This window comes from Crinia signifera, chromosome 6, assembly GCF_055691185.1.
Source record: "Crinia signifera chromosome 6, ASM5569118v1, whole genome shotgun sequence".
Taxonomy (NCBI): domain Eukaryota; kingdom Metazoa; phylum Chordata; class Amphibia; order Anura; family Myobatrachidae; genus Crinia; species Crinia signifera.
In genome coordinates, this window is record NC_139222.1 from 259113858 (window position 1) to 259185946 (window position 72089).

General features: G+C 45.9%; 2 protein-coding genes across 5 annotated transcripts; both read left to right on the forward strand.

The window, feature by feature from the left end:
- Positions 1 to 17258: 17258 nt before the first annotated feature.
- On the forward strand, positions 17259 to 35466 carry LHPP (phospholysine phosphohistidine inorganic pyrophosphate phosphatase). 2 transcript variants are annotated; one of them, XM_083149435.1, is made up of 7 exons: positions 17259 to 17418; positions 28986 to 29173; positions 30669 to 30822; positions 31593 to 31656; positions 32259 to 32351; positions 34806 to 34897; positions 35016 to 35466. In XM_083149435.1, the coding sequence occupies exons 1-7, from the start codon at positions 17294 to 17296 to the stop codon at positions 35116 to 35118; spliced, it is 819 nt and encodes a 272-aa protein (XP_083005561.1). In that variant the 5' UTR covers positions 17259 to 17293; the 3' UTR covers positions 35119 to 35466. The 2 variants fall into 2 exon arrangements, with proteins under 2 accessions (XP_083005561.1, XP_083005562.1); XM_083149436.1 differs by lacking the exon at positions 17259 to 17418 and adding an exon at positions 22868 to 22890.
- Positions 35467 to 41790: 6324 nt separating this feature from the next.
- Positions 41791 to 57735, forward strand: EEF1AKMT2 (EEF1A lysine methyltransferase 2). 3 transcript variants are annotated; one of them, XM_083149437.1, is made up of 6 exons: positions 41791 to 41943; positions 48249 to 48314; positions 49418 to 49532; positions 50008 to 50118; positions 52351 to 52567; positions 57392 to 57735. In XM_083149437.1, the coding sequence occupies exons 1-6, from the start codon at positions 41897 to 41899 to the stop codon at positions 57493 to 57495; spliced, it is 660 nt and encodes a 219-aa protein (XP_083005563.1). In that variant the 5' UTR covers positions 41791 to 41896; the 3' UTR covers positions 57496 to 57735. The 3 variants fall into 3 exon arrangements, 1 of the variants encoding a protein (XP_083005563.1); XR_014444629.1 differs by lacking the exons at positions 41791 to 41943; positions 49418 to 49532; positions 50008 to 50118; positions 52351 to 52567; positions 57392 to 57735 and adding exons at positions 42261 to 42697; positions 42848 to 47370; XR_014444628.1 differs by lacking the exons at positions 41791 to 41943; positions 49418 to 49532; positions 50008 to 50118; positions 52351 to 52567; positions 57392 to 57735 and adding an exon at positions 42261 to 47370.
- Positions 57736 to 72089: the final 14354 nt, after the last annotated feature.

A 72089-nucleotide genomic window follows, 5' to 3' on the forward strand; every position in this document is an offset into this window, starting at 1 on the left:
TCTTTATCATTACATCTATAGGCTATGCAGTCCGGAGGTTAATAACAAGCCTAGTGTCTGGATTGTGTATGACCCCAGCGTGTATGATAACCCAGCTGGCTTTTGAACCTTTCACAACACTACTGCTAAACTTTGTAAAACCTTTGCCTTCTGGTGAACCTGTTATTCTGCTCTATTAACGGTACATGTACCAATGGAACAAGACATTTCAGTTACGTACAATATATATGTTTCGGCATTCAGGTTTAGTCAATGCTTTCTGCGAGCTGTGACAGCGAGCAATGCTGCGTGCTCACTGTCACAGCTCGCAGGATCAGTATTCAACTGACCCCCTGCACACGCCGTTTCCCCTTTGCTAGGTTTTTGGAGCGAGGGGGAAACAGCGTGTGCAGCCACTAAAACAGCGAGACTCTTGGCTAAATGCAGCGGGCTCCCTGCATTAGCCGCGAGCCTTACTGTTTGCGGGAATCCTTGATGTCCTCTGACAGCGAGGATTCCCCTGGAACGTTGAATACGGTGAGCGGCCGGCATGGGGGTTAAACAGCGAGGATCGCTCATTTTCTGAGATCTCCGCCGTTTAACCCCCTTGCCGGCCGCATTGAATACACCAGACAATGTCAAAAGTGTATTCTTCATTTTTAAAGAAACACCAGTAAAGAGTCTATTGCAGAAAGCAATGTGTGTTCTCCTGTTCCTGGGATCCACGAGTGTCACACAAAGTGGCTGTAGTTGCGGGCACCTGGGGTGTTTGACATGCAGTCAGATTTATAATCACCAACATGAAGCCCATTTTGGGGCACGTACACACATACCTGCCGAGGCACCATTGATGTACTACTCATCATATATATATATATGATGTACACAAGTTTTATACTTTAATACCAATAACCGAATATTTACAACGCTTTCATTGTTCAAATAAAAAAACACAAATCTTCAATGTCCACAAAGTCTCCTTTTTCCTGCTCTCTACTGTGTTGCTGGAATGGTTTGTGTATTTATGATGTAACTATTATAGATGTGACATCATCAAAGTGCAAAGAACGTGGCAGGGGAAATATAGAGATCTAAAGTTGAGAGCTAGATGAATTGGTTAAGTGTTTGTCCATTAATTAAACACATTTTACCACAGTCTTGTCATGAAGAGTCTTAGAATCCAGAGCAAGTGGATGAGCTGTATGGTCTGGTTCTGCTTCTTCAGGGAGCAGGACCATAGAAGGATGCCACAAACTGGGGAAAAGGGAATGCTGGGGAAAGTGGGAAACCGGATGATGGAGACAGGAAGAGCCTAGAAAATGGAGGTAAGTGGTGGTTTGTGCTAGGAGTGGGAGGAAGTTGCGTAGGGCAGGGGTAGGATGAGAATGGTGGACTGTACTGCTGACCAGGACTCCTGGGGCAACTGTGAGTGCTACACCCCCTCCCATCTGGATTTCCAGGATGCTGCTGCTTCTTCCACTTAGTTCTTCGATTCTGGAACCATATCTTGACTTGAGTCTCTGTTAGGTGGAGAGTTAATGCCAGACTCAGCCGCTCACACACTGACAAATAGCGACTACTGCGGAACCGGCTCTCTAGGGCCACAAGCTGTTCATATGTGAATGCAGTACGGGCCCGGCGTGGCTTGGAACTGGCCATCGGAACCTTGCCGTCTTGTGGAGTCTCCTCTTTAATTGGCTCTTCCTCCGATTCTTCTGCTGGTGAAGATCCTGCTTCATCTCCTTGTCCAGAAAGATCTATGATAAATATTAAAAAAGAATAATGAGTAAGGTTAATGAAAAAGCAATGCACATACAATTCTAGTTATTGTGCCACTATAGCCATAACATTAAAGTCCCCTGCCTAATATTGGGTACGTCCCCCTCATGCTGCCAAAACAGCTCTAAACCCCTCAGGGCATGGACTGCACCAGACCTCTGAAGGTGTGGTGCGGTCTCTGGTACAATCAGCAGATATCAGCAGCAGGTCCTTTAAACCCTAGAGGTAGTGAGATGGAGACTCTAATGGGTCCTACACACAGGGTGATTTCAGCCCATTTTCTTAATTTGATGAGATCGCTTAGTAAATGACCCTACATCTCTCCATATGTAGGGACCATAGTGATGCACGGCCCCATGCATCGCTATCGCTGGGCGATTTATATCAGGATAACTGTAGTCAGATCACCAGTCAGACACTGGCCCTGACGCATTGCTGCTCAGCTCTGTGTGCTGAGCAATCTAGCATCGCTCAGCACTGTCGGCCCGTGTGTAGGTCCACTTAGGCACAGCCGAAACTAGGATTTTTTAACACCTGGGGCAAAGCAATAATTTGGCACCAGGGAGAGCTCTGACTGCCTCAGTACCTTCTCAAATCCGACTCAATGGTCCAGCTCTGAAACCTATATCATACTTACCTACTTTTGAAAACGAGTTTCAGGGAGATTATAGTTCGTAATAGAATTTTGCAAAGCGACCCCGTTGAAGGGGTGTGTCATGCTCCACCCAAAGGGTGTGTCTAGTTCCATATATGGCGAGATTGTGAACGTGGCACCTAGAAGCGCGGATGTGTACTGCTACATCTGACAGGAATCTTTTAAAATTACTTATATCCAAATGAGCCCCAAAGCAGTTAGTAAGAGATACTATACTTGGTAAAGTGCTGGGAAATGGTGCTGATGATTCAATGTAAATGTATCTGTCTCTCATTCCTTTATTTCCCCAACAATGTAACAGTGTAATGTGGGCTAGGTGACATGAGGGAGATTGCTAGACTAATGAGGGAGAGAGGGAGATTGCTGCTATGTCAGGGAGTCTCCTGCAGAATGCAGGAGGGGAGGTAACTATGATGTAACAGTGTAATGTGGGCTAGGTGACATGAGGGAAATTGCTAGACTAATCAGGGAGAGAGGGAGATTGCTGCTATGTCAGGGAGTCTCCTGCAGAATGCAGGAGGGTAAGCTACTATGGCCCACATATTCATTGTCGGCTCTTTTGTCGGTGGACAGGGATCAGCAGGGGAACTCTGACCAATCTGTGGCTATGAAACTTCATACACAACAAGCTACAATATACTGTGTGTTCTGACAATGTTCTATTACATAACAGACCTGGGCTGTGAGGAGGCACCATAAAAAGTGTCTATGTATTTAAATGTTAGTATTAAATATATCTGTGAAGATCACATTAAAGAAGTATAATTTTACTATAACAATGATGATAGTGTAATATAGGATAGGAAAATACACAATACATTGTAGTGGTATATTATAATAAATCATTTCACACTCGATCTTATCTGGAATATTTTGCCAACCTAGCGTTTTCTTGCAAGTAATAATTAACATGTAAGTAAATGAAACAATTAACATTGATAAGATATATCTACAGGACAGCTTTATGTATGTACTATACCAGGTTCATCGCTGCTATGCAATATACCCATACGCTGTCCTATAGATAACTTATCCGTTTTATCATTCATTTTATTTACTACAACGTAATGATTGATTACAGGAAACTCTAGGTTGGCAAAATATTCTTGTAAACAATTTGTATTACAATATACTTGTGCAGGGGATTCTATATTTTCGTCGGGATACGGATGCTATGTTAAAAAAATATTCAGAAGTTTTGAAATTTGATATTTGCATATAGAAAGTAACAAGAATAGTAATAGAAAGCTATTGCTCTGCTTCCATTAAAAGAGACTACATATAAAGGAATCACTCCCTTAAGCGTACCCCATCTCCACCCCATCTCCCCCCCCCACACCCCCTCCGGAGCATGGAGCGGTGTGTCTGCCCGCACCCCCGCACCCCCACGCCGGAGCATGGAGCACCATGAGCACGACCACCACCAATTCCCCCCCCCAAAAGTGGGTCTGCACGCACACACACACACACACACCCCCTGCCTGGGGCGGTGAAAGTCCTTACACCGGCACTGCTGCCGATCGATCCCCACCAGTCAGCAGGAGGGTGGGGACCAGCATTGGCAAGTGCATACACACCTGCCAATGCCGGGGGGGGGGGGAGGGAACTTCGGCGGGGCCGGTGCCATTTCGGACGTAAGCGGACGCGGATTACTTTACATGTGTTCCATGTCCCCTCGCGGGGCTCGCCATGCTTCGGGCTGGCATGGATAGTGGAGCTTTGAAATGGAGGCATTTGCGAGATTAATCCCAAACCGATGGACAATAACTGAATTTCGCAGTTTAGGTACTGTGTCCGTAAAGCGGTATCCTTTCTCAGTACTAAGTACTTAAACACACTTAAATACACCAGGTATAATTAGTACATGAGACTTGGTAAAAATTTGCACGCCGCAGGGAGCCGGTGGACAGCGACAGGCAGGGAGATGAAAGCTCTCCTACCTGTGTGGGGGCTAGAGGGCTCCCGGGGACACAGGCAGCACAAGGAGAACTGGCAGGGACGCTGTGTATGCTGACTACACAGGGCTGCCGCGGAGTCACTACGCTGACTACGCTAGGCAGCCGTTGGGCTACGCTGACAACATAGCTGAAAACGTAGCATAGCCGGGCGCCGTGATATTACACAAGTACCTAAATTTGTTTGGAAAATGGACAAAACCATGTGCACTGCAGGTGGGGCAGATGTAACATGTGCAGAGAGAGTTAGATTTGTGTGAGTTCTTTTGTTTCTGAAGAGGGACTCCCCGGTCTCAGACCCAGAAGTCCAGCGCCAGAGCCGCATCGTGAAGCACAGGTCTTATCGCAAGAGTCGTCCTTTGCGTTAATATTCGCATATATTAGTGCATATGCGATTATGAATGCGGTAAGCGGGGATGTTAGTGCATCCCCCCCTGTCTGTGTCTCTCTCAAGTGTCACTGTCCTTTTACTACTGTAACTCTCTGCTACGTGTTGTTATTGAAGCCCAGCTCCCTGTGTCTTAGGTCTCCAGTAGCATCAGTCAGCGGTAGCTGTAGCACAACAGCAGAACATCCTAGCACACTGCCCATCAGATCTAGAAGACACGGAAAACAGAACGCATGTCTCACAGTACATGCTGCACCGAGTCATTGGGATCAATACAATGCTTGAGTGCTTCTGACACTTCATTACCTCAAGAACTGTCCATAACATGCTCTATCAGCCTGTCCTGAAGTAACACACCAGCTCAGGTGTGATCACTATATCCAGATAGCCTAGCCAAGAGGCAGAGCAGACTGCAGAGTCAGGGGCGGATTTAGGGATGAGGGCGCCCCTAGGCACAACAATAATGTTTACTAAGTAGGACAGTTTATAGGGGCAGTATCTGCATGTCCTATTCGTTTACACTCTATTTAAGATGGAATATAGTACAGTACAGTGGATATTTTGCAGTTATTGGTACATTTTGGGCTGACAGTACTATCACAAACATCCAAGTGCCGCCCCCAAACATGTGCCGCCCCTAGGCCGGTGCCTCACGTGCCTAATGGGAAATTCGGCTCTGTGCAGAGTCAGTACCAATGTATATGTGGCTTGTCCATGCAATCACTTGTCTGTCATGGATCATAGCATACTGTGTGATACGTGCATTTCCACAACTGCTGAAGAGCCACACATATCTGCATACCCTCCAACATTTGAGGAGTAAAAACGGTACAACTGCAGACAAGGGGCGTGACCATGAGTAAAGGGGGTGTGGCCACGACCCCTAAACTTTAAAAAAAAAAAAAAAACACTGCATCATGCACTTACTTAGGCTCCGAGTCACCAGGGGTCCCACTCAGTAGTCCACTCCAGATAGATCCCTCCTCATGCGCACCCTGGCTCCTGCTGCTACACCTGACTGCGCACTCAGTCACTGACGCCCGCCTCTGCCTCACTGCCCTTTCGCGCCCTGAGTCTGTGCATGCGCAGACAGTGAGGCAGGGCAGTAAGTCTCACATTCGTCCCCTGAGCGCCAGACTGTGCGCAGGGTGCGGCGCTGGTGCTGCAGTGACGTCATGACGTCATGCAATGCCCGCCGGCGCCGCAAGGGACCCTTGGGAACGGGACCAGGGAGGGGAGAGCCGGCAGCTTCAAAAAATCGGTACATCGGTACAAAATTATTTTGCCGGTACAGCACTGTTAAAAAACGGTACTGTACCGGCAAAATCAGTACAGTTGGAGGGTATGTATCTGTTATACAGAATGCTCCCACTGCACAGCTCTCTCTGACAGGAAATAGTGACCTCTGCCCCCAACATGTCATGTCTGGCGCAGGTTTTATTAGCCGGGTATATTGAGGAGAAATTGCTGCCTTCCTTGCCCTGATAACGCGACTGACCAATGATTAGATCGATAGCTGTCATCTCTGTAATACAGGATCCTCTCATCACACGGAAAGCCTGTGCACAGAGATATGCAGCCACCAGTAATGGGATATTGATCACCGGCAGCGACAGCAGTCTTACAACTAAACCTACCTGCCCCTGCATCCCACAGGGGCCAAAGCAATTACCAGGGCCCCGGGCTCTGAGTAATCAGCAGCTCCTTCTTATCTCTAATTCACTTTTCATTTAAATCCGGTGATGTCATCAAGGTATAGGGGTGCTACACCCCGGCACAGGAAGAAATGTATTTATTTCTTAACAGTTTCTTATATAGCGCACACATATTCCGCAGCGCTGTACATAGAATATTGGAACATTCACATCAGTCCCTGCCCCAGTGGAGCTTACAATGTAAATTCCTTACCACATGTACACGCACACACAGACATTCTAGGGTTAATTTGTTGGGAGCCAAACCTACCAGTATATTTTGGATTGTGTGAGAAAACCGGAGTACCCGGAAGAAACCCACTCAAGCACGGGGAGAATATACAAACTCCGCACAGTTAGGGCCATGGTGGGAATTGAACCCATGACCTCAGCGCTGTGAGTCAGTAATGCTAACCCGTTACACCAGGGTTGCCGACCCTCCCGGAATTTCCGGGAGTCTCCCGAAAATCGGGTACCCCCTCCCGGCCCCCGGAAGGGTGGGCAACCCTCCCGGATTCAGGGGGGACCCCCGCTGACCCCCGGATCGCGGCATTAAAATGCCGCAATCCTCGGGTCTCAGAGGAGGGGGCGGAGCTAAAACGGCACAATCGCGTCATTTTAGCCCCGCCCCCTCCATGGAGATCCCTGAATTAGCTGCTTCTAACAGTATGGGGGCGGGGCTTAGTGATGTCACTCGTAAGCCCCGCCCCCTGAACGGCTGCTGATACTCTCCTCTCCGGGCTTCTCCCGGAGAGGAGAATGTTAAAGTCGGCAACCCTGCGTTACACCATCCGTACTGCCCTAAGAAAGACATGCAGGTAACCCAACAGCTGTGTCCTAAAGTGATTCAGCAGCAAGCCAAATCGTACTGATAGCAGGAATGTACTATAATATTTTCACATCTGTCAAGTTTGCATATTAATTTTAAAGAAAAAAATATCGAAAAGATATACAAAATAGTGACAAAACACTAGTGGTATACGTATCATCTATTTATATGTCTGGTGTCCGTTTGTGTGTCGCCAAAACAATGCCATCTGTTGGCAGAGCGTGCAACTACATCTCTTTCTCTCTCACACATGCACAAACACACAGGAAATCACAAGGTAGCAGACTAGCTTTGTCTATAAACAACTTCAGACAAGTTTGTGCTATGGATTGTACAGTGGGTAATAGTTGATATCTGTTTGAGCCATTAATCTTTGCTAATTAATCAAAACTGTGCAGACTGCAGGTGATCTGTCCCAATAACTCAGGGGTTCTTAAACTCGGTCCTCAGGAGCCCAAGCAATTTACGTTTTCCAGGTCACCCGACAGGTGCATCCAAACATGCATGCTGTGGGGTCCTGAGGACCGAGTTTGAGAACTTAAAGAAAATTGCTCATCCAAATTCCAGATAAACAAATGTAACTGTCTAGGACAGTGTAAGACATCGTCAGTGCACTCCGTCGCTTTAAAATGCAATTGTCATGTAGGCCGCCTGTAAGTTCCAGCACAGAATGCTAGTTTCTAGCTGGCAAGGCATGCTGGAATTTTTAGTTCCACAGCAGCAAGTGAGCAACAAGTCTGCTCTAAAGATATACACATTGGAGTTTATTTACAAAGATGGGAGTTCTGTTAACTATGGGATGTTGCTATGGGTAACCAATCAGAATCTACCTATTTATTTGGCAACTTCTAGTAGATAGCAGATATAGGGCCAGATGCACTAAACTTGCACAAAAGTGATAAAATGGAGAGTGATAAACAGCCAGCCAATCAGCTCCTACCTGCCATGTTGCAGTTTGTGTTTGAAAAATGTCAGGCAGGAGCTGATTGGTTGGTTGTTTATCACTCTCCAGTTTATCACTTTTGAAGCTTAGTGCATCTGACTCATAATCTGGTTGGTTGCCCACAGAAACATCCCATCTTAGTAAATAAATCGCATTAAAAGAAGACATTACCTTGAACATACAGAAATCAACTAATTTATAGTAAATCATGAGCATACAATCACGTCCTCCGGTTTCCATTAGTGACCCCAATAACCGTACCCCAACATGCACCATCCTCACCTGCTCCCGCTTGCTGCGTCCTGTACTCCTGAGAACTCTCAGTTGTTCCCTTGCCTCTGGTTTGACTCAAGATGTCCTCAATAGAGAAAGGAGTGTGCAGGTGTTTCTGATCCGGATTAACCTTTTCCTCCCCAGTGTCGCAGTTTAACATTCCCATGCTACAACCAGGTGAAGTCTATAGGGGGGGTGTCTCACCTATAGCCAGGTTCCTGAGCACCCTCCGCTGCCCTAGTGCCCTGTGGATCTGTAAATGGGAGTCAGGTGCGATTCTGCAGCCTGAGTACAGAAGAGGGTCTCTGCAGCCCCCTCAGTGTTTTCTCTCTAGGATGACAACTGAGAGTGCCTGGCTTAGTGGGCATCCCATATAGGAGGAGAAACAGCAGCGGCCAGGAGATGGAGAGGGGAGGAGAAGACACTAAACTGGAATGAGTACAAGCAAAGGAGGCAAGGGGCGGAGAGGAGAAGTCTATTTATCTTTGGTCCCCAGTCCATTTATTTGCCCTTGGTGTTCAGCTATTGTACTCTTTCACAGACACAATTACCATGCATTTACACTAACCCATCCTGTAATTCTTCTCTTTCATCCCCCATCTGCCCATCGTCTCAATCACCTATTAATTCCTCGTCCATTTGGACTCGCTCCTGAAATTAGTACTGGTTGGTTAGTTATAACGTGGATTTCAAGGTACAGCTAGATTATAACAAAGGCATTAACTCATCATTGTTCTGTGGTGCCGAATTGATGAGGACTTTTAAATAATTTACAATGATAGCGAAACGCAGGAGTATTTGTTTTCAGGGAAGGCAAAAGGATTCCCATAAATCACTACAGGAGTTAAACGGGTGATACTGGGTGATAGGAAGGAAAATCTATATGACAGGGATACAACGACCACGTGTTGTTATAGAAATCATACTTTTTGTGGTCATGACCGAAGGGCCGTGATATCCTATCCCCTTCTCGTGTTTACTAGCAAGGTACGATGGAATAGGATGGTCATTTCTGAATGACGCACTGATGGTGCAGGGTACAGTAAGGTCAAACAGGGATTAATTCATGTCTATGGGAGGTAGCGCATAAACACAGGGCCAGCCTGTAAGAAAACATAGGGCCTTATTCTAGTTCACTCTTTCTGACAAAATCCTTCTTAGATGGCCAAAATCATGTGCACTGCAGGTGGGGCAGATGTAACTTGTGCAGAGAGAATTAGATTTGGGTGGGGTTTTACTTCAAAGAGAGATCTATATTGCAGTGTAAAAAATAAAGCAGACAGTATTTACCCTGCACAGAAACAAAATAACTCACCCAAATCTACTTCTCTCTGCACAAGTTACATCTGCCCCACCTGCAGTGCACATGGTTTTGTCCATCTAAGAAGGATTTTGTCAGAAAGAGTGAACTAGAATAAGGCCCATAGAGTATAACTCAACCTTACGGTGCTCTGTGAATGCAGCATTTGCCCAGGGCACTGCCAACCTGGGCAGATAGTGTTGCATGCATGGTCCTAATACAGCAAGATGCCCCAGACTGATCAATGTGAAATGTATCAGGTTATTAAATCTAATCAACAGATGACTAAGCCGCTGTATGACTTGGCACTAAGGTATTGAGGCATAATTAATCCAATTGTGCCCCCGGGATTTGTGTATGAAACACGCACATTCGCATGCAGCCCAGCGAACGGTCCCCACACACACACAGCCAGCAAAGGCACGCCTATAACACATGCAGACACGTTGGTCGCAATGACTGGCCTCAAAGTGCACGCACACTTACAGTAACTGTTCATTCGCGCATCGGCCTGTACACAAGGTCAACCAATGTGTATGCGAACGAACAGGCTGTGCGTGTGATTTCATTCTCAACTCCAAGAATACGCTCGCAACCCATTAAGTAATCGGACTCATTTCATTGTGTTTATTAGATCTGTGATTTACGAATTGACTACCCAATTACAAATTACAAGTATCCTTTATGAAATGGGTGATTAATGTGCTTTAAAAGTTTCACTTGCACAAGTAAATGCAAATATATGTGTCCCACAAAGTTATCTAAATACATAAGAACATATAGAGTTGTGTAATGTGAGCACAACATCATGGTTGTGTTTCCATCCAACTATGAGAGTTGACACATGTCGACTTATTGTAATTGTGTCTACTATTGGCCCAATATGACAGGCACACTTGTGTGTGAAGGTAGCAGATTTTGTGATGGTACATAAGAGCAGTTAAGAATACTGCTGCAAGTGTGGTTTAAAACAATTAAATCTATATGAAGCTGGAAAAACTGTAATTTTTATGATTAAATAAGGGAAACTTGTAAGGTGCATGGGTGAGTATTGTGTGCAGGTGCTTGTATTTTAGCTATTGTGTGTATTGATTGGGGTTGCGAATGTTGGTCCGTTAAGCGGTTGTTCTGCGCTCGCTCAGTGCTGCAAAGCCACCGCCCAGCACTTGTAGTCACCACCCCAGTTTCTGCCCAGTTTTGCCCACTTTTGAGCCTGCGCCCACATAACACCGACTTTGCCAATGTTCGCTCCTAAGCGTTTTCCGTTTGCAAGGTCGCATTCGTGTATGGTTGGTCAAACTTGCACATGCAGTACGCATGCGTACTAGGCAAGCACACCCACTTGGTGGGAATTCGCGTCTGAGCGAGTCAACCAGAATAAGGGCCTAAGTGTCGTTCCCACTCACCCACCCCCAAACCCTGTTTATTGATCGTCATCATCGTTGCATCGTATAGGCCTATAGCTCTGTACACACGGGGTGACTAGTGCTTGGCGATATCGTTAGCACAGCTCACTCAGCACACATTGCTGGCTAGACCGCCCATACACACATGTGCTAACTCAGTGTTCTTGAAGCACATGCAGGTGATATAACTAAATCTTGACTGCATGTGCTCAAGATCTGACGAAGGTGACGCGCGTCAAAATACCAACGCTGGAATCCTGACCGCCGCAATGCCGACAAGGGGGGGTGATCTCCCCCCTTGCAGGCTCACTGCACACGCCGCGCAGCAGGCCCGGTGCCTTGCTACACTCGGCACACTATTTTATTCTCCCTCTATGGGTGTCATGGACACCCATAGAGGGACAAAGTGCCAGCATTGCGGTGGTCGGGATTCCGGCGCCGATATTTCGAACATCTGGTTTCCGACTGCATCCCCTATGGAGCGATCCGTGCTCAATTTCTATGCAATCTAAACATAGTCAAAAATTGCCCCTTGTGCTTTGCTGCACAGTATGAAGTTCCAACCATATCAGAATTTAGTGTGCTTTAAGGACCACTTTGTCAGGATTACTGGGGATTTGGGTGAATTACAAAGTAAAAATGTATATTGTATTTGACCTCATTTACTATGTCTTTCATGCAAGGAGATGGGATACGATACAAGCCCATCCTGCAAAGAGCTGGAAGCAGTGTGACCACTGGCGTATCTACAACGGGTGCCAGGTGTGTGCACACCTTGCACCCATGTAATTTTTACTTACTGCTCAATTGTCCCAGTGCTGGATGCCGGCTGCAGAGCTACAAATATAACTGGGAAAATGGCCACCATGGTCATTTTCCGATGGCTCAAGCATGCACACGTTCCTGGCAACCTGCACATTAGCAGTAAACTCTGGCACAATGCCAGAGCTGCTGCACCGCCAGAGAGGAAGGTTGTCTGATCAGAGCTTGGGCCACTGAGTGTGACAGTATAAAGCCGGGGTCTTCAAACTGTGGCCCTCCAGATGTTGTGGAACTACATGTCCCAGCATGCCCTGACAGTTTTGGCACGCTCTTATTGGAAAAAATTTGGCAATGTACATTGGAACATGTAGTTTCACAACATCTGGAGGGCCGCAGTTTGAAGACCCATGGTATAAAGCGATCACATTGCTTCCTGGTTCGGAGTTCCCAGCATGCAATGTGCACGTGCAGCCATCCGATGACACAGGTGTCACTTTACAGATTTGGGAATTAGTAGCTTATAAACTATTATAGGGTAATACCACATAGAGATTAACGTAGTAAATGTGACAGCTTTGTAGCTAGAAAACTATGAGGGGATGCAGCTTCTTTTGGAAATGGGGCATAGTACATTAGATTGGGGGATCCAGGGATGCATACTGGCAATCGGAATGCAGACAGTTGAAATACCGATGCTGGAATCCTGGCACTGATCCGAAGTCACATTATGATTTAGAGAACCAACTGTATACCCCCCTGCCAATTCACCTTTATCCAGTGGCATAACTACAAAAATAGCGCCCCCCACTGGGAATTTTTGGCAGCGCACCCCCCTGTCCCCCCTCCCAAGAAAAGTAAAAAAACGCTTCCATGAGAACGCACGAGTGCGGGGGGGGGGTTGTCAGCTGCCCGCCCTGTCCTCACACCATAGAGGTGTCAGATTGGCGAGCACCAAGGTGTTGGTGGTAAATGGACATTTTCTGGGCGTGTCAGGGAATACGCAGACGTGCCCAGGCGTTTGAGGGGAAGTCATGTGATGTCAGCTCCGGCCCCGATCCAAGCGTTTCTATCACAGCTGCCAAGAAAGTCCTGGGCAGCGCTCAGACTGCGCACACTGGAAAAACCATTCGATGTGAGCAGCTTGTGAATGGATTTGCAGGGAATCGCCGATCCAGCTCATTCTAAGCCATACGCAGGCTTGTATGGGATGGGATTTCACTGCCTGTGCGCTGTATACCTGATCACAGGGCTCTGCAATTCAGCAGAGCAGCGATCAGGTCTAAATAACCCCATGGACCATTACCTCCCACAAATGGCTTCACCTGTCAATCACTTTTCAAATAAATACACACTGCATCCGCCAGTGCCAATCAAACGCCGAACGGCCACAACATGACCCAGACACAGATTCAGTACAAAATAAAACACTCAACTGTGCAAACACCGACATTGTGTCCACCTCTGAATTAGGACCTAGATCAACTTTGGGAATTGGTATTGTACTTATGAAAAATGGGATGTAATGACAATAACATTGGGGGCATGTGTGATGCTTCTGGTTTACTCCGAACAGTTGTCTCCTGCCTTAAGAACACCCCTGGCAAATGCAGCCGGAACAAAGGTCACCTCCACACGGCAGGCCAGCTTCATAGAACTATTGCCTAGATGGGGTCAGCTCGCAGGTACAGTGGAATCCACTTTGACATTCACTACAATATCCTGCCTTTCATCTGTACAGAGGCCTTATTCTGGGAGACAATTAAGTCATCTGTCCCCAGGCTCCTTCTCCAAAGGGGGCACCTCTTCTGCAAGTTTGAATCAGTTAATTGAAAGCTGTCTATATCAATTCTGTGGCTGACTCCACCTCCCGGCAGGACCATAGACGTCCCACTCTCTTTATTTTAAACATATATACATAACATGCGCACACACATACACACACACAAACACACACACACACACACTCACATACATGTATTTACATGAGGTGTTTTCTGTGTGTGGGGGGGGGGAACAATATTTATCTTGCCTCTGGGCAACTAGGATGAATTTACGCCACTGCATCTGTACATAACTCAACAGACTTCACTAAATGAGCTTCCCGTTTGCCCTGGCGAGGAACGTATTCTTTCTTCCATCCTAACATGTGAATTCCATGTGGCTGTAAAGTCTTCCGAAGTCTATAACACGTTCCAGTAATCTTTGCGCTGCTCCAGTAAACTGCCGCTATCTCCAAACTTACAGAATACAGAACAGGCTGTTGGGGGAGATACAGAGCATTATCATTCTACATTAACCTCTGTGGAAAGAACGAAGTACAATAATATGTGTTACATTATAGTTTCTTTGCAAAACGTCAACTTAAATCTTTCATTTTCCTTCAGTCTTTACAACCATTAATATTCCGTCCTTGTGCTGACTTTAAATTGCTTTGATCCTGGGTTTGTTTCACCCCCGACCTGTCCTGATGACTAGAGCAAGCTGAAATCAATATTCCCAGCATGTGGCAGGGCCTGATAAGGCTGCCCGGTAAGACTTGGCCTTCCAAGGTGCAGCTCGCTGGCTGAGTTACCACACACAGGCATCATGCCCAGTAGCTTGCACTAGAGAGTGAGCCTGCAGGACGAATACATCAGCACTCTAACAACAATGATACTGTGTGCATTTAGCTCACAGGCGTCGCAGTCAGAAGGTGCATTTTCCTGGGTATCCTTTCCGGCTTTATTATTACAATCACATCTGAGAACCCCCATTACTGTGACAAGGTGAATGCTTTATATTTATCAACACAAATATATCGGAAAGATAAAGAAGATTTGTCATAGGCAAAGCATTGCTCTCCATTAGGCTGCATAGCATGCAGTGGCTGTATTATTCTGGTTCACTCGCAAAGAGAAATTCCTTCTCAAATGGACAAAACCATGTGCACTGCAGGGGGGGCAGATATAACTTGTGCAGAGAGAGTTAGATTTGGGTGGGGTTTTACTTCAAAGTGAGATCTATATTGCAGTGTAAAAATAAAGCAGTCAGTATTTACTCTGCACAGAAACATAATAACTCACCCAAATCTAATTCTCTCTGCACATGTTACATCTCCCCCCCCCCCTGCAGTACACATGGTTTTGTCCATTTAAGAAGGAATTTGCCTTTGCCAGCGAACCAGAATAAGGGCCTAGGTTCATACAAAACATTGTTGCATTTAGGGATTTGTTACTAAAGACATAAGTTAGGCAGGTTAGGTAGATTCTTCTGTTGGGGGAATAAAAGTTCCAGCATGAACAGACAGTGGTCCTTATTCAAGTCCATCAGACGCCGCCCTCCACCCACAGTGCCATATGCCCCACCCCCCTCGCTCGTCGTGCCCCCCCCCCCCCTGGCAGTGAATGGATGATTTACACGCTGGGCGTTCCCATATGCTAATGGGGCTGTCCATTGCCCCCGCCCTTCTCCGCCCCCCCCCCCCCCCCCCCCCCCTCGGCATGTAGGGTGAAAGCAGTGGCGTAGCTACAGGGGTCGCAGCGGTCGCACCTGAAGAAAGTGAATCCTCCTGATCTGAGCATGAGGCGAGCACTGCATGAGGCGGGATGTAACACACACACGGTATGTCCCGCATAGTGGGCTGCGGCTGGCTGTGACAGGGTACATAGCGGGTACCGGGGGGGGGGGGGGGGGTTGGGTATATTCTCACCTGCCACCGTGTACCTGTCCAGGTAGTTGAGCACGTTGCCCACGCTGAGTATGCCCGCCGCTGCCACCCTGGCTCTCCGCACATTGCAGGCTTTCTGGGGGAGGGCGGGCTTGCCGCCGGGGCTCTCCATCTCCGGGGACTTCATAATTCAGCACAGTGGTAGCGGGGAATCCTCCCCGACAGGGCCTCCAGCCCCCTGTCCCCCGCTCCGGGGATGCAGTCTTGGCTGCTGTCAGCCGTGCCCGCTCCATCACTCTCCAGGCACATCATCAGCTGCTGCCCGGAGCTCCGCCAGTGTGCAGACCCCCTGTGACTCAATATTTTATTTAAATAAACTACTATCCTATGTTTAAATGTTAGTTCTATTATTAACATAATATACTTGATGTATTAAAATATAAACTGACCGAGATTTTAATTTTGTTGTATGTAGGGGGGCCCCAAGCTGACCTTTCGCACCAGGGCCCATGAACCCTTAGCTACGCCCCTGGGTGAAAGGCACCTGCGCATGCGCAGACAGTAAACATTGGTCCGCCGTGCGAACGAATCAAAATAAGGCCCAGTGTCTGCTAATGTCTGAAAGTTTCTGTCCTGTGGCAAAAAAGATCCACTTATCATTAGAACCCTGATTGCGCCCTAACCCATCGCTCCTGCCGAATGCACGTCCCCCTGCCGAGCGAATCCCTGCACTAGCATACGAGCGGATGTGTACCATTACACACACACTCGCATTCGAACGCACGGAGGAGAAAACATTCCATGGTCGCTCACTGAAGTTGGCCATACACACGCAGATTTATCTGCAGATCTGTCTGGTTGGAACTGGATGGATGGATGAGAGCAAATGACAGTTGACCATTTGCCTGGAAATGCTGGAAACCTGACAAACTGTCACTCATCCATAACCAGGTTTTTGTTCCAACCAGCCAGATCTGAAGATAAATCTTACTAGTGTATGGGCACCTAAGTCTATGCTTTCTTTTCAGATGCACGCTCTATGCCAAATTGGGGGCGGGCACTAATGTCATGTGACGTCAGCTGCCCACCTCGAGGATGCATGGGCACACCTGCGGTCGCAGGGGTACGCCCAGCAATTCCGTGGGCATGTCAACCATTTGTGTGGGCATGGCCAAAAACCCTGGCTGTTCCCCTGCGTCCTCCGACTGCCCGCTCACCCTTCAGCGAACACCCCAGCGAGTGTGAAACTTGTTCCTGGGGTTTGCACATGCGCATATTTGTGCATATGTAAACCCCCACCATTGGGATCGGGGGGCGAATTCAGACCTAAGCGATCATCAGGTCTGAATCGCCCACTTTATTCTTTGATGAATCTACCCATAAGTTTCTGGGTATAGATATGGCAGGCATAGCCTTGCCTCAGATATTAAAAACTTGCACTGCACAATTATCTACTGGTGCCCAAATAATTCCACAAACTGACAAATGTCCCATAACATGACACCCATCATCTCCCAATATATGACTAAATTGACTACATCAGTCAAGAAATACTGGGGAACTGTTCTGAAAGCCAATTGGTCAAAACTAAGATGGAAAAGCAGTAAAGGACTACATGTTCCATGATGCACCACTCCCTACGTCATCTGTAGGCGTGTCCTCTCCTAGTTGTGCGACTAGTGTCATGGCCTCCTCCTCCTGGGCTAGCGGGGTCCGGGCCGTGCTGCTGGACGTTAGCGGTGTCCTGTATGACAGCGGCGGCCCGGCGGGGGGAGCCGCAATCACCGGCTCCATAGAGGCAGTGACCAGGTGAGGTGCTGGAGGTGAGACGGCCTGGGCGTGGCTTGCAATTTACTGGGCGGGCCTTGTGCGATGATGTCACTGACGAGTCATGATCGTGCTGCTGCTGTGCTGCATGGACTACTATGGTCTTGTACTAGTCACGCTGGTACTTGTAGTCCAACATCGCTCATAGCTGAAAACACAACTCTGTTTTAGTCATTATAGTATCCTTTGCAGTATGTGGTGATTGAATGATTAAGTTTTTGGTCCTACGTTAGTCTAGTAACGATGACAGACCGTGCTTCATATTCATTCAATATATATACATTTATTCATTCATTCATTCAATATATATACATTTTATATAGTGTGGCGAGCCCGAAGCGTGGCGAGCGTTGCAGGGCTTGCTACGCTCGCCACGCTTCGGGCTTGGTGGCTCGCTGCGCTACCCACACTATATAAAATCATCTCCATGCGTAGTGGATAGTGGGGTTATTAACAGGTACAAAATGAAACTAAACAAGTATCCAAACACCAAATTGAAAGGGGTGGAATAGGGAAAATTGAAACGAATTAAATCAAAAGTAAATCGTTAAGTGTGTACACACAGTGGGTAAGATTTAATAGGATGAGATATTCAGAAAGTGACAGATTTGGGAAGAAATCTCCAGTTTTTTTTTAAAGCGGCAATCATTTACACTGCAAAATCAAACTGGTTTTGCAGTGGATATGATTGGCGCTTTAAAAAAACTGGAGATTTCTTACCAAATCTCTCACTTTTTGAATCTCTCATCCTATTTAAATCTCACCCCCTTATCTCTGAGAGTCCAAGAGAGCATTGTGAAATCCGTCAGTCTCTCGGACATTATTGGATATTAGGTAACTGTGATTTAGGGCAAAATAATATCATCATGGTATATTATCATCGTTTGAGACCGATGTGCATGGACAATTCCCAAAGGGTCTGGCAAAGATACTCTGGTACCAGTATCTTTGCCCATTTTCCCTTTCACCCTATAGAGTGCAGTTTATCCTAAACATAGTCCTCAGGTCCCCTAAAGGACACTAGTACGTTATGGCCCTATTCCACACTATTTCGACCCATCGGGCCAATAAATTGCTTGAAAAGTGTCCTATCGCATGACATTTACTTCAGGGTTGCCGACCCTCCCGGAATTTCCGGGAGTCTCCCGAAAATTGGGTCCCCCTCCAGGCCCCCCGGAAGGGTGGGCAACCCTCCCGGATTCCCCGGATCGCGGCATTAAAATGCCGCAATCCTCGGGTCTCAGAGGAGGGGGCGGAGCTAAAATGACACAATCACATCATTTTAGCCCCGCCCCCTCCACGGAGATTCCTGAGTTAGCTGGTTTAACATCATGGTGACATCACACTTAAGCCCCGCCCCTGAGCTGCTGCTGAAACTCTCCTCTCCGGGCTTCCCCCGGAGAGGACAATAATAAAGTCGGCAACCCTGATTTACTTCCATTCCGGTGCGAGTTTCCGTGAGCATCAGATCGATCCGTAGATTGTCGTGGCTGCGACAAGGATGCATCGGATCCTGGGGCAGTGAATGTGATCGCATGTGATACATCGCAAAAAGACCACCTACAATGTATCGTATGCGATACTAGCAGCCGGGGGTGGATCATTAGGTCATTAGGTCGACAGGCAGAAGGTTGACATGGTCAATAGGCTGACATAAGCAAAATGTTGACATTCATCTTCAAGTTTTTATGTCTATGTTAACATTTTCACCGTATCAGTGTACCAAGTCGGCTCGCTGCTCTCGACACACTATCATATTCCCCCTACTATGGCCAATGGGATGGTAAAGTAATTACAAAAATTCTCACTTTTTTTTTCTTATGTCGACCTTTATAACGTGTCAACTTTTTTATATATCGACTTTCTGTCTTTCGACCTATTGACTGTAAACCTAATGATTACATCCCCGGCGGGGAGTTGCCAGGTATCCGATGGTAAGCTACATGCGAGTCCTCACGCTATAGCAGTTGTGTTTCTGATTAATATTCCATCCGACATATCGTACTGTATGATGCAGGAGTGCAACGGTGCAATGTAACATGCCAGGCTGCGTCATTAACTATATCTTCGGAATAACTCTGCAACAAGGCCCGCCGGAAGATAGTGTTAGTGTTAACCACCCGTGTGAAATTACGGTTTACCTGAGAACGACATCGCGCCAAATTCCAATCACTGTAGTGTTTGCACGGCCATAAAGTGCATGTTTACAGATCAGCTGGTGCATGGGTGTATTCATTATTCGCTGACACATTTGAACAGAACCACAGGTGGAGGTAATTATGTCACATAAGGGATCCTTAGGAACTAGAGATGGGAACCCCTGCCATAGATCCCGTAATAAATGGTAATGTGCGCATCTGGACTATGGTGGTAACCAGTGGAAAATCACTGCCCTCAGTGTAGTAGCGTTTCCTAATCCGCAGGGCACTTTTATTTGCTATAGTACTTAGAAGAACAACTCTTTAGGTATGTGCAATGCAATGGAAATTTGTGGGGCCTGGTGGTGGTTGTGATGTGTTGGGGGATCGCTACCCAACTGATGCCCCTTCTACACTTATTAGAGCGAAGCAAGGTTCTCATTTGAAGAAAGTGCAGGGTATCAGCCCATGAGCGTGAAGTGACATCACTACACCCTTTCCCAAATTTTCCCAATTGCGCCCCAGTATAGTTTTACCTCAGTCGCTGGACATGTGGATTTTATACTGGTCTCTTTTATCTGTGTAGTAAACTGATATTTATTAGTGTGTACTTGTGTGTCAGAAGCCAGCTAAACTTAGTCTGGTATCTAAGGCATGAGACCTATATTTAACTGCATGTACCTCTCCCTAAACCATGGTATTCCAGTGTACAGACATGCTGTGGAATATATATTCTAGTGTCTTACAGTGTGTTACCGCATCAGGAGATTGTCCACACATTGATGACTGTGGGTACACACTGGGTGATATATCGCTAGTGTATCAGCAAGTGTGTACATCTGATCTGACAGTAGGGATGGCCATCGAGCATCGATGGTTCATGGCCGATATCGAATACTTTCACCATTGATGGGTGAGAACCATGGCAAAACAATGTTTAGCTTGTTTTCTTTTTTTAAAGTGCTGGGACACGAGCATAGCTCGACACCCGTCAAGCCCCGCCCCCGTGTTTTGATTGGCCCACAGGCCAATCAGTTAAACACAATGGATGACCATCGATATGTAAAATTATCGATGGTCATCCATTGCATAGTTTAGCACTATCGATGGCCAGTTGCAGAATTGCCTTCGATGGCAACAATCGATGGAAATGGCAACGATGGCCATCCCTATCTGACAGGGTGCTAGAATGGGTGTGGCATGCGGCTCCAACAGAGGGGGGCGAGAGTAGAGAAGCCCCTTTTGGGCTCGCTGCACTCAGCACGCTGTGGGCTCGCCACAGGTTCTATTCTCCCTTTATGGGGGTTGTGGATCCCCATAGAGGGAGAATAGCCCCTGGCAGTCAGGTTCATGACTGTTGGCCATTTGAACAGTCAGGATTAAAATGTCAGTATACTGACCACTGAAATCCCAACTGTCAGGACGTCATCCGGAACGCGCTAAATTGAACACTATACTGTATATCCTTGCCTAAACTCAGCTGCTCAACACCTCTGCCTGGTGTGTTTTCAGCGTTAGGGGTACATTTACTAAAGTTTTTAAACGTGAGAGATGTTGCCCATAGCAACCTATCAGATTCTAGCTATTATCCTCTAGAACAGTGGCTCTCAACATCGGTCCTCAGGACCCCCAACAGTGCATAGTTCCCAGGTCTCCACACAGAATCCCAGGTGAATTATTGGCTCCACCTGTGGATCTTCTACAATGTGTCAGTGAATAATGAGTGCACCTGTCCACCTGCCGGGAGACATGGAAAACATGTACTGTTGGGGGTCCTTGAGGCTGAGGTTGAGAACCACTGCTCTAGATTGTGCTAGATAAATAAAAAGTCTAATCTGATTGTTGCTATGGGCAACATCTGTCACTTCTAAAAACTCACACCAGAGTAAATGTACCCCTTAGTAACCACTTTATTTACTAACCTCTCTAGAGATAAGCTGACTATTGCACACCTGACAACCGGACTTGTTGGCAATAAGGTTCCTGGTTTTCCCACTTATTTTGCAAATGCAATATCCAACAACTTTAGTTTATTTTTTTTATTGATTATTTATTTTTATTATTTTTAATTTTTCAAAGTCACAATAAAATGACATTATATTAAATTTAATTTCATGGGTATAAATAAGAAAAATGGGAAGTGACACTTGACCCATAGTAAAGGTGCCCATACACGTGCCGATATGTGTGCTGTGCGTTTTGTACTTCATTTGTGCTGTGCGATTTTGGCTATTGCAGGGGGAAGTGATGCGATCTGCTGTACTGTACTGTGCGATGCAATGTGATTTTAGCCTCTCTTTTTTGAGTTTATCGCATCGCATGTACTACAAAACTGATGCGATGTAGCACAAAAAGTACTGTCTGCAGATCATTTTTGTGCTATACAATATTGTACCTGTGGGGATGCGCATCGCATCCCTGCAGGTACACAGTGCGATTTTGACCGATACGATGCGTTTTGAACTTCAAAAAGCATGTTAAAATCGCAACGTGTATGGGCACCTAAATTTTTTTTTGTACATTTAGGACTTCTTCAGAAATGCATCCCATAATATCATTGCCCAAGTCTTCCCAAGCATTATAGATTGTCATCTGAGTGTACTTTTCCAGCAATTACCAATATGAATGGGTATGTGTGGTTTTTTTTTTTAAACATCCCCCGTACCCCCTCCCCTCCCATTTTTTGTTTTGTGTTTTGTATTCTACTTATATGGGTAGGCTTTCATTTTCAAACGATCCTATACAGATGGGATCTTATAGTAACCAGGTCTCCATTTTTGGGGGGAATTTATTTTAAAATGACATGACCAAACATGAAAGTATGTAATTAATTTAGTTATGGTTATTGTATTTGCAAAATAAGTGGAAAACCAGAAGCCTTATTGGGCCTAATTCAGATCTGATCGCATAGCTGCGAATTTGCGTTATGGTGAATTGATTCGCAGCTAATCGCAGGCCGGCAAAACTTCCGTAGGGTGAGATTTCACTTCGGTGGGTGGCGAATACTGGATCGCAGGGCTCTGCAAAGTAGCAGAACAGCAGCAATCGGGTCTGAATTAGGCCCTTTGCCACAATGTGGAAATGAGTCCGGTTAACAGTTGGTCGGTGCACTGTCTGCAGATTACTGATACACAAAAGGCCCTCAGCTTTAATGTTTTATATTATGAAAGTTCAACGATATTATTTTTGCAGTGATATTGTTAAAGGTAGTTACAGCATTAAAAACAAAATATTGGTATTTGTCTGGCGGCTCCTTACCAACTTATTAACCTTTGACCTCTATGCCCAAAGCAGGAACCGTAGTGAGCATGTGCAGGTGAGGCCTTGTAATGACACATACAGTGCACAACACGCCGCAGCATGATTGTCATGCCGCTGGGGTTTGGGGGTGGCGCCGACTGGCGTTCCAGAAATGGGGTCTCCTTTTTGTAAAGCCTGCTGATCCCAGTGTCTGCGTCCTTAGACCTAGCTTCTGTGGCTCCCACAGCATGATTTCCCTGGGAATCCTGAGTAATGCTGGTACGATGTCCGCACAGAAGGTCCGATGATGTGTCTTTGGACGCAGCAGCGGATCACAGAAGCCTACCGTGTGCATTTATTAACTAAAAACTCCTCTTGCGGCTTTTGTTGGAATTTTGCACAGTCGCTGAGTACAAACTCTCAGCGGTGGCCAAATTAGAGCCCACTTCTGAATCGGGCCCCTAAAGTAGAAAGAAAAATTGTGCGATAGTCAGTGGTAGGTTTAAGAGCAGACAGATATATCCCCATGTACGTATCTGCTTACAGTACATACGAAACTCTCTCCCCTCACACTAAACTCAGCCACCTTTACACTTGGAGACAACAGGTCACGGGTTACGCAAGTAATATATACATTCAGCTCTACTTTGTTGTAGTGACAAGTATAGTGCTTGTCCGTTGCCTCTGTAAGTGTGTCTTACCCGTAGTGAACAGAAGGTGATGACACGCTTACACGAGCTTCACAATTCTCCTACTCGCATATGAATGGTTGAACTGGTGGGATATTTACGACATATTGTGGTAGAGATGTCTGCAGAAAATGTAATAATGACCTGAAAGAGACAGTATAAAGTCAGCAGCTGTTGGCTGGTGTCCGGGTCCCCCTCCTGCCAGGCAGAGCAAGCCATTGATTCTGAGGAGGGTAATCAGAAATGGCCCTAAAGCGATCCCACCCCGCAGGAGGCTACAAACTGCGGGGTGTTAAACTTGGAATTTATAATCCGTAGTAAGCCTGTTCTTTTAAAAGTTATAAGAAGCGTGACGTCCTTGCGGGAAATCTTTTAACCCTTCATAATCTATAAGTACACAACTTTAATGTACGAGGGTGGATCAATAAGTACCTGTGTTTGAAGACCGGTGGCGTTGCTGAGGAAAGTTAGTATTACTATGGTGTACTACCATCTTTCAAACAACGCCATACCAAATTTCAGATAGATTCTTAGGTTACTTTTTTTTTCCCACCAGCTCCCTCATCTGGAATGGTTGCTGCCAAATTGCATGAATTGCGCTATGAACTGTTGCCGCATCCACCGTACTTGCCTGACTTGGCTCCCTGCGACTTCTTTCTGTTCCCTAACCTGACAACGTGGCTCATGAGGGAAAAAAATATATTCATAGCGCAATTTATGCAATTTGGCCGCAATCAATCTAACCTATGAATCAATCTGAAATTTGGGATGGCGTTGTTTGAAAGATGGTAGTACACAATAGTAATACCAACTTTCCTTAGCAACACAAAGACAGGTACTTATAGATCCGCCATTGTAGTGTGATGTCTAAATGTAACATAATACCATTGACTAAAGCACAGATGAGGCAACCATTTTGTGTACTAAATTAATGAATATGCAGATTATTAATTTACTGGTACCTGACAAATGTATATGATTCCTTTGAATAGTGTTTCAGTGCACAAAATGGCTGCCTTAGTGATGTCACCAGGGCCTACAGTAGCACGTTATTGGCTGTACTGTAAATAATAGTTTCAGGGCACAAAATGGTTGCTAAAATGACTTCATAATATCAATGGTTCCTAATTAACTAAAAGGCTGCGTTTCTATAAATGTACAAGAAAGCAATTGCTTCAGTTATAAGCACCGATGAGTTGGTAGGTAGAATTCCGATTATTGTTTCTACCTACAAAATGGCCGCATCCCATGTGCGTTGCCACTTTTTTTTTTTTATTATTATTGTACATCTGATTAGTGCACTTTAGCTACTGTTCTATACTTTATACTCTTAGCACAACGAATAATGTTGTAGTTGTTTTAGCATGTTGGAGAAAATGAAATGCGACTTAGCATATGTATAATTTGCGAGCAAGGGAATTGTTTGATAGATCTGTACTGTAGTTATTTTGTAGTGAGCCTCAGACGGGCAACTTATTTTCACCTCTTCAATAAAAGTGATTGTTACTGATTAGGCTTTTGTGTGTCTGTAATGAGGAGACAGATGCCTGGATCACAATTCACATTCCTGTCAGCAGCCCACTAATGAGTAATCGCTTACCAGCATCTCGCCAGGTAATTGTTCTACCAACACAGATGTTTTGTGAAAGTCGTAAAAGATCAGAAGGGATAATTGTATGGTGGAATAGGATCCAGTTAACCTCCTGCCATTCACACCACAATATTTGTCTTTATGACTATTTATTTTCATTTATTGAACTGAATTGCCCCTCCATTCCATTCTATGCAAAATGACTACCGTATATACTCGAGTATAAGTCGACCCGAATATAAGCCGAGGCACCTCATTTTACCACAAAAAAATGGGAAAACTTATTGACCCGAGTATAAGCCTAGGGTGGGAAATGCAGCAGTTACTGGTATATTTCCCTGTATAAAAATACCAGGACACAACAGACTGCTCCCCTTGCATAATAGCAGGACACCACAGGCTGCTCCCCCTGCCTAATAGCAGGACACCACAGGTGGCTCCCCCTGCATAATAGCAGGACACCACAGGGGGCTCCCCCTGCAGAGGACACCACAGGCTGCTACTCCTGCACAATACACCACAGGCTGCTCAGGCTGGGACACCACAGGCTGATCCCCCTGCTCACCCCTGGGACACCACAGGCTGCTCCCCCTGCCTAATAGCAGGACACCACAGGTGGCTCCCCCTGCCTAATAGCAGGACACCACAGACTGCTCCTCCTGCACAATACACCACAGGCTGCTCAGGCTGGGACACCACAGGCTGCTCTCCCTGCCTAATAGCAGGACACCACAGGTGGCTCCCCCTGCATAATAGCAGGACACCACAGGTGGCTCCCCCTGCAGAGGACACCACAGGCTGCTCCTCCTGCACAATACATTACAGGCTGGGACACCACAGGCTGATTCCCCTGCTCACCCCTGGGACACCACAGGCTGATCCCCATGCAAGGGACACCACACACGGAGGGGGGAGGGAGCAGCCGCCGCTTACCTCCTCCAGCGTCCGACTCCAGTGTTTGGGGTGCGCCGTTGACTGGCTCCACGGGGGGGTCCGCGGCCGCCGCCACTGCCCTGCCGTCCACTTCGCTGCCCGGCTGCACTTTAAACATAGGCACGGCTACGGCAACATGGCCGCCGGCCTCCTGCACTGAGGACATGTATAGTGCAGGAGGCCGGTGGCCATGTTGCCGTAGCCTCGCCTATGTTTAAAGTGCAGCCGGGCAGCGAAGTGGATGGCTGGACGCAGCAAAGAAGCCACTGACTCGAGTATAAGCCGAGTGGGGGCTTTTTCAGCTAAAAAAGGGCTGAAAAACTCGGCTTATACTCGAGTATATACGGTACACTCTTTTACTTATGGACGGTATTATCAGCCGCAGCAGTAGAAATCATTTGATGACCGCCGACCATCAAATTATTTCTCCTGGCTTCGCAAATATAAGTCAGTGGAGACTGATTTATATTTGCGGGCAGCGGGACAAAGAAAGAAAGGACGGGTGGCTGACATCATGTGCAGCGAAACGAAACGCGTTGGTGCATGGCCTAGCATCGTCTCTGAGCAAAGGAATACAGACGCGAGTGAGTGTAACCGGCTCCTGTTGTGATGTGCGTGCACCGCTCATTTTATGCTTATATGTTTTCTGTTTCCTATACCGCCATCTGTGGTACGTAATCCCTTCCCAAAGTTTTTTATGTGTGTCCAAGATTAAAAACTTTTGAAAACAGATATTTGCACCGGTCGACGACCATCGAATGATGTGGGTGTTCCCCCAGAGCCTGCAAATGGATGTTTATGTTAAACATCCATTTGCAGCCCATGCGTACAAATGCGGCGTGCGAGGGGCATTCGCAGGGCGGCGTCTGGTGGACTCGCCAGAATCAACCAGAATATCCCCCTAGTATACCTGAATGCCAGAAATATGACCATTAGGGAGAATACATTGGCTATGGCTATTGGCTACTGTACTGTACTGACCACTTCCTGTCCCTAGGAGGACCGCTTTTTTTGGTACAGCTTCTTGTGTACCAGTTTTTGGAAACTATACACTGTGGGTTTGATTGATCAAATAGCACCTTCCACAATGTGTAACCTAGTCTCTGGTTTCCAGATAAACCTCACAATGTATAACCGGGTCCTGGGCGTCCGAGTGCAGTTAACCCCCCGCAATTTAGGGATCTTCTCCAATTCATAAACAGACCCTAATGATAATACAACAGCAGGTACTCCGGATGCATGAGGTAGAGGTGCTTGCAGCAGGGCCCTGATACAGAAGTCTGTGGAAGATAATGTGGCGGCAATGATGTCACTAGTGGTGGCAATGCTGGTACTGTACTGCAGCTGAGCCCAGCGTACACAATCCCTACTTCCTGTGTAGACAGAATGGGGGGGGGGGGGGGGGGTCAGCACTGGTTGGGAGTAGTTAGTGTTACATGAAAGAACAGATGCTGCTACTCCCTATCACACCCTGCTCACTGTTCTGAGAAGGTCACATCGTCATTTATTAGGAATAATTGGTCCCTCATCTGCTCAGCTCACCTGCATCATTACCCACTGAGTGTTCCACGCTTCGCTGCCATATTAGCGGCGCACGTTGGGATCTCGTTATCTCTTTATCCAAATGGCCTCATTTAAAAGAGAAAACCTCATGTTATGAAGGGCAATTACACATGAAGTGCTATGTATAATTTGCATCTGGCTGGGGACCAGCCACAGAGCTGTGTTTAACCTCAGACTATTAAGGCCAGAGGCGGCACAAAGTAACGCTCTGCCATCTTCCCCTCGGAGTCGCGTTCTCCTGCAGTGCAGACTTTATCTTACTGATGACCCTTCTCATGGTTCTCTGCCAGAAAACTTCTTCCAGGACAGCGGTTGCTGGACTTTTTCCAGAGTCTCCAGCAAGTGTCTTAGTGGTATTTGTTTTATTCCTAGTTTATGTTACTAGATTCCAATATAGAGAAATATAATGGACAAAGTAACCTTTGCCTAACTATTTACAGAGAAATCAGGTAATATCAAATGATATACAGCAGCAGGAAACCTGATGTGATCAGGGTTGGGCTGTTTAGAAGCACCTGTGCTTTCCTGATATTAGTGTTTCCAGGGCAGAGGGTTAGGGCTCCTGATGGTGGAACAGATGCCCAGGTGATAGGCTAAAGGTGTGGGCTATGGTAGGGACCACTGGAACATACTGAGGAGTTTGTACTATGCTGTAACATCTGTATGCTGTAACCATCCTATGCTGTTTACCTGGTTTACCTGCTACAAAATAAAGACCAATACTTCATCTTATCCAGTGTATGTAGTGTGGCCAATCCCGGGATCGGCGGGATCCCGGGATTTGGCCTAAAAAAGTCTAATGCCGGGCAGCATCTGAGCACTCGCTCAGACGCTGCCCGGCTGTTCCTGTAACCTGACCCCGGCGTGAGGCCTGCGTAGTGTGACAGTAGAGGTCACGCTGTGCAGGCCACACGTCGCCAGTCACCGCCCGCCACTTCTCCGGCCGCCTCTTCTCCGCCCGGTCGCCTGCCCGCCTCTTCTCCGCCCGCAGGCCTGCCTCCACCTGCCCGCCTGCTGTCTTCTAAGGAGGTGCACTTGCCGGGAGGCACCGTGCACCTCCAAACCCACTCCCGGCCGCCCGCCTGCTCCCTAATGTTATTAAATGTGCGGGTCGGCCGGTGTGGGTTTAGTGCTAATAATGGGATTTTTGGTGGGGTTGCCAATCCCGGGATTGAAAAAATTCCCCCGGGATTGGCATCCCTAAGTGTATGTGATTCCTTGTCACAATAACCTGTGTATATCTTGCTCTGCACCAATGGGTAAAGGACTAAAATAAAATAAAAACTGTCACTTTTTAGATAACCAATCTACCTTTATGCAATGGTTTTGTCATCACGTGGTGACGTTTATATACAGTGTGACTTGATTTGAGCTGTCTGCCCCCTTGTACGTTAGGATCCGGCAAGCTGGGTTAAAGCTGCGGTTCTGCACCAATGAGTCACAGGCCACTCGGAGCCAATTCGTCCGTAAACTCCAGAAATTTGGTTTTGAAATCTCTGAAGACGAAGTCACCGCGCCGGGCCCCGCTGCAAGGAATCTGATGCAGGAACGGGGATTGCGACCTCACTTGTTGGTCCATGATGGTAAGGGTAATAGACCACTACTCTGGTTTCCTTATTCCTTTTCCACTCACAGGAAAGAAAAACATCTCAGACATTCCCATCTGCCTATTTACATTTACACTGAGAATTTGGGGTTAACGTTGCAGGGCTGGAATGTTGCAAACCAACTAGATGATTGTGAGCATTATTTAGTGATCTATGTAAACCTGACATTTATGTATATTGCTGATGTGCACAACCCACACTTGCAGATCTGGGTCTCACTGTGTAGTTTTCTGGTGAAACCGCATTAGGCTGTTGGCAACACAGAATAAGACCAAAGGTGCCCATACACTGCTGCGATGTTTTGCAGCAGTGTACGGACACCCAATACCATGCGAGTGTCCGAAACCTTCAGGACCGTGTGCGATAAGTCACAATTTGTTGTGATGGATCGCATGTGTCCCTGCTCCCCGCCCATCTCACCGCCAGGAGGGAGGTCCAAGTTCAGTGTTTGGATGGCCAGCAGGTCCGACCACCGGACACAGGTCCGGTGCGCACAGGACCTCGCATCAGACCCAACGACATGTCAGGGACAGACGTTTTGATCAGATTTAAGGCCCAATTGGTCGCAAACTTCCGAAATCGGACCAAATTGGTTCAGTGTATGGGGACCTTAAGCCGCTGGCCCTTGGCACAGTAGTGTTGGTAAATACCATCAGTCTGATAGTAAGTATTCCTGCAGGATGTGGGGATGTTAAGCAAAATTATACTTCCAGCTATGGTGATAGGAAAATAAAGACCATATTCTATATTCCATATTATTGTATATAAGGTTAGTTTTCATTCTTGCACCCTGCATCTACCAAACCATTCCAGTTCCTCTTCCTTGCCTGAGTTGTCACCTCTGCTGTGGTGCTTCTAGCACAATGTGGTCTGTATTTCAGCACTGATATGCAGAGTAGACCTGTGCTGGAAGCACCACAGCAGAGAGTGACACCCCAGGGCGGGAAGGGGAACTGCATGGGTTTTGAAAGATGCAGAGTACACTAGAATGAATACTATAAGGCAGTGTTTCGCAAACTGTTTTGCCTTGGAGAACTTGTAGGGGTGTCCATGACCAATTCAACATTATTTATGACCATCATAATAGGCAAATTGTGGACCAACAGTAGTGAATCCTGTGCATTACCACATAACTGACCCTGAGGATGATATATAGGGGGTTATTCTGGTTTACGCCTTCTGGCAAATTCCTTCTTAGATGGATAAAACCATGTTCACTGCAGGTGGGGTAGATGTAAAATGTGCAGAGAGAGTTAGATTTGGGTGGGGTTTTACTTAGTGAGATCTATATTGCAGTGTAAAAATAAAGCAGTCAGTATTTTCCCTGTACAAAAACAAAATAACTTGCCCAAATCTAATTCTCTCTGCACATTTTACAAGGGTATAATTATAAAATAATAAATGATAAGATAAATGCACTGATGTGTGTGAAATATATGTTATACATATATAACCTCCTCTCTCATTACAGATCTTCTCCCTGAGTTTGAGTCCACTGATAAATCTAATCCCAACTGCGTTGTACTTGGAGACGCAGCAGAGAACTTCTCTTATCAGAATTTGAACAAAGCTTTCCAAGTGCTACTTGGCCTGCAGACGCCGGTTCTTATATCTCTAGGAAAGGGGTGAGTAGTTTAGTTTCTTCCGGGGTTTTGCCAGTTAGTTAGGAATTAATACTTAAACGTTTTAATAAATAAACATAAACGTAAATTATAATAAATGTTCCATAAAGGGTAGTGTCCATTAAAATCCTCATTTTCTAATGTCTGCCATATTTTATTGGGTGTGGATCGTTTTATCGACCAGTCAGGTCGACAGTCATTAGGTCGACACCGTTGGGTCGACAGGTGGGAAGGTCGACAGGGTTCTAGGTCGACATATGCGTTAGGTCGACAGGTCGTTAGGTCGACATAGTTTTTTACACTGTTTTTTCTTACCCGAATGTCGACACAGTCGACATGGACACAGGTGGAAGTCAACCGCAGCCGCTCGCAATGCTTCGGGCACACTATTTTATTCTCCTAGTGCGTCCTAGTGGATGGTAGTGCATGAAATACTGCCTGTCGGCTCAAAAAACAGTGAAAAAAGCCATGTTGACCTAACCCATGTTGAACTAACGCATTTGTCAACCTAAAATCCATGTCGCGACCTAGACACCTGTCGACCGTCATCCATGTCGACCCAATGGTGTCGACCTCATGACTGTCGACCTAAGTGTGGTCGATAATACGACCGTATCCCATCTGTCTATGTTGAATAGGCTACACAGTGACAATGTCTGTTTGTCGTTTATACCTGTAGCATTGGGATCTCTCATTTCACTTCTTAACTACTTTGACGTTTTATGTGGTAACGAGTTAACTGAAACATCTGTGTATTTATTTATATTTTGTAGACGTTATTATAAAGAAACTGATGGCCTGATGTTAGACGTAGGGGCTTATATGAAAGCCCTAGAGGTAAGCCAGCATTTACTGTTCTGTGAACACCAAGAAGTCTAAAGGTGGCCATACACACGCAAATTATCTGCAGATCTGTCTGGTTGGAACAAAAACATGGTTATGGATGAGAGCAAATGACAGTTGACCATTTGCTTGGAAATGCTGGAAAACTGACAAACTGTCACTCATCCATAACCATGTTTTTGTTCCAACCAGCCAGATCTGCAGATAAATCTTACTAGTATATGGGCACCTATAGACATGAATGTGGTCAAATGACTGTACCCACAGAACTACCACACTGTATCAGTGCCACGTGCTTGTTCATCATTGCGTATCAGATCTCCCTTGTAGCAGTGTCCTGTGACCTAATGAGCATTCTGGACACCTCCTTTGTATTACTTATGTACTTACCATTAAACACTGGTGACATTGAAATGACGTGCATGAAATGCTTTTCAGTGTGTGTGTGTGTGTGTGTGTGTGTGTGCGCAATTATTTTCGGTTACACTGTTATTTTTTGGACGATACATGTTGAATTGCATTTAATAGACTGCATAATGATGAACCTCATGTGTCTGAGGCCTAACTTATTACATTTCCGTAATGCCTCTCACCAGTACGCCTGTGATATCACCGCTGAGGTGGTGGGCAAGCCATCTAAGAACTTCTTCATGTCCGCCCTGACAGAGATGGGAGTGCAGCCACATGAGGTAACAAGTCCAGAGATCTACGTAAGAAGACTGGGTACACGCTTGAGCCATGTCGGGCTGATTTGCCATCACAGATGGACATATAGGCCACATGGCTTAGTGAGCACAGGATATTTGCCTGCTCCCCCAGTTGTAAGCGACGGACGTTAGTTGGCCCTACTAGTGGCCAACCAGACATCCGTCACTAGCGACATATGTTATGCAATAGGATGGAACCGTGATCTTTCTATCCTTCGTTAAATCTTTCCAGTGTGTGTGGGGCCGAAGGAAATCTTCCCTGAAATCGGCTCAGCCGTCTGTTGTTTTAGTAGGTCCCCGGCTTTAGCCTTGGAGAGAGATAAAGTACCCAGAAACCAGCTCCCAATTGTCATTTTTTTAAACCATAATGCACCGTGACAGTTAGGAGCCTAGTGGCTGGTATATGTAATATGACAGTTAGGAACTGATGGGCTGGTACTTGGCTGGTAGAAGTAACATTGCATTTACAAGCTGATTGACTGGTACTTGACTGGTTGATGTAATGTGACAGTTAGGAGCCGATGGGCTGGTAGATGTAACATGCTAGTTAGGAGCCGATTGGCTAGTACTTGACTGGTAGATGTAACATTGCAGTTAGGAGCTGATTGTCTAGTACTTGGCTGGTAGATGTAAGAAGTGTCATTATGGGGTAGAAGCAGGGTCGGTGCTACCACTAGGCAGCTTCAGGCAGCTGCCTAGGGCGCATGCCGCTAGAGGGCGCCCTTGATCTGCCACTTTTCTCCTAGTAGGTTTTTTTTTTAAATATGTCTCCGCGGTTTCCAGGAGGTAGACGGATGTGGAGAAATTGAGCATCAGCTCATCAATCAGGCAGCAGCTGCCCGCCCACCGGTCACTCCTCACTAGCGTCAGCAAGCATGCCAGCCGGCAGCGCCTCTGCAGAAGCACCATGATATACAGACCCAGGCACCAGTCACAGTAAGATGCAGAGCGGAACTAAAGGCGTGCGCTGCTGGAAGCTGTTTCTGCCACCAGCCAGTTATATCAGCAGGAAGAGGCTGAGGAGCTTTGTGCTCTGGTGCCTCGCGCTGCAGTGCTCAGCCCCCGCCCCATCCGGCGCACGGAGGCTGAAATAACAGTCAAGCAGCACCTCTATGGTGCTAGGACATCGGCGCCAGGAAACACCCGCAAGGTAGCGGGTAAGTCTAAAACTGAATAGCTGGGGAAGGGGAGGCAAGGAGCGGAGATCCGGGGAGGGGAGCTTAAGCAGAGAACTTTAGAGGAGAGCCAGGGATGATGAGCGGGGGGAGCATGGAGCGGAGAGCCGGAGAGGGTATGTGGGGGGCATAGGTGTGGGGAATGTGGCAGGAGGCTTTTGCTAGAAGGCATTCCCTGTGGCTGGTTCTTTGTACCAGGGATGGATCTACACCATTCTCTTAAGTGGAGGGGGATTTAGTTATTCTAATTCCCCCTCTTTTTCACCCACCACACCACACCAGCCTACCCATAACCCTCTCTACTGTGCCATTATATTCTCCCGCAGCCTAACCTCCCCTGTGCCTAATCCTAACCTCCCCTTCCGCAGCCTAACCTGCACACTATACTAGGCTGCACATATTCTCAGCCTGGTGAGCAGTTTAACACTGTCCCTTCACCTGACTGTCTGACCGGGAATGTGGGTAGTTGGGGGGGGGGGGGGGGGGGCAGTAGACAGAAGTTTCGCCTAGGGTGCCAAGAACCCTTGCACCGGCCCTGGGTAGAAGCGGTATCAGCGCCGGTATGTGCATCAATAAATTGTCTCCCACATGTATGAAAGAGAATCAGTGTGACTAGCTCCGGTCTATATCTACACTGCTATCTCAGAAATAGGGTGCCGATATGCAGGGCAATATACTGTTTCCACACCTGCAGCTATTGATCAACGGCTGTAGGTGTTGTTGCCCGTATACAGGTGCAGTGCTCTTCCTGGCTGCAGCATTTGCCATCTCCAGGCTGCACAGTAGATCTCAGATGAGTAGTGAGATCTTGCACATGCCCAGAGAGTGAATGGATCCCTGATTAGCACGGGAGAAGTATGTGCGTTTTAATGGACATTCAGTGGAACAGGGCAACACACCAAAAATATTCACACCTATTCATGTGCTCTTGATGAGCTCACAAGTCCGGTTCAATACTCAAAGCATGCTGGGGGATTGTAGGAGACATATCCTCAGTGTAACCTCCTGCCTTGACCTTTGGCTATAGCACGTGATCATAGGAAGCGCAACAATGCAGAATATCTCACAGTACTGATTCCACAAGCCATTACACTCCAAATAAGAAACGACCTGCTACCTAAAGTGATTACAATGAATCTTATCCCTTCACAAGGAGCCAATCACATCCTGATATTGGCCATGCCTCATTGTCAGCAATAAGTTCTATGTGTTGTTAGGACTACAGCTTACAATACTGACTCTTGCATCTTGCTGTTCCCAGGCTGTCATGATTGGCGATGATGTGGTTAATGACATCGGCGGAGCACAAAGCTGTGGGATCCGAGCCGTGCTTGTCAGAACAGGGAAATACAGGTGAGGTCACTATCCACATCTGCTGGACTCTTTGTCTCTGCCTACACCACATTGCAGCGTGATCTCTCTCTCTCTCTCTCTCTCTCTCTCTCTCTCTCTCTCTCTCTCTCTCCTCTAGACCTAGTGATGAGAACCACCCTCAAGTGACTGCGGATGGATATGTGGATAATTTAGCCCATGCAGTGGATGTCCTCCTAGCGTCTAGGATCACTGACCAGTAACCTCACACAGTCCTCCTATAGCAACCCTCTTTACAGCAGAAGCGCCTTGAAGTGTGTCACCGATATGCCTAACGCAGTGTACTGTAGCTGTTAGAGGGTAGATGCACAGAGCTATGTAAATAAACGGACAAGTGTTTGTCTTTCTGTGGATCATATTTTTTTGTCCCAGAAGTCATCTCTTCATCTGTGAGATTGTATATTAACACTGACACCTACTCAGGATTTATGTAATAGTTTTTCAGCCATTAATGTGTGGTGACATCACCTTGTTCTCAGGTGCTAAGGTCAGTCGCTGTATGTCTGGTTTGTGGTCTTTATTAACTTAATATTAAACCTCCCTATCTCACATTTGGTTATTGCATTTATTATAGTTTTTCTATCCTATTCAGGTAACTGAGTAAAGATGTTTCCATGACAACAGAACTTTATTGATCCAGAAAAAAACAATTGGTGGCTAATGGAGTTGCTATAGGTATATAGCTGTATACTATTCAGCTTTCCCATGAGGCTGACTGCTAGTGCAATATTATAGGTAGCATTTATTTTTAGAAAACCATAAATCCTGCGCCGCTAAGGGATCTCCTGCTCTGTCACGCACACTTAAGGCTAAATTTACTAAGATGGGCGTTCTATTCAATAGATCTCCCATCTTAGTAAATAACATCCAGGTATTGAAGATATGCCATAGTTGAGTACAGTTAACTTAATTAGTACCTCAGTTATTTTGATGTAACCATCTGTACTGAAGCATGGATATCAAGAAAAGCTGGACTGTTAGCTGGGTCGTAACTAGGGGGGGCTGGGGGGTCAGGTGCCCTGGGCGTTGCATGGGGGGAGGGGCACTGTAAGGTCCGGGCAGCTCGGGTCCAGGGGCAGGCAGCGGGGTTCCGGGGACTGGTGTAGCCGCTGTAGCGGCAGCTTTCACTCCGTCTCCTAGCGCTAGGGGACGGAGTGAAAACTGCCGCTACAGCGGCTACATCAGTCCCCGGAACCCTGTTGCCTGTCCCCGGACCCCCGCTGGCTGCACACAGATATGTTGTCAGCGGGGGGTCGCCCAGCCTCCGGCGCCAGGGGCAAGGCAGTCATTTCGTCCCCCCCCCGGTCAGGGGAAGGGGGAGGCACCAAATGACTGCCATGCCCCAGGTGCCGGAAACCCTAGTTTCGGCCCTGCTGTTAGGCATCTCTCCCAACATGACTCCCAACATGACCCATTCTAGGAGGGACAAAATGCTCTGCTCCTGGACTTCCTTGCCAGTAGCAGTTGCAGAGGTGGGACTGTACCATTGTCCAAAGTTCAGATAGGGGAGCCACACAGTGAGTCCCGGACTGTGTTGTTTGAGATAGCAGTTGGTGGGGCTCCTCTATCTGAATTTTGGACTGTGCTGCAGCCCTGCAACTACTACTGGCATGGAAGTCCAGGAACAGAGCATCCTGGAATGGGTAATGTTGGGAAGTTACAAAGAGCAATCAGATTCTTCTTATTTATTTAACACCGTCTAGAAGATAATAGATAGAATCGAGGAATGTCTAATCGAATGGTAATATTAGCGGTGCCATGGGGAGAGGCAGAACTGATCATAAAGTTGCCAAAAAGTGTGAACCCCTCCGATCTGTACCAGTTGATCAGCACATTGTAGCCTTCTTACATGACCAAGCTTTCAATGCCCATGGACAAGAGGTGACAAAGTTCTCCTGGCTCCTACTGCGTACAATTCTGTGTCAATAAGGGCACATAAATGGCAATAAGGGTATTATGCATTGTGTCACTTTGGTAGCCACTGGTTTTACCTCATCTAGAATATGGGGTACGGTTTGGGGCACCTCCTGCTAAGAAGGACACCTGAAAAATGTGGAAGGTATAGTGATAGACAAACTCATCGATAGAGGCAAGATAAGGATTACATTGTAAGGATTGAAAAACTTTACTATGGTTGAATAACCTCCTTAGAGCCTGTAACCTGATATGCATACAGTATATACAACACAAAGACTTGTCTAGGGAACCATTTATATGAAGGACATAGCGTGCAGCGATCTGAAGCACTAAAACTGAAAATAACATTATTTCTGTGGGAACACTCGTTAAGTAACATTACACAATGGTGTACAGAAGTTTTACAGGATGTTCGTCAGCAATGGTTAGGTGAGTGTCAGGTACAAGAATTTAGCTGTTAAAGTAGTTTGCCCTTGTGCATATATTAAGTTGTCGTTTGATAGTGTATGCTATACAAAAAGTGTTAGAAAATGCCTTCGGATAGGAATAACTGATAACCGTCAGCATTGGGGATCAGTATGAAATCCCGGCGGTCGGAATCCAGACGCCGGAATCCCGACCGCCGCAATGCCGACAAGGAGGGGCCGTGGATCGCCCCCCTTGCAGGCACGCTACGCTCGCCACGCAGCAGCCCGGTGCCTTGCTACGCTCGGCACACTATTTTATTCTCCCTCTATGGGTGTCGTGGACACCCATTGAGGGACAAAGTGCCGACATTGCGGCGGTCAGGATTCCGGCGTCGGAATTCCGACCGCATCCCCAGCATTGTTTTCTAAAGCAAGACTGAAGTCCTGACAAGACTGAAGTCCTGACATGTAGCTAGGAGGAGGGGGCAGTAAAAAAATTTTTCTGCGGACATGCCCATATTGTTTAGCTCACAGGAGCTTTCCAGAGCTATACTGACTTATAATTTGATATGCAGACTTTTGTCAGACATGGATTAAAATTGTAAATTTTTTTAGGTTTTTTTTTTTGGGGGGGGGGGGGGGGGGTGTTAAACTGAAACATTTTTAGATTAAAAATAAAAAAATAGAGTGGAATGTTTTGCAAAGGTACAGCCCCATATACACTAGATGACTTTTTTAAAGATATCGCTCACTTTGGCCCTTCTTCATTAATGACTAACCGCCCCATCCCCATCATCTGTGCTGCATGCTTAATGTTGACTACATCATCAACAAGGGGGCGTTGACCCATATCATTCACTGTGGTATTCACCAATAGGCTCTGGTGATTTATGACTCCGCCCATTTTTTTAAGGTGGGTGGGCCTGACACAAGCCTTTGTTAGGGTATACCTGAGAGATGACACAGGGTCTGACAACTACCTTCAATGTCCAGTCAGAGGTTCCATGATTGACAGCCGGCTGGAGACCAGAAATGAAGAGATAACGCACACAGAGTATCTCAGCAGACCTTTCTGATCTGAAGTTTATTCTTAAGGTGCTCATAGTTATACCCAAAATGTGGAATGCAATCCACGTCAGTGCTCATTAAATATTTATTTTTAAGTTTTAAGCTAAAGCAATAAATTTATACTTTTTAATGAGATGTCAAAACAAAAGTTTGTTTATAATAGAAATAACTGGATTAATGTTAATAAGCAAGCGGTAACTTTGCCTCATCCTTCTGATTCTCAAAACATTTAGTGCTATTTTCAAGTGACAGGTGCAATATCTTTGTTGGCTCATCTTCTGACCTTGGTAACAACTCGTGAAATCACCTCAAACTTTTCCATCTTATGCTGAAATTAAATTCTGTTCTGCTGAAAGCATTTTAAATACAATACATTTAAAGGGACAGTGATAGAACTGAATACCATATGTAAAACTTAAACCTGATATGTATGAGAATCATATCTATACTCTATCACCTTCAACCCCTTTAGTGGTAATCCCAAGAATTTTCCAGGCTATGCTTCAGTGCCCAGACTGGCAAACCCGGAAAATTCTCGGGATTGCCACTGTTTAGCTGCTCGGCCATGCCTCCTCCTCTCCCCACCCCCAGGCTGTTGTGTTACAGTCTGAAATGGGACTGTAACGGCACACCGGGTTGCCGGGGGCAGGGCCGGCAGCAGCTGACATAGTGCTCAGCGGCGCTGCCCGGCCCCTGGAGATAGCGTGGTGGTTTTTTTTAGGGAGCACTCCCTCTAAAATACTTGCCCAATGGGGAGCGCTCCCTAAAAAAAACCACCACTGAAGGGGTTAATGCCGCTGGGCATTCAATAGCATATAACTGACCCTCCCAGTACTATACTGCCTACGGTTCCTTGACAAAGCTGCATTGTGGGAAGCAGCAAAACGCGTTGGAGACCCCACCACTCACTGGACTCTGCCTTGCTGGACACTGTCCCAGTTTCTGGACTTACCCCAAAGCTTTACCCTGCATTGGGGATCATCAGGAACCATCCCTCCCCAGGGACCGTGGACTTCACTTCAATTGTCCGATACGGTGACCCACAGAGAGGACTTCATTTTCCCCCTCCCCCCAGCAATTGTTAGGCTGATCAGAAGCCACAATTTCTCCCCCACCATCGGGACCCCATTTCACAGCCCTAAACATCGATCAGTGACAACCGTCATTTGGAAACACCTCCAGTGGCCACAGAACATTTCCCATCACTCCAGGCACCCACTAGAGAGGATCCAACATCACTGGCTGTGTGCTCCCACCATCACTCCCCATCAGCCCACTGGGGCCCCACCGACCAACAACCTTCCTCCCTCAACTCCCTCAGAATTGGGAACATCATATACTGCTTGTTCCACCCACGACAGGACAACCACTGAGTCTAGCGGTATACATCAGTATCCAAGGAGTGGTAACTATACCAGACATTCAAACACTAATCATTTTTTCATCCAAAGTACTTATATGAAATCCAGCAGGCAGAGTGTTTTTATATATTTTATTATGTTTGTTTGTTTATGTATTTTACATTGTGTGTGTACATGCCATTTTTTGCTTGTTTATTTTATCAGTATAACGGACAGCTTGTCCATAATTAATAAAACCATTTGTAAAGATCATCCAATTTTCCAAACAATTAGTTTTTCCACTGTCCCAATCAGAGCCGGCCCTAGGCATAGGCAAACTAGGCAACTGCCTAGGGCATTTGGAAGGCCTAGGGGCATCAGCAGCTTCTGCTGTTTAAAATGATATGCATGCCTATATTCTTTGTGTGAGTGAGGCTGTATCTGTATATGAAATAGTGTATTCATGGAAATCACTGTAACATAACATTCTGTATGCAGGTACAGCCACAGTCACACACAGAATATAGGCATGCCGCATATCATTTTAATCATCAGAAGCTCTTTGTGTGTCCTGGTCACATAACAATGCAAAAAAAAGGCACCCAACGTTAGCAGAACTGGCCAGGAGCTGCATGGCCTATTGAGGCAAGATGTATGAGGAAACATCTGTATCCAAGCAGAGGTCACAGTGTTAGCGGCTGTGCGAGTGCTGTCTGCGGTTGGGTTGGTTGTGCAATAGTGTTTGGCATATGTGTAAGGGGCATTATGTGTGTCATGTATAAATGCATTAATAATGTGCGAGATATGTGTAACAGGCATTATGTGTGTCATATGTATAAGGGCATTAATAATGTGCAACATATGTGTAAAGGGCATTATGTGTGTCATTATGTGTATGAAGGGCATTAATAAAGGTTGGCATAATGTGTTAGGGGCATTATGTTTATAAGGACATTAATAATGTGTGTCATGTGTAAGGGTCATTACTGTATTGTATCAGGGGTGCAGAGAGAAAGGGGTAGGGAGTACAAACTACCCAGGCCAAAGTCTGATGGACCACGGGCCCCCTCCCCTTAAGTGTGGCCCTGTGTGGCATAATTTGAATTGGGGGTACTATTGGGTGGCCATGCCCCTTCCCAGCAAGAACACACCCCTGTTTGGGCTGCGCACTGAATGTGTGCACTGTTTCTATTTAAAAGATTGCGGGTAGGAGCACCAAAATGATGACTGCTATCATGAGAGTTGATGGTGCTGGGAAAAGGGAGCAGGGTCAGAGGCAGAACTAGTGGCGGTGCTAAGGGGCACCAGCCAAAATCTTGCCTAGGGCGTCATTTAGGCTAGGGCCGGCTCTGGTCCCAATTAAGCGCTGCTACAGAACTCTGTTCTAACCCCCTGTTTTTCTTGTATCCATCGGGCCTAACTAACCCGTAAGTGCAGCTGCTTTGCTCAGTATAGCGCCCCTTGGTGGACACTCCCACACAGTGCCCACCTACCCTTGTCCTTGTTCTATACTGCCTACTGCCTATATCATTAATGATATTAGAGGAAGAGCCTGTCGGCTAGTGTGGCAATGATATATATATTCTTATCACACATTCCTAATCTTCCCACTTCATTTACTATCAGGGTTAATTGAGCAGAAGTTTTCTTGCCTTTTAAACGATTGAGCCCAACTACCTGCTACCGTAAATGAGGCGGGAAGTTTGTGAGTAGGGTAGAAGGGATGGATCTTGTGTCTGAGATTCTGAGTAAAGCTCTCAGTGAGACAATACAATAATTGATTAATTAATTTATTTATTTATTTGCAGTTTCTTATATAGTGTGTAGTATATTCCTTTACACTTGACAATTGGAATGTATTTGCTTTTAAAGATTTTTTGATAATTGCAATTAAATTCAGTCCAGGTTATTGCATTTGTAAAAATGTGAAAAGCAGAAAAAGTATTAACATAGTAGGTGTAAAGAAGTTTGTAACAATGTCCCCCAACATGTTCAGTTTCCATACAGCCTGAATTGTGATGAACAGTATAACCAACAAAATGGCTGCGCCTACTACGGCGACATATGCGTGTTTCATATACAGCCCCGTCTGTCTCCATGGCAACCTCTACGGCTGAGTTCCAAGCCCTGAACGAATAGATTCCCATAATGCCCGGCGCGGGTGACGTAAAATTTAACCGCCCGGGCATATTCGCCCTTTCAAGCCGGCGCTCTGTTCTACCACCTTGTTTATTCCCGGTTGTAGTAACATGAGCGAGACCGAGTTCTCTCCTTCAGCGCTGGGAACCAAAGATCAGTGAGTACACCCTGAGGCCGCATAGGCGCCATATTGGTACACCCACATACAGGCACACGAGATGTACAGCTAGGAGAGTTCTCTTATAAAGTAATTCACTGTAAGGAACTTATTGATAAAGTCGTTTTTAATTTTGGGGGGAGTATTTATCTGTAAGAGATCCTCAGACATGTTAAATGCCTCCTTTTGCTTCTGAGGTCCTTAAAGAAATGACTGCTCCACTGCTCTAGTCTGCTAGCAGGCATGGAAATTGACACCTATGCTGAAAGCTTTGCTCTGCTCTGGACGCAGGCTCCTCCCTTCTGCATCCCATCATGCTCCAGTTTGTTTTAGGAGGTGCCCACTGGAGTGGGTGCTATGCTGATCGGCTGCTGCAGCCGTCTTTTTTACTTGGATTTTTGACTAGAATAGCTAGGTTTATATTGTTTTATTAACTTAGTGTTTTAGTGAAGGTTTTTCTCCAGTGTGCTGCTTCTGACAAAAGCACTGCACACTGAAAGCGCAGCAGAGGCTGACGAAGCACGTCCTGTCAGCGCTCTGTGTGCAGGGGTGGGCTGTCTGCACCGCATTTAACCTCTGCTTTGCTGAGATTTGCCTGGGAGCGTCCAGAACCGGCTCCTTGCTCAGAAGGGGATCGTGGGGAAAGGACCTCCCGTGATGGTGGGAGGTTTTATAGACTGAAATCCCACTAGGAAGGTGAAGTCTATTACAGGACGACTCCAAGTGATCCCATAGTGAAGGGGAGGCCCTGGAGGTGAGGAGAAACACTTGTGGGAGCGGCAAAAGGTGCCAAATTCTGGTTTCCTACCCCGCTGAAGCAGAGACTTGGTCTCTTCCTACTCTGTGTGCTGGCGCCATTTCTCTCCATGCCGCGGAACTGAAGCCTGGCTGTTTTTCTTCAAAGTACACAGGGTGCAGTTCCTCGTGGAAAGTGCTATCCCCGCTGACGCTGAGGTCACTGACAGCAAGCAGACAGATAAGTACACTGTATACATTGCTTTGTGCTTTGCCTGACATTGTGCACCGTGGGTTAAAAATGACTGACAGGCGTGATAATGATGATGCTGCTGCTGCTGTGGGGGGGGGAGCGCCTGGCATGTTATTGGACTGCAGTTTTTGCGGGGTAAAATTAACATGTGAACAGATGGATCAAGGGGACTTTTGCCCTGCTTGTGATACTGTGCCCAGTGATGCGCAAGACCAGACGTCTGAGCAACAAGAACCTGCGTGGGCTGCTGCGTTAGGGAGGTCTATGTATGCCTTGTCTGAGGCTCTTAATAGGCAGAAGGATAACTTAATAAAGTCTCCTGGCCCTAGTTCCTCCGCACAAGGGATCCATAAGTTGAATTCTCTTATGGAAAAGTTTGCAAAACCTCCTGGGAGTCCTTCCTCCAGGCGGCCTTCAGCTACACCTCCTCTGTTATCCTTACATTCTGATGATGATGATGATGATGTGTGTGCAGATGACTTAAATTGGGACCAAAGGGAAGAGGCTGATGCTTCTGTCCTGGACATTGAGGAGTTAATCTTGGCCGTTAAACAGGCATTGGACTTGTCTGAGGAGGACAAGCTACAGGCTCATTGTTTATTCAAAAGAATGCGTAGAGATTCTGTGACATTTCCTTCGGATGAAGGTATGGTCTCCTTGTTAGGGGAAGCTTGGAAAGTTCCTGATAAAAAAGTGACTATGTCCAAGAGGTTTGCAAATATGTACCCCATGCCCGAGGAGCATGTGAAGTTGTGGGAGAAAGTCCCGTTGGTAGACGCTCCTGTGGCTAGATTGTTAAAAGCTACGGCATTGCCAGTCCAGGGTGGCGCAGCCTTTAAGGACCCAGTAGATAAGAAAGTGGAAGGATGTCTTAAAGCAGTCTTTGAGGGAGTGGGCTATACACTCCGCCCCATTATTGCCTCAGCTTGGGTAGCTAAAGCTATGATTAAGTGGGCTGAGGCTTTGGGAGATCAGCTGCGGCCGGATTCCGAGGCTTTTAGCCTAGCAGAAAAACTCAGATGTGCAGCAGAATACATCGCTGAGGCTGGGGAAGAAGGCGCAAAGATGGCTTCTAAGGTATCCGCCACGTCTGTGTATGCAAGGCGAGCCCTCTGGCTTAAGGCCTGGGATGCAGACAGCGAATCAAAGAAATTTCTTGAGACTTTGGCATTTAAAGGGGAGCTGCTTTTTGGTTCTGAACTGGATTCTATCATAAAGCAAGCCACAGGGGGAAAAAGTATGTTTCTTCCTACCACAGCAAAAGCTTCAGGCTCAAAGTGTGGAGTGTTTAAACCTGCCTTTCGCTCTTCCTTTCAAGGGGGAGCATCCAGCAAAGGACAGGCGGGAAGAGGTAGATTCCCAGCAGGTAAAGGAAAATCCTTTAAATCCAGGTTTAGGTCCTTTGGTAAGAAGCAGGTGTCAAAAGGAGAGGACAAATCCTCTGTATGACGGGGTGGAGGCTCCCCGTTCTGCTCTCAGATTGGGGGGTCGCCTCCTAAAGTTTCGGGACAAGTGGAATTTTCCAACCTCAGACCCTTGGGTTCTTTTAGTTGTCTCAAGCGGTTATCGGTTAAATCTCAGGGGGGATCCTCCACGGAGATTTCTCCCAACCCCTTTGCCAAGGGAAGCCAGTTTGTGCACGGCCCTTTTGGGGGCGGCATTGGCTCTCAGGGAGAAGGGGGTTGTAGTCCCGGTTCCTCAGGAGGAAGCAAGAAAGGTTTTAATGAAATCCTTTTCTTGGTGCCCAAACCAGATGGGTCGGTCAGACCTATACTAAATTTAAAGTCTTTAAATCAACACCTTTGGGTGGATCACTTCCGCATGGAGTCCCTGCGCTCAGTGCTTGGCAACATAGAGCCAGGGGAATTTTTGGCATCCGTGGATATTAAGGATGCATATCTGCATATACCCATATGCAAAGAACATCAGTCCTTACTTCGCTTTGCGATAGGGGAGACATTACAGGAACATCTAACAGTGATGTCACAGTTCTTGCAGGACATGGGATGGGTGCTCAATCTGCCCAAGTCCCATTTGATTCCCTCACAGAGATTGCTGTTACTGGGAGTAATCCTGGACACCCATTTACACCGGGTATTCCTCCCAGAGTCCAAAGCAAGGGACATCCGTCAGCTGGTTTTTTTATTGTTACTGCAGGCATCAAGGCCTACAGTTTGGCAAGGGGTGAAGCTCCTCTGCAAAATGGTGGCGACTTTCGAGACGCTTCAGTTTCCCAGATTTCATTCCAGAACCGGTCACTCCGCTCTTGGGACTGGGTGGTAATAACGACCAATGCCAGTCTCAGGGGTTGGGGGGCAGTTGCCCTTCACCATCGGTTGCAGGGCCTGTGGTCCCAACAGGAATCAAGACTTCCAATAAATATATTGGAACTTCGAGCGGTTTGGAAGACTCTCCAACAGGCGGAGGATTGTCTGAAGGTCCTCCCGATCAGAGTGCAGTCGGACAACGCCACGGCAGTGGCTTACCTGAATCATCAGGGCGGGATGGCGATGCAGTCTCGTGGATTTTCAGCTGGGCAGAAATCAACATTTTTGTTCTTTCTGCTGTGTTCATTCTGGGGATCTGGAATGTAGAGGCGGATTTCCTCAGCAGAGAGGACCTGCAGGAGGGGGAATGGTCATTACATCCGGAGGTATTCAAGGAGATTGTGAGTCACTGGGGGCTCCTGGAAGTGGATCTAATGGCATCCAGGAACAATTGTCAGGTTGTCACCGCTTGGGCGGTGGATGCCATGACGGTTCGGTGGCACTTTCACCTGGTCTACATTTTTCCTCCGTTCCCAATGATACTGCGGGTGCTAAGAAGGGTGAAGTCTCAACAAGTGCAGGCCATTCTGATTGCACCAGACTGGCCCAAGAGGTAGTGGTATTCAGACATTCTGAGATTATCAACGAAATCCTGGCCCCTTCCTCTTCGTCAGGACCTTCTAAGACTAGGGCCATTTCTGCACCTGGACCTAGCTCGGCTCAATTTGATGGCCTGGTTTATGAGATCTCCATACTGAAGAAGAAAGGATTGTCTGATGCAGTTATCCAAACTATGCTTAGAGCTTGTAAGCCAGTCTCTGCTGCTAATTATCATCGAGTCTGGAAAATTTACATCAGGTGGTGTGAGCGTCAGAAAGTGCACACCTCCAGGTGCAATGTGTCCAGATTGTTAGATTTCTTTCAGGATGGTTTCTCAACTTTTTGGGGATTACAGTCTCTAAAGGTGCAGCTTTCTGCTCTGTCCATTTTCTTCCAGAAAAGGATAGCTTTTTTTTTTTTACCTAAGGTTCAAACTTTTTTGCAGGGCGTTACCAGGTTAAAGCCTCCATATAGGCAGCCGGTGGCGCCTTGGGATTTATCCTTGGTTCTGTCGGTGTTGCAGAACCCTCCTTTTGAACCATTAAGGTCGGCTGATCTTAAATATGTTTCTTGGAAATTGACCTTTTTGTTGGCCATTTCTTCGGCCGGACATGTTTCGGAGTTGGTAGCTTTATTCTGTAAATCTCCACATTTAATTTTTCATGAAGATAGGGCTGTGCTTCAAACAGTACCTAAGTTTTTGCCAAAAGTGGTTTCTTCCTTTTATTTAAACCAGGAGATTGTGCTCCCGGTATTTTCCCCTCCAGAAGGGGCAAAAATAGGGACAAATTAAAGAAGTTGGACGTAGTTCGCGCCTTGCGAATTTATGTGGAAAGGGTAAAGGACATCCGCACAACAGATCTGTTTTGTATGATGTGCATAAGAGAGGATGGTCTGCTTCCAAGCAGACTATTGCCAGATGGTTAAGGTCAGTAATTGCCTTTGCCTACACCAAGGTAGGTAGACCTGTTCCTTTTCGAATTAATGCACATACCACCAGGTCAGTTGCTTCCTCTTGGGCTGTGCGTCATGGGGCTACAGCAGAGCAGTTGTGCAAGGCTGCCACTTGGTCCTCTGTTCACACCTTTACCTAATTTTACATGTTTCATGAGTTTGCGTCGGAGGAAGCTTCATTTGGACGAACAGTGATGAGAACCGGCAGTCTGAGCGTACCCTCCCATAATACCGGCTTGTGAACGTCCCAAGGTGAAGCTGTGTCACCGGACCGGACGAAAGAGCAAAGGGAATTTTTGTAAGAACTTACTGTTCGAACCCCTTTCTCTGAGTCCATCCCGGTGACACAGCGATCCCTCCCTTACGCTCAGTAAGTCATACCGTTCATGTGTGTCGTGTTATGGTTATATGATTGTGCATATAAGATGTCGGGCATTGTACTGAGTTGTGTATCCTAGTGTGCTTTTCAAGTTGAACTGAAGCATGATGGGATGCAGAAGGGAGGAGCCTGCGTCCAGAGGAAAGCTTTCAGCACAGGTGCCTTGGCTCCTGCGGACCCTCCTACATCCCAAGGTTAGCTGTGTCACTGGGATGGATTCAGAGAAAGGGGTTCGAACGGTAAGTTCTTACAAAATCCCCTTTTAGCAAATGTCATAATAAAGATCTTCATATAACCGTGTGTTTACATGCCCCTTTATAATATTAGTAACCTTTGATGGCAGATAAGAACCACTTGGCCCACCTAGTCTGCTCATCTACGCACATGCACTAAGGTTAATTGGCTCCTGTCAAAAATTGGCCCACCTAGTCTGCTCATCTACGCACATGCACTAAGGTTAATTGGCTCCTGTCAAAAATTAACCTATCAGTGTATTTTTGGAATATGGGAGGAAGGGATGCAGTCACAATGCCGTCGCTGGCATCTAAACAAGCGCCCACAAGGCTGGCGCCAGAATCCCAACATCAATGAGGATGGCGACGCCAGCATCCCAGACATAAGTATGTCATCAGGTTAGGTAAAGGCAGTGGGGTATGAATTTTAGAGTTGTGGGGCCTACACACATAGCAATTTTTGCATGTTTTCTGATCTGACTAGTGGTCAATTTCTAAGCAATCAAATTGCTATCGCCGGGCTGGACATTTCAAGCCTATCTAGTCATCGCCCATGTTCTCTCTGTTGAGAACACGGGCAGTGACAGATCACTCATCACTGATGGCAGCGCTGTGTGCTGAGCGATGCTAGATCGCTCAGCACAAAGTCCCCGTCACTACGTGTGTAGGCACTAGCGGGGGTGGGTCACCTGTATTCCAGGGGGAAACAGGAGTACATGGAGGAAACGCATGCAAGCAAGGGGAGAGTATATACACAGTTAAGACCGTGGTGGGATTCAGACACAGGACCTCAGTGCTAATCATTGCACCATCCTACTACGTTGTTGTGTTGCCTTGTGTGTTATATGGCTAATTTTCTAACTTTGTACATTTTCTTCCTATAGCTGGGATGTAGTGTACAGCCGGGAACTGCAAACGTTCCAAGAGTACGGCGATGAGGGTGAAATCTGGTAAGTGACAGGGGAGTATTGTGGGTAGTCACCTCCTGTGTAGGGTGATAGGGCAGTTTTATCCTTGGTATAATTGAATACATAAGGGCTGGATCTTAACCAGGTTCAGCACTGCACATACTCTGGGGTAGGGCAAAAGCTATTTTGGAATACTGCAGGCCATTAAGAGTTGTATGCAACTGAATGTGCATAACTGAGTGGCAACTGGGCATTTAAACATGTAGAATTGGGTCTCTTGCAGCTGGTATAGGCCACAAGTTGGTCAATAAGGGGCAGAGTGGCAGCATATAGCGGTACCACCAGTGAAAATCCATTTTTTTTTTTGCCCTGCCACGGTGGGTTAGTTCATGGATCCTATTAAAGTTTGGCTCCGGGCGGATTCGATGCTGGCGGACACAATACCAATGCCGGCATCCCGAACATAATTATGTGGGGAGCAGTAGCATTAGGTTACGGGGAGGGAGGATTAGGGTTATCCATACACACTGGTCGTTTTTGCCCAGTGGGTAGGCTGGCTGATGATGGGGAAAATCTCTGGGCGGAAAAAATGCTCAGCTCATAGACACTGAGCGTTTCTCGCCCGTTTTAGCGATTTTCCTGGAGGTGGATGACTTTTCATAGCAGGATGCGATAGAAAGACGTCCACTCCATCGTGCATCTGCTTGTAATACCAGCATATAAGCAGCCGGACCAGCAATGATGCAGGAGCGCTTGACCGTACACATTGGGCGGCTTCGGAGCTGAAAGCAGCTCAAATGAGTAAACTGATCGGCTTTCAGCTCAGTCACCCAGTGTGTATGGCCCGTCAGACACTTAGAAGGGGTGGGGGTGTTATGGTTAAGCTGGTAGAGTACAGGGTTTAGGGTTAGGCACTAGCGGGGGAGGGTTAAGGTTATACTGCATGGGGGAGGTTTGGGTTGCGAGAAGTGGGGGCAGAGGGGAAGGTCATTATACTTACCTGACCTCTGTCGGGATTCCCCCCATGGGGATACCGGCATTGGTGGCATCCCCACCTATGGTAAGCTGTATGTATCCTGTTTGGCATGTATGTCCTGTACATGAAGTTCCTGAACAAAATGTTAATATTGCATAAATTTTTACAGGTTTGGTGAAGGTAGTGTGACCCGAGTAGTTCGATGGCTTAATGCACAGAAAGTGCCGCTTACATCCGCAATACTTGACATTGGCACTGGGAATGGCATGTTATTGGTAGAATTGGTATGTGATATTTTTTTATGGCGTTAAACTTGTTTACAGCTAATTTGCATGTTTACTGGTTATCTGGAGGCGGGGTTTAAATACAGAGTGGGTTGTGGTTAACATAAGATTCCCTGTTACTGATGGAATGAGAAGACAAAAGGGGGCAGGCTGGGGTGCCGTTACCCTGTGAGTGCCAACGTTGCTGTGAGGGATCCTCAAACAGTTAAAAATGCTAGCAGCACTCACAGCGACTGTTCTTTTTGTTGGGTGCAGTATTTAATTAAATGTCAATGAATTGACTCGGCTGCATTTGTATTTATCTATACTGAAAGAACAGTCGCTGTGAGCGGCGCTGGCATTTTAGCAGATATTTTGAGGATCTCTCACAGCAATGTTGGCACTCAAAAAGCCATATTCATTGTGGTCTGTTTAATGTATGGAAAGCAGCCATTTGCATTGTGATAATATAATTTGCTCTGTGTTTACATTACAGGCAAAGTCTGGGTATAGCAATCTCATGGGTGTGGATTACTGTGCAGATGCTATAACACTGGCAAGAAACATATGTGAGAAGGAAGGTGTTTCCCAAACCGTACATCTGCAGGTAAGGAGGATTCAGGAACTACGGTGGCAATTCATCCGGATAAGTTATTGTATATTAAGCCTTCCCCTTCTCAATCCACATACTGGTATTAAGCCTGTCCCACCCATGAAATACATTTGCTGAAATCAGAGGTAGCCAATCAGGAGTTACTTATAAAACACATTGGGCCTTATTCTGGTTGGTGCGGTCGGATGAGTATTTGCGGACAGGAACCGAGCGTTCTTAGCCCCACCTTCCGTACGGATCGCTCACTCCGTCCGAATGCGGTAAGACGCTGACCGACCGGACAGCGAGTGGATTTCTCATGTGAACACCTCCTCCATCTCTGGGAACCTCCCCCATCATTCGATGGTCGAATGACCAGACCATTGACTACAGGACCGAATGGTCAGGCAGCACCGAGTGCTCCAGACCACTCGGGCATTTCTCCGTACAAAAGCAGGGATATGGGTGGGCAGCTGGCATCCAGCTATGTCATATGTCTGCCCCCCACGCGTGCGTCACGGCCGCATTACCATATGTACGCCCAGCGTTTTCATGGGAACGCCCATGAAATGCGGGGCGTACGCATATGGTAATGAGCCCAAACAGCCCTTCACGCCCCTCTCCACCCCCTGTTGGGAGTGGACAAAATTCATGCCGTATTCGGACGTGCGTGGCGTTCGCACATGCGCAGATACACCTCTGCACATGCACAAACAGCAAACATCAGCCGTCCGACAGCACGAGGACAGATACGCACCAACCAGAATAAGGCCCATTATCTGATCTGGTGATGAGAAGTAGAGTCCTGGTCCCAGTTAAGGGTTAGTAGTGTTATCCTGGCTCTTTGCTTACCCAGACTGCTTAATCACTAACCGATAATGACCAAACATGTTATTGGTAGAATTGGCAAGTGAGCAAAACAGCCAGATTTGAAATATCTGGCCGGTAAGTGTTGGGGCTGAGCAGCCGGATGATACAGGTTGGTGAACGGTTCTAGGACTCAGCTGTTCACTTATAGGCTGGTTCTGTCTTTCAGTCTGTCTTTCAGCACAAGCATTGAAAGACTGCATCAGTTTTTGTTTTGTAATAGATCAGGTCATTTAACCCTTAAGGCCCCCATACACTATGCGATTTTGGGACGATTTCATCCGATTTCGGCACTTTGTGCCGATAATCGGATGAAATCGGCCCAAAATCGTAGGTATGTGACATTTGATCCGATCCGATGCGCGGTCCCGTGCGCATCGGACCGGATCAGGGAGGTCGGACGGTCTGTACATACGATCACGTCCGACCTCCCTGTATGTATATGCCTGCCACCTGACAGGCATATGCATACAGACACCGGGGGAGTGGTGGGGGCGGCCAGCGGCAGCAGTGGTGGGGGCGGGCAGCGGCGGTGGGGACGGGCGGCGTGTGCGGTGAGCGCAGTGTACTTACACATAGCAGCAGCGGCGGGGACGGGACGCGCAGTGGCGGCTATTATATTTTTAAAATACTTGTCAAATGACCGGCCGCTCTCTGATTGGCCGGAGAGCTCTCAGCCAATCAGAGAGCGGCCGGTCATTTGACAAGTATTTTAAAAATATAATAGCCGCCACTGCGCGTCCCGTCCCCGCCGCTGCTGCTATGTGTAAGTACACTGCGCTCACCGCAAACGCCGCCCATCCCCGCCGCCGCTGCCCGCCCCCACTACCGCCGCTGGCCGCCCCGACCACCGCTGCCCGTCCCCACTACTGCCGCTGCCCGCCCCCACTACTGCTCACCGCCCTGCAGCTCCCCGGGTTTTTTTTTACATGGGATAAATCGCATGCACATCAAGTGCCAAATTGTATATGAGCCTCCCGGGGAGCTGCCGGGCGGCTCGCAGGTAAATTGGGTCCGACTTGTCCCTAGGACAAGTCGGCCTAATGTATGGGGGCCTTTAGACCAGGCATGTCCAAACTATGGCCCTCCAGCTGGTGTGAAACTACAAGTCCCATCATGCCTTGCCACAGTTTTGCTATTGGGAAATGCTAAAACTATGGAAAGGCATGCTGGGGTTTGTAGTTTCACAACAGTTAGCGGGCCGCAGTTTGTGTCGGTACGGTTATTATTTGAGGATACAAAGTCAGCTGTTTATGGTACCCCTGCTCAGTTGGTTACATACCTATGCTGACAAGCACTACTGACACGTACAGATCCAACATTCTAGAGAGCTTTCTATAGACTCCCTGGCAGTACATTTTCTACGGTATGTTATTTTAGGTTGCAGACTTCCTGGGTACATTCAATCCTTCGGAACAGTTTGACATTTGTCTGGATAAAGGCACCTTCGATGCCGTGAGCCTGGATCCTAATGGTGCAGAAGACAAACGCAGCCAGTACATACAGTCACTGTGTAGGATTTTGAAACCAAAGGGCTTTTTTATCATTACATCCTGCAACTGGACCAAAGACGAACTGCTTGGACAATTTGGCAAAGGTATCTGATTTTAGCTCTTGTAATTCTCATATGTAATTTCATTTTACAAGAGAAAGCTCATCGGTTCTCCAATCACTGGATTTCCCAAATAGCTGTTTTGCAGAATTATGGACACTGTAGAGTCTCCAGCTATAAAAAAAATGTAATAAACAGAAAACTATACTTAACCCCTTCCCGACATATGACGTACATTTACGTCATATGTCGGTTGCGGGGGAATCAAGCCAGCTCACGGAGTGAGCTGGCTTGAAAGAGAGCAGGTAATGGCTGTATATTACAGCCAGGTACCTGCTCTCACGGCCACGAGCGGCGAGTTCGCCGATCGTGGCCGTTTAACCCTTTAAGCACCGCGGGCAAAGCGCCCGCAGTGCTTTAATAGCTGATCGGAGGGGGGGCGCCCCCCTCCGGCGCCGATCGGGGCCCCCCGCGGCGAGATCGGAGGGTGCCGATCGGTTGCCATGGCAGCCAGGGGTCTGATGTAGACCCCTGTGCTGGCCGTGTCAGCATTCCTATTACATCCTGCCTGAGGCAGGATGTAATAGGAAGTGCTGAAAATCACTATGTTCAGCCATAGAGCTCTATGGCTGAACCTAGTACAGGCGATCGCGCCCCCTAGTGGTCAAGTACACTAGGGGGCCTTGTAGTAAAAGTAAAAAAAATAAAATAAATAAGTTTAAAAAAAAAAAAAAAAAATATTAAAAGTTCAAATCACCCCCCTTTCCCCATTTCACAAATAAAAATAAAAAATAAAAAAAATAAACATATTTGGTATCGCCGCGTTCCTAAAAGTCCGATCTATTAAAATATAACATTAGTTATCCCGCACGGTTAAAGGCATAAACGGAAAATAATTCCCAACGCCAAAACTACGTTTTTTGGTCGCATCGCCTACCCAAAAAAAAATAACTAAAAGAGATCAGAAAGTCGCCCATATCCCATAATGGTATTAATTAAAAAGTACACTTCAGCCTGCAAAAAATGAGCCCTCACCCAGGTCCGTAGGTGGAAAAATAAAAAAGTTATAAGCCGCAGAACATGGCGACGCGACGCAAATTAGAAAAACCGTAAAAGTTTCTATTTTTTTTTTTTAGTGGTAAAACATAACGAAAACTATATAAGTTTGGTATCACCGGAATCGTAACGACCCATAGAATAAAGATAGGCCATCATTTTAAACGAACTATGAACTCCAAAAAAACCGTAACCAGCGCAAAATTGTGGAATTGCGTTTTTTTTTCTTTTTTACCACACATTGAATTATTTCCTGATTCCCCAGAATATTATACGGTATAGTAAATGGTACCATTAAAAAGTACAACTTGTTAAAAAAATTAACAAAAAAGGCCTCGTCGGGAAGGGGTTAAATATAAATAGATTGATGGTACTTGTGTATTATCATGGCGCCCATGATTTCCATCGTAGGGCATTGTACGATCAAAAATCGGTCGCATCGCATGCAACCCGATTTTTAATTGTACAGGCACCCTGATGGGTGATTAGTATGTTAAATGCCCCCATTGTTAACTCCACCCCCACTATCAACGCCAACCCAAAGCGTGGCGAGCGCAGCGGTACGCATCCTCCGACCTTTTCATTCCCCCACTATCCACATCGGCCTCGAGTTGATTTTAGATAGTGTGGCGAGCGCAGCAAGCCACAGAGCCTGAAGCGTGGTGAGGGGACGCGCATTACTTCACATGTATTCCACGGGGCTCGCGCTCGCCACGCTTGGGCTCGGTGGCTCGCTGCGCTCGCCACACTATATCAAATCAACTCCACTCCCACGTGGATAGTGGGGGTATGCAAAGGTCGGAGGACGCGTACCACCGCCCCTCACGGGCTCGCTGCGCTCGCCACGCTTCGGGTTGGCATTGATAGTGGGGTGGCGTTAACAATGGGGGGCATTTAACATAGTAATAACCCATCAGGGTGCCTGTACAATGTAAAATTGGCTATGATCACATGCCATTATAATGGCATGCGATGCGATATTAAAATTGTGCAGTCGGTGCTGAAAACCCTCAAATCGGGTCCCATCGCATACCTTAATTAGTGGTATGTGATGCGATGGGCGCCGTGATAATACACAAGTACCGTTTTGGTACTTATGTAATATCTGGGCTCCCGTTTTTCTTATGAGACCGTGTCCCCTCGCTGCGCTCGCCACACTATATGAAATCAACTCCATGCGTAGTTGGATAGTAGGGGTATGAAAAAATGGGGTGCATTTAACATGGGAGCCCAGATAATGCATAAGTACCAATGTTTTTTTATCTGTGATTCAAATACTGCCCATGGGGCATTGTTTTATTAAATTACATTTTTTTGTTTTAATGGTGTATAAATTTCCTTAGCGCACCCTGAACATTTCTACTCATAAATAGATTGATATCAATAATTAGAGCAGTGCACATATACCCCTGTACCTGGTTTTGGGTAGCAGCAAGTACACATTATATTGTTTTCCCATTGGCTTCACATAGACTAGTCCTCTCCTCTAACATCATTCTGATTGCGGGAGATTTGCTTTATGGAGGTGATACATTAAGGGCCTTATTCTGGCTCCCACACAAAGGCAAATTCACTCTCTAATGGACAAAACCATGTGCACTGCAGGTGGGGCAGATGTAACCTGTGCAGAGAAAGTTAGATTTTGGTGAGTTATTTTGTTTCTGTGCAGTGTGAATACTGACTGCTTTATTTTTACAATGCAACATAGATATCGGTTTGAAGTACACCCCCCCAAAAAAAATATATATAACTCTCTCTGCACATGTTACATCTGCCCCCCTGCAGTGCACATGGTTTTGTCCATTCGAGAGTGAATTTGCCTTTGCGAGTGAACCAGAATAACCCCTGAAGTGTGTATATAAACAAAAATACCACCCAAAACCCAATTCTTGGTAGGCCACGGTAGTCTTGTGGCAGCGGCCACCAGTCAGTGCACGTCAGCTTGTTGTCTATTCTTTGTACACGGTGCCTGCCTGAAACAAGAGCAGGTCCTCATGGGCAAGGACTGCACCGCACGGTCTGCCACACCCTCCTCCTGTTGGCCTGGTCACTGAGTTTTTGGAGAAACTGTTGGATCTCGCACACACTAGACCACAAAGAAGTAAACTTTTGTGCCAAGTTTTAGTTATGATTATCCTTTAAAGGCTGATAAATCTTTAATAAAGATGAACACTATTGATTTAGGTTTTTTTTTTTTTTTTTTTTTTTTTTTTTTTTTTTTAAAGCTGGTATATTTTTATTGTTTTTTTGTGGGGGGGGGGTTCAACACAAAACAAGCAAACAAGCATACAGTATAAACAAAAACAATAGTGATTGCACTTCCTAAAAACAAAGTAAAAAAAGAATAATGATTACGTTTGTCAGAGAATATCTTATAGTGCGGTGTCACAATTGTATCGTCAGATGTATTTCGTTTATTCTCATGGTAATGAGGCATAACGGACAGGCAGGGGGCGGCCAGCTGACATCACCAGATGTCAGCTGTCCATTTACTTCCCCCTGAGCTGATACGCATCTGTAAGGTTGCTCGGTACTTGTGTAGAATCACGGCTCCCACGATGGCCATCGCATGGAAAAAAATCGCATGCGATTTTAACAGAAATGCATCCAAATGCATTGAAATTAGTATCAAACATGTTCAATGGCCCCCAAATGTCATTTTTCAGGCTGTACCACCCCCACTATCAACGCGAACCTGAAGCGTGGCGAGCGCAGCGGTACGCGTCCTACGACCTTTTCATACCCCCACTATCCACGTCGGCGTGGAGTTGAGAATAGAAAGTGTGGCGAGCGCACCGAGCCCGAAGCGTGGCGAGCGGACACGGATACCAGGTATACGCGTCCCCTTGCGGGCTTCACAGGTGTCCGCGTCCCCTCACGGGGCTCGCTGCGCTCGCCACACTTCGGGCTCGGTGGCTCGCTGCGCTCGCCACACTTTCTGTTCTCAACTCCACGCCGACGTGGATAGTGGGGGTATGAAAAGGTCGTAGGACGCGTACCGCCGCCCCTCGCGGGCTCGCTGCACTCACCACGCTTCGGGTTCGTGTTGATAGTGGGGGTGGTACAGCCTGAAAAATGACATTTGGGGGCCATTGGACATGTTTGATACTAATTTCAATGCATTTCTGTTAAAAATAGCATGCAATTTTTTTTTTTAAATAGCTAAAAAAAACCCTGCAAAAATCGCATGCCTTCGCATGCCACTACATATGGCATGCGATGGAAGCCGTGATACTACACAAGTACCGGTTGCTCTGAGGCAATCTTACATATGCGTGAGCCTTTTCCATCATTCGATGGTCGGTTGGAGGATCCCTAAACTGTTTATGTATTTACTAATAAAAAAGCCAAAGGGATCACCTACACTAGAGGGGAAGTAGAGATCTCAAAACGGGTATAGAAGTCATTCTGTGCAGATTGGATACATCACCTTACGGTACCATTAGCCAAACCTCTTTTTCTTAGAATTTTTATTTTTTACTTATTGCTGCTGGCTTGTATTATAAACCGTAATGGGTGAAAGGCAAATGTAGATGTATAATGCAAAAAATGTAGTAGGGAGAGATTTTGATTTGACTGTATTAACTGTAGACATACGAGTCTAACCAACCCCCACGATGCACTGCAGGAAAATTAATGGTGACACTATAGAAATCTGCTATGATTTAGTCAAAGTAGACTGGCATCTTGGTCCTACAGACTGCTATGTAATATGCATGTGTGTGTGAAGTGTGCACTTTAGGCTCATTTACCGTATATACTGGCCTTCAGATTGTGTTTTTGTGTGTTCATTTTACTGTGTTTATCTTGCAGAGTTGGAAATGACAGATGAGCTGCTCACTCCGACCTTTAGCTTTGGAGGACAGTCTGGTCGCAGTGTCACCGCCCTAGTGTTCCAGAGGAGGAATTGCACTTGACATGAATATCATATATTTTCTTATGCACTATTATCTGTGCTAATATGTGCCAGACTGGACCAGTGTGACACGGTGTGTCAGAACGTTGGTGGAAAATGTGCACACCCGAGAGGATGACTTTAGGATTGGTTTTATACAAAACTTGTTTTATATCTAAAGTTTAAATGTCTCTGAGTCTGTCAGCGTCATTCTGCTGTTTTATTTTCATCCTGTTTCTGAAATAAATTATTTCTATATTAAGTATATTTTACTTTCTTTCGGTATATACAAAAAACAAAGCGAAGAACTTGTTGTACTCTCCAGACCATGAAGAGTATGCTGGCTGTATATAAATATGTAACTATGGGATAAACCACTTATGGAGTTATTCAATTAGCCGTGGTCATTTATCGTGGACTATTCAGTTAGCAGAGGCAAACTCCAATAATCAGCAGGTTAATGGGTGTCGCGTGAATCTATCAACTTTTCGCAAATCCTGTGGGTTGAATGCCCATAAATCCACATTAACATCTGTTAACATGTTACACAAGGTCAAGGGTGAATAAGGGGTTTCAATTACATAGCCACTGACGTTAAAGCCAGAGTCTACCTCCCTTCTTCACTATTGTTAAAGTTGCTTAATAAATTAAATCTTTGCGGTGATAAAGAACCAGCCGATTGGCACCTAACTGACATTTCTTAAACACAGCCTGTAACATGACAGTTACTGAACTGATTTAGCTGGTACTTTCACTCTCCACTTTATCACTTGTTAAGGCTTAATACATTTGGCCCTCAGAAGCGAGAATTTTTATTTTTTTTGTAAAGGTTGACCCTTTAATTCACAAGTCTTCAACCTGTGGCACTCCAGATGTTGTGGAACTACATGTTCCAGCATGCCCTGAGATTTTTTTTGCCATGCTCTTATAGGAAAAAATGTGGCAATGCATGTTGGAACATGTAGTTTCACAACATCTGGAGGGCCTCAGGTTGAGGACCCATGCTTTTAATTCTTGCTTCTAAATAAACAAAATCTCATCACTTGCCAATGCACAGGTTAATAAAATATTATTATTGCCTCTTATCTTATAGGGTTTTTGGTCCCTTTCTCAAATATTAAATGATATATGTAATAATAAAGCTTATATTAGGGATTCTTAATCATCGATGGCTGATGTAGAATACTTCTGCCATTGATGGGGGAAGACCAGATGGTTTCCATCCATCGATGGTGCCTCATAGCAAAGTTTTTTTTTTTTTTTTTTTTTTTTTTTTTTTTTTTCTTCTTCCCAAGATATCAGGATACAGAGCATAGCTCCACCCTTCACACAAAGCTCTGCCTCCCAGTTTCTGATTGGCCCATGGGCCAGTCAGTCAAAGAAAAAAGATGACTATCGGTTGGTGAAACCATTGATGGTCATCCATTGCATAGTTTGCGAAAACATTGCTGGTCACTTACAATTTATCCATTGATGGCCATCCATAGCTATTATGGGTCTAAAGACCCCCATACACTATGCAATTTTGGCCTGATTTCACCCAATTCTGGCAGATTGGGCCAAGAAATCGTCCCATATCGGATATGTAAGACATCTGATCTGATGCGCAGACCGGAGTCGTAGGTCGGACCTGCAGAACTTAAGATCATTCGGAATCTGACCCATCAACGGCTTTTTAGCACCCACAAATGTGATTTGATTTTAGCACCCACAAATGCGTTTGACTATGTCTGTTGTTGTGTTCCAGCACTGAGACATGCTGGCGCTCATGCAGATCCTGGCAGCGGGCTGGAAAAAAAACAAACAACATTCAAAAGAATGGGAGGCTGCTGATTGGCATGTAAAAAAAATTACACAGCAAATGCCAAATCGCATGTGAGCCTCACGGAAGCTGCCGGGCGGCTCACAGGGGAATTGGATGCCACTTCTCCCTTCAGAAAAAGTCGCGTAGGGGATCCTTCTGATTTACTTGCTAAGTAACATAGAATTTGACGGCAGATATGAACCATTTGGCCCATCTAGTCTGCCCCTTTTTTTTACCCTTCAGGTAAACTCAACCCTTTTTAATCCTTATTTTCTTTGTAAGGATATTCATATGCCTAGCCCAAGCATGTTTAAATTGTTCTGTCTTAGCCTCTACCACCTCTGATGGGAGGCTATTCCACTTATCCACTACCCTTTCTGTGAAGTAATTCTAACATTTCCCCTGAACCTACCTCCCTCCAGTTTCAGTGCATGTCCTCGTGTTTTATTACTTCTTTTCCTTTGAAGAAAATTTCCCTCCTGTACTATGTTAAAACCCTTGATATATTTGAAGATTTCGATCATGTCCCCCCTTTCCCTTCTCTGCTCCAAACTATACATGTTTAGATCTTTTAGTCTATCCAGGTAAGTTTTGTGATGTAGGCCATGCACCATTTTAGTTGTCCCTCTTTGTACACTCTCCAATGTATTTATATCCTTCTGAAGATATGGCCTCCAGAACTGGACACTTTATTCCAGATGAGGTCGTACCAATCACCTATAAAGTGGCATTATTACGTCTTTTTTTTCTGCTACTGATTCCTCTCCCTATGCAACCAAGCATCTGACTAGCCTTCCTCATTGCTTTGTTACATTGCCTCCCTGCCTTTAAGTCACTTGAAATAGTGACTCCTAGATCCCTTTCCTCCTCAGTAGTTTCCATTATAGTACCCTTGATACTATATTGAGCCTTTGGATTTTTGAGTCCCAAGTGCATAATTTTGCATTTTTTAGCATTAAACTGTAGTTGCCATTCTCTTGACCAATTCATCAGTCATTTGATTTACGCCTCCTGGTGTGTCTACTCTGTTGCATATCTTTGTGTCATCTGCAAAAAGGCATACGTTCCCTTCAATACCATCTGCAATGTCACTAACAAAGATATTAAAGAGCACTGGTCCAAGTACAGATCCCTGGGGTACTCCACTGGTAACATGTCCCTCCATAGAATGCACTCCATTTACTACAACTGTCTGTTTCCTATCCTGCAATCAGGTTCTTATCCATTTAATTGTTTTATAATCCAATCCCACACTTTCAACTTTATTTAGCAGCCTGCGATGTGGGACAGTGTCAAATACCTTACTAAAGTCTAGATATGCCACATCTACAGCCCCCCCTTCATCTAGTATTTTGGTCACGGAGTCAAAAAAGTCAATGAGACTTGTTTGGCATGATCTCCCTCCAGTAAAACCATGCTGTTTTGGATACTGTAAGTTGTTTAATTTAAGATATTCCACTATTCTTTCTTTTAATAGTGTTTCCATTAATTTCCCTACTACTGATGTAAGGCTCACTGGTCTGAAGTTACTTGCTTCTTCTTTGCTTCCGCTTTTGTGCAGTGGAACTACATTTGCTTTTCTCCAGTCCTCTGGAACTGCACCTGTATCTAGTGACTGGTTGAATAAATCTGTTAACGGCGCTACCAACAAGTAGCGAGTTTGGCCCCGTCCCGATGGTTGTGGGACTGCACATGTGCTGGTCCCCTCTGCCGAGCTGTTCGCAGGGTTCCGCTGGGACGGGTAGCTCCCATGGGAACGCCCAGCATTTTCTAGGACATCCCCTTTGCTATGCAGGTGGGCGGCTGACGTCCTGTGTCTTCGTTTCGGCACTCGCAAATAGTTTCCACTGACTTATATTTGCGAAGGTAGGAGAAATGTTTTGATGGTCGCCGACCATCAAATGATTTTTCCTGCTGCGGAGATATGCGACGAGATGTGTTTGTTACACATTCCTTCGCATGTTAACAATGGGACTTGGCGGCGGGTTGCGCTCAGTAACCTGCGATCTTTTCAGCTTACAGAGTGAACCAGAATCTGGTCCATAGTGTATAGGGGCCTTAAGATAATTGTCTATTGTTGTTTTCTTAGAGTGAATGTTATATGTATAAAATACACAAAAAGGTGTGGTCCCTCCGATGGGCGCAAAAGGTTGTGAAAAATAACACAATACGTCCCTGCTCAGGAAATGGCGTCTCCTCTTCTCCGCCTTTGAATTTTGGTTCAGGGTTCAGTAGTAGAATCTCTCCCCGTCACTAGTACTCAGATCCACTCGTCCTCCTGTATAAGGGCGTGCTTTCCCAGGTGTGTGGACCAGGGGTAGCAACAGGGGATAAAACACAGTTGGATCCAAATATAGTGTAGTAATTCATTGAAAAAGGAATAAACTTCACACAGAATAAAAACAAGCCCCGGAGCTCGGTTTTATACCTCAGGTGCCTAATCTGAGGGTTTCTAACTAGACCGGTATCTCTCTCACTATAGCCAATCCCATTCTGACGGCAGACTTCCTTTCCCCTCCCTCCTTCCGACTGTGTGTGTGACTGCTGCCGTAGCTCCACTTCTGGTTCTGCACACCCCACTTCCGGTGGGCGGGGGAGTTCGCAAGTGCCGCTGATTCATCGGAATGTATCTTCCATATTGGAAGAGATTTCTGTATATAAGTTCAGCGGCTCCTTAACCCCTTCCCGACATTTGACGTACATTTACGTCATGGTCGGGAAGTACTTCCCGACACATGGCGTAAATGTACGTCATGGCTTGTAACTGTCACCGCGTCTATAGACGCGGTGACAGTTTCAACATGTCTGCTGTCCCTGACAGCAGACATGTCCCTGCATGCCCAGGGGGGGCTGCGATGCCGCCCCCCCATCGGCGATCGCTGTGATTGGCTGTTCAGTGTGAACAGCCAATTACAGCGTTTTCTGTGTCACCGGCGAATAACGTTCGCCGGTGACACGCGATCGGAGGTGATTAGTGCTGTAAAGTACAGCACCAATCACCGCGGGGTGTAAGGGTGTCACCCCACCTCACCCCGCCCGCCCCCAAAGGCCGTGATTGGTTCGTCGAACCGACGGACCAATCACAGCCAAGGAGGGAGATTTAAACTAACGGTGACTGCACTGCAGACGCCATTCCGGTCTGGAATTGCGTGCAGTGCGGTCACCGTGCCTAGCTGCCGCAGTATACTGACCTGAACCGAGCAAAATACTTACCTGATCACTGCTTCATTACTGCTTGTAGTGTGCTGGATGCTTCCTGGATCCTGTTACTACTTGTGACTTCCTGTGTTGTGAACTTGTGCTGCTGCAGTGTAATAGCGTTAGATAGAGAGAGATAGAGAGAGATAGTGTCAGAGAGTGCTATATTTTGTGCTGCTGCAGTGTGATATAGTGATAGAGAGAGAGAGATAGAGAGATAGTGACAGATTGTGCTATATATTTTTTATATAACTGACTGCTGCCCCCCCTTTTGTGCTGATCAGTATAAATTAACTGATCAGCAACTTTTTGGGGGCGCAGGGTTTTTTTTATATATATATATATATATATATATATATACCTGTCAGTGCTGCTGCTGCAGTGTTATAGAGTGATAGATAGTGAGAGATAGAGAGAGATAGTGACAGAGAGTGATAGAGACTGCTATATTTTGTGTCTGCTGCCCCCATTTTGTGCACCCCCAGCAACTTTTTGGGGGTGCAGGGGTTATTTTTCATATATATAACTGTCAGTGCTGCTGCTGCAGTGTCATAGAGTGATAGATAGTGAGAGATAGAGAGAGATAGTGACAGAGAGTGATAGAGAGTGCTAAATTTTGTGTCTGCTGCCCCCGCCTTTTGTGCTGATCACTATATCTGAGGTGATCAGCAACTTTTTGGGGGTGCAGAGGTTTTTTTTTTTTTATATATACCTGCCAGTTGCTGCCAGTTGCACTGTCAGTTGCACCAAAGGTTGTGCACCTGCTGCCCCTCACTGGTAATCAGTGTCGCATCACTGATCACCTTTTTTTTTTTTGAGGCTGCTGTGGGGTCTTTTTTTTATTTTTTTTTTACACACACTGTGATTTTGTGGGTGTCCTGTGGCCACTGTGCGCTGATCAGTGACGTACATCACTGATCAGCTTTTTCGGCACAGGGTTGATCTTTTTTTTTGGATCAAATTCCTGTTGCCTTTGAGCGCTGTTCAGTGACGGACGTAACTGACCAACATCTGTGCTCAATTTTTGGCGCAGGACCTTTTTTTTTTTTTTTTTTTAACCCCTTCAATTTTTTTTTTTTTTAACCCCTTCAATTTTTTTTTTGTATAAAGTATTTTTTTTTTTCTGCACTACATACACACTACACACTACATACCCCCCGGGTTGAAATAAAGTTTGTACCCCCCCTACACTATACACGTGTTGAAACATTTCACTACCAGTAACACAAAAATAAAAATGGCATCCCAAATGTCATCCCAAATGTCATCCCAGTCATCCAGAAGAATGTATTCAGCGGAGGAGGCATATGCCATGCTTGCATCTGACTCTGACACAGCCAGTGATGCAAGCGGGGAATTTGAAGGCTTCGTCTTAAGCTCCTCTTCCTCCTCTAGTGATGAGGGACCCCCTCAAAGACGCCCCCGTAGAGCAGCTGAGACCCCCCCCCCAATAATTGATCTCGTATGGACCCCACCACCAGACAATTTTGAGCCCCAGGTTCCTGAGTTTTTGGCCATGCCAGGAATCCAATTTGATTCCACAGGTCTCAGAGAAATTGACTTTTTCAAATTATTTTTCTCTGATGATTTTATAAATTTAATGGTGGACCAAACTAATTTATATGCCCAGCAGTTTATTGCTCAAAACCCCACGTCATCATTTGCTAGGTGGACCCCTGTAGATGCAGTAGAGATGATGACGTTTTGGGGTCTGGTGTTTCATATGGGCATAGTAAAAAAGCCAGAAATTAGGCAATATTGGAGTACAGATGTTCTGAACAGCACCCCATTTTACCGTATGGCCATGCCCCGGGCTCGATTTGAGACGATCCTTAAATTTTTGCATTACAACGATAATGCACAGTGCCCACCCAGAGATGATCCCACCTTTGACCGGCTATTCAAAGTCAGGCCGGTCATTGATCATTTCAGTGCCAAATTTGAAGAGATGTACATCCCAGATAAATTCATTTGCATAGACGAGTCCCTTATACATTTTAAAGGAAGGGTTAAATTCCGCCAGTACCTTCCCAGTAAGAGGGCAAGGTATGGCATAAAAATGTATAAGCTGTGTGAAAGCACCTCAGGGTACACCCACAGGTTTAGGGTATATGAAGGGAAGGATTCAAGAATTGAACCGCCAGAATGCCCCCCCTCCCTCGTAGGTGTTAGTGGAAAAATTGTCTGGGATTTAGTGCACCCCTTCCTGGATAAAGGTTATCACCTCTATGTGGATAACTTTTACACCAGCATCCCCCTGTTTAAGACCCTTGGTTCAAGAGGTACAGCAGCTTGCGGTACTGTGCGCAAGAACCAAAGAGGCCTCCCAAAAACGCACATTGCCCAAGTAATGAGAAGGGGTGAAAGCAGGGGAATATGCACCGAAAATATGTTGTTGGTCAAATATAAGGACAAGATGGATGTCCTTATACTGACAACAATTCACGGAGACAGTACCACCTCCGTCCCTGTACGAGGTACCAGTACCCACACCTCCAAACCTAATTGTATCCTGGATTACAATAGGTACATGGGCGGAGTGGATCTTTCAGATCAGGTACTGAAGCCGTACAGTGCCCTGCGGAAAACAAAAATCTGGTACAAGAAGCTGGCCGTGTATATCATCCAGATGGCACTGTATAACGCTTACGTGCTATTCCGTTCTACCGGCCAGAGGGGGACATTTATGCACTTTCAAGAGGAAGTCATAAAGGGCCTAGTATTTGGGAACCAGCAGGCAGAGGGCCCCAGTACTTCTAGTACTGGCCCCCGTATTGTACCAGGGCAGCATTTTCCTGATGAAATCCCCTCCACTGGAAAAAAGGGCAGGACACAAAAAAGGTGCAAAGTTTGCTATAAAAAGGGAATAAGAAAGCAAACTATTTTCCAGTGTGACACTTGCCCCGACAAACCCGGCCTATGTATAAAGGAGTGTTTTAAAATATACCACACATCTATGGATTTTTAGGTTCATCATTTCACCGTGCTTCGGGGGTCTTGCTAATGCCACATAGCACCCACCATTCATTCCACCAGAATCTGAGCCGCAAAATCCAAAAATCACTCCTTCCCTTCTGAGTCCTGCCATGCACCCAACTGGTATTTTTTGGTCACATGTGAGGCATTGCCGTACTCGGGAGAAATTGGGGCACAGATTTTGGGGTGCTTTTTCTCCTTCATACCTTGTGAAAATGAAAAATTTTGAGCCAGAACTGCATTTTTGTGTAAAAAAATGTAATTTTTCATTTTCACTGCCCAGTTGTATCAAAATTGGTGAAACCCCTGGGGGTTTGAAATGTACACTATACCCCTAGATGAATTCCCTGAGGGGTGTAGTTTGCAAAATGGGGTCACTTGTGGGGGGGTTCCACTGTATTGGTGCTTTGGGGGTCTTGCTAATGCGACATAGCACCCACCAACATTCCACCAGAATTTGTGCTGCAAAATCCAAATATCACTCCTTCCCTTCTGAGTCCTGCCACTTTTTGGTCACACATGAGGCATTGCCGTACTCGGGAGAAATTGGGGCACAGATTTTGGGGTGCTTTTTCTCCTTCATACCTTCTGAAAATGAAAAATTTTGAGCCAGAACTGCATTTTTGTGTAAAAAAATGTAATTTTTCATTTTCACTGCCCAGTTGTATCAAAATTGGTGAAACCCCTGGGGGTTTGAAATGTACACTATACCCCTAGATGAATTCCCTGAGGGGTGTAGTTTGCAAAATGGGGTCACTTGTGGGGGGGTTCCACTGTATTGGTGCTTTGGGGGTCTTGCTAATGCGACACAGCACCCACCAACATTCCACCACCAAAAATCACTCCTTCCCTTCTGAGTCCTGCCATGCACCCAACTGGTATTTTTGGTCACATATGAGGCATTGCCATACTCGGGAGAAATTGGGGCACAGATTTTGGGGTGCTTTTTCTCCTTCATACCTTCTGAAAATGAAAAATTTTGAGCCAGAACTGCATTTTTGTGTAAAAAAATGTAATTTTTCATTTTCACTGCCCAGTTGTATCAAAATTGGTGAAACCCCTGGGGGTTTGAAATGTACACTATACCCCTAGATGAATTCCCTGAGGGGTGTAGTTTGCAAAATGGGGTCACTTGTGGGAGGGTTCCACTGTGTTGGTGCTTGGGGGGTCTTGCTAATGCAACATAGCACCCACCAACATTCCACCAGAATCTGAGCTGCAAAATCCAAAAATCACTCCTTCCTTTCTGAGTCCTGCCATGCACCCAAATGGTATTTTTTGGTCACATGTGAGGCATTGCCGTACTCGGGAGAAATTGGGGCACAGATTTTGGGGTGCTTTGTCTCCTTCATTCCTTGTGAAAATGAAAAATTTTGAGCCAGAACTGCATTTTTGTGTAAAAAAATGTAATTTTGCATTTGCACAGCCCAGTTGTATCAAAATTGGTGAAACCCCTGGGGGTTTGAAATGTACACTATACCCCTAGATGAATTCCCTGAGGGGTGTAGTTTGCAAAATGGGGTCACTTGTGGGGGGGTTCCACTGTATTGGTGCTTGGGGGGTCTTGCTAATGCGACATAGCACCCACCAAAATTCCACCAGAATCTGAGCTGCAAAATCCAAAAATCACTCCTTCCCTTCTGAGTCCTGCCATGCGCCCAAATGGTATTTTTTGGTCACATGTGAGGCATTGCCGTACTCGGGAGAAATTGGGGCACAGATTTTGGGGTGCTTTTTCTCCTTCATACCTTCTGAAAATGAAAAATTTTGAGCCAGAACTGCATTTTTGTGTAAAAAAATTTAATTTTTCATTTTCACTGCCCAGTTGTATCAAAATTGGTGAAACCCCTGGGGGTTTGAAATGTACACTATACCCCTAGATGAATTCCCTGAGGGGTGTAGTTTGCAAAATGGGGTCACTTGTGGGGGGGTTCCACTGTATTGGTGCTTTGGGGGTCTTGCTAATGCGACATAGCACCCACCAACATTCCACCACCAAAAATCACTCCTTCCCTTCTGAGTCCTGCCATGCACCCAACTGGTATTTTTTGGTCACATATGAGGCATTGCCATACTCGGGAGAAATTGGGGCACAGATTTTGGGGTGCTTTGTCTCCTTCATTCCTTGTGAAAATGAAAAATTTTGAGCCAGAACTGTATTTTTGTGTAAAAAAAATGTAATTTTTCATTTTCACTGCCCAGTTGTATCAAAATTGGTGAAACCCCTGGGGGTTTGAAATGTACACTATACCCCTAGATGAATTCCCTGAGGGGTGTAGTTTGCAAAATGGGGTCACTTGTGGGGGGGGGGGTTCCACTGTATTGGTGCTTGGGGGGTCTTGCTAATGCAACATAGCACCCACCAACATTCCACCAGAATCTGAGCTGCAAAATCCAAAAATCACTCCTTCCTTTCTGAGTCCTGCCATGCACCCAAATGGTATTTTTTGGTCACATGTGAGGCATTGCCGTACTCGGGAGAAATTGTGGCACAGATTTTGGGGTGCTTTGTCTCCTTCATTCCTTGTGAAAATGAAAATTTTTGAGCCAGAACTGCATTTTTGTGTAAAAAAATGTAATTTTGCATTTGCACAGCCCAGTTGTATCAAAATTGGTGAAACCCCTGGGGGTTTGAAATGTACACTATACCCCTAGATGAATTCCCTGAGGGGGTGTAGTTTGCAAAATGGGGTCACTTGTGGGGGGGTTCCACTGTATTGGTGCTTTGGGGGTCTTGCTAATGCGACATAGCACCCACCAACATTTCACCACCAAAAATCACTCCTTCCCTTCTGAGTCCTGCCATGCACCCAACTGGTATTTTTTGGTCACATATGAGGCATTGCCATACTCGGGAGAAATTGGGGCACAGATTTTGGGGTGCTTTGTCTCCTTCATTCCTTGTGAAAATGAAAAATTTTGAGCCAGAACTGCATTTTTGTGTAAAAAAATGTAATTTTTCATTTTCACTGCCCAGTTGTATCAAAATTGGTGAAACCCCTGGGGGTTTGAAATGTACACTATACCCCTAGATGAATTCCCTGAGGGGTGTAGTTTGCAAAATGGGGTCACTTGTGGGGGGGGGGGTTCCACTGTATTGGTGCTTGGGGGGTCTTGCTAATGCAACATAGCACCCACCAACATTCCACCAGAATCTGAGCTGCAAAATCCAAAAATCACTCCTTCCTTTCTGAGTCCTGCCATGCACCCAAATGGTATTTTTTGGTCACATGTGAGGCATTGCCGTACTCGGGAGAAATTGGGGCACAGATTTTGGGGTGCTTTTTCTCCTTCATACCTTCTGAAAATGAAAAATTTTGAGCCAGAACTGCATTTTTGTGTAAAAAATTTAATTTTTCATTTTCACTGCCCAGTTGTACCACAATTGGTGAAACCCCTGGGGGTTTGAAATGTACACTATACCCCTAGATGAATTCCCTGAGGGGTGTAGTTTGCAAAATGGGGTCACCTGTGGGGGGGTTCCTAAATTTTAGCATCTTATGGTGCCTAGAAACCTACATGGTGCCTAAAAAATAATCTCATAAAAAGGAGGCTCCAAAATCAAGTAGGTGCTCCTTCTATTATGAAGCCTGTGGTTTGGTCAACGTGCACACTAGGGCCACATATAGGATATTTATGAAAACAAAAGAATTGGGGGAATCAATTTTTAGTCACATTTCTCTAGTAAAATGTACTGTGTTCCTTAGAAAAATGTATTAAAATTGCAAATCTGCAAAAAAAATGAAATTTTGAAATTTCACCTACACTTTGTTTTAATTCCTGTGAAACACCTAAAGGGTTAACAAACTTCCAAAATGCTGTTTTGAATACTGTGAGGGGTGCAGTTTTTGAAATGGTATCATTTATGGGGGTGTCTCACATACAAGTCCCTCAAAGTCACATCAGAACTGAACTGGTCCCTAAAAAAATCAGTGTTTGAAATTTTCTTGAAAATTTGAGAATTTGCTATTCATATTGTAAGCCTCCTAGTGTCCAAAAAAATTAAAAGGAAGTTGAAATAATGATGGAAACATAAAGTAGACATATGGTCTATGTTAGTTATTAACTATTTTGAGTGGTATGATTATTTGTCTCACAAGCAGAAAATTTAACATTTTGCAAATTGCAAAATTTTCCATTTTTTCACGACATTTTGGTATTTTTCACAAAAAAACACAGACTGTATCGACCCAAATTTACCACTAATTTGAAGTACAATGTGTCACGAAAAAACAATCTCAAAATCACTGGGATAAGTAAAAGCATAAAAAAGTTATCCCCACTTAAGTGATACATGTCAGATTTGAAAAAAAGGGCTCTGTCAGGAACGCAAAAACTGGCTCTGTCAGGAAGGGGTTAAAGACGTTTTTCTTGTGTTATATGGGGATCACTGGTTTCTTCCTCAAAGCTGATTCTCCGGCCGCCATTTTTGTTCAGGGAAAAGTTTGCCCATACCTTCCTTCAATGAATATACTAGGGGTTTCTCCGTAGACATAAAAGTAAATGGAGAAATATTATTAAAATACTTGTATGTGTTAACAAGATACATTAATATGGGTACTTGTGTAATATCTTGGCGCCCGATTTTTTTTCATTGTATTGCATGCAATATAGTGGCATACAATTCATGCAATGCGATTTTTCATTGTAAAGACCAGATTTTTAATTGTATAGTCACCCATGGGTGATTTCATACCCCCACTATCCAACTACGCATGGAGTTGATTTTATATAGTGTGGCGAGCGCAGCGAGGCGAGCAGACGCAGAATACATGTAAAGTAATCCGCGTCCTCTTGCGGGGCTCGCCACGCTTCGGGCTCGCTGCACTCGCCACACTATATGAAATCAACTCCATGCGTAGTTGGATAGTGGGGGTATGAAATCACCCATGGCTGACTATACAATTAAAATTTACAATGAAAAATCGCATGCCTTAAGTAGTGGCATGCAATGAAAAAATCGGGCGCCCAGATAATACACAAGTACCTTTTAATATGTATATAAAAAAAGTAACATTTTCAAAAAAACTGAAAAAACACTGATGGTAAAAAAATTCCACAAAGAATACATACATTTTGCAGTCACCGTAAAAACAGTCACTGGGGATCACCTTAATTTTTTTACCTTGGATCTTTGTGTGCTGAATATTTTTTTTTTTACCTGTGTATTACATTGGAGTACCTGATCTTTGTACCTGCAATTGGGAAGCTCTGTGCCTAAGGACCAAAGATACCTATATGTGCATATAGGGCATAACTAAAAGGTAAGCCCTACTTCTTGGGGGAACGGGGGACGATCTGTGAGCCTCAAAGATACCTTTACGTGCACATAAGGCAGGGGTGACAGCTCAGTAACACAGATCGGATACCATTGTATGGACATTCCGGTTTGTAGGTAATGATCAATAAATTCTCAGAGGTTCACGGTTGGTGAATTAATTACGGCAATAATTGGTCTTCCTGAGGGATGTGATGTGTTTTTTATGTACCTTAGGTAGTAAATAAATCACTGGGATGGTTGGTTCTTCGTTGTAAATAAATTTGTATGTTTTTTTTTTTCATCCAGGATTTTCCTTTCTTTGTATCTATTCAGGAATCCTAATAATTTCTTCTGAATATTTTCCATTGGATTAGATCTTAATTTTCTGTGGGTGTTACCATCTTCTAGGTGTTTGAATGTTTCAGTTATATACCAGGATTTGTCCATGACAACGATACCACCCCCACCCTACCTTATCTGCCGGTTTGATCACGACATTCTCGTTTCGTTGTAGATCATTCAGGGCCCTTCTTTCTTTTAGAGTCATGTTGAACTTCGTTCCTTATCTGGGATCTTTCAGATCTCATTTTGCGCTATCATACAGAATTTTTCCGTACAATTACCTTTAATGTGAGCCGGAAAAAAAGATCGATTTGGGTCTGAATTTGTTACTTTAGAGTCTTTAGGGATCATCTGTGTTTCATCTTCTTTAAGAAAAGGGGATTTTGGTCCTACCTGTAAAATCCTTTTTTCTGAATCCATGGTGGACACTGGGACAGTGGGATGTGGGTGGAGCTTCAGCTACAGGCACCAAGAAGATTGACAATCTTTTAGTGCAGCCCAGGCTCCTCCTCCTCCATGCCCCCTACAGGCTTCAGTTTGTTCAACAGCTTATCCGCAAGGAACAGGAAGAGAAAAAGAAAGGGAAACCTAGCTGGAAGGTTCCAGAGAGTGAAGTATATACCCACTCATTGCAGATTAGTGCGTTAGGGTGGGCGACCAGTGTCCACCATGGATTCAGAAAAAAGGATTTTACAGGTAGGACCAAAATCCCCTTTTTTCTATCATACCAATGGTGGTCACTGGGACAGTGGGACGTCCCAAAGCTGTCCCTTTACGGGAGGGGACGCACCTGAGCTGCACTGAGGACACGGCGCCCAAAAGCAGAATCTGCTGAGGCAAACGTGTCGAATTGGTAAAATTTGATAAAAGTATGTGGTGAAGACCAAGTGGCTGCGTGACACAACTGTTCTGCAGAGGCTCCCTGGTGAGCTGCCCAACTAGCCCCAACCGAACGGGTGGAGTGGGCCCTGATGGAAGAAGGGACTGGCTTATTTGAAGATAAATAAGCTTGCTTGATTGTTAACCGCAGCCAGCG

Bases quoted from the DNA above. Each gene is read 5' to 3' on its own strand.
- LHPP (XM_083149435.1), top strand. From the start codon at position 17,294: ATGGCCTCCTCCTCCTGGGCTAGCGGGGTCCGGGCCGTGCTGCTGGAC. The intron at 31,657-32,258 runs GTAAGCCAGCAT...GCCTCTCACCAG, and splicing joins CTTATATGAAAGCCCTAGAG to TACGCCTGTGATATCACCGC. The intron at 34,898-35,015 runs GTGAGGTCACTA...TCTCTCCTCTAG, and splicing joins GTCAGAACAGGGAAATACAG to ACCTAGTGATGAGAACCACC.
- EEF1AKMT2 (XM_083149437.1), top strand. From the start codon at position 41,897: ATGAGCGAGACCGAGTTCTCTCCTTCAGCGCTGGGAACCAAAGATCA. The intron at 41,944-48,248 runs GTGAGTACACCC...TTCTTCCTATAG, and splicing joins GCGCTGGGAACCAAAGATCA to CTGGGATGTAGTGTACAGCC. The intron at 48,315-49,417 runs GTAAGTGACAGG...AAATTTTTACAG, and splicing joins GGCGATGAGGGTGAAATCTG to GTTTGGTGAAGGTAGTGTGA.